Source organism: Jaculus jaculus, chromosome 10, assembly GCF_020740685.1.
Source record: "Jaculus jaculus isolate mJacJac1 chromosome 10, mJacJac1.mat.Y.cur, whole genome shotgun sequence".
In the NCBI taxonomy this organism is placed as follows: Eukaryota; Metazoa; Chordata; class Mammalia; order Rodentia; family Dipodidae; genus Jaculus; species Jaculus jaculus.
The window spans coordinates 89,280,800-89,351,342 of NC_059111.1; the positions used below are offsets into that span (position 1 = coordinate 89,280,800).

Consider the following 70,543-nt stretch of genomic DNA (forward strand, 5'->3'; position numbering starts at 1 on the left):
CCCACCTTCGCCTCCCCCTCTTCCCCTGGCTTTTTGCTAGGCTGGATACATAAGGCCGTAGAGTTTTGGGCCTTTGAGACCCAAAAACAGGAAAAGTGAGTAGGGCGGAGCTACCACACACAGTCAGGGAAGACATGAGCATGGGAGCTGGAAGTGAAAGCCGGAGGTGAGGAGAGATCACCTCCATCCCGAAGGACCAAACTCTGCCAGGGCTAGGAACTGAAGTCCTTGCCTCTGCCAGGGCCTTCCCCAGCCATTGTCTGAGGGTAAAGGTTGGTGCGGGGAAGCTGGTGGTAGCTGAGGAGAGCCAAAGAGTGTGCAGTGGGAATGCCAGAAATATTGAGCCATTGAACAAAACGGAGGATGGTGCAAACCCTCTAGGTCTTCCAGTCAAAGGTGCTCCATGGATTCTCAGTAGGGGAGCAGACTCGGGCCCACCTTGGTCTGCATTCCAGCAAGTTATCCCCTGGTTTGCTGCACAGCCCAGGGTGAACAGAGCAGGTCTCGGCACGGTAGCATTGCTAGAACCATCTGGGTCTTCTTGGAGACGTCCAGTCGTCACCAAGAAGACCCAGCTTCAGCCAGTCACAGGAAGTTCTGCTGCCCTGTGGCCAAGCAGGTCTAGATACATCCTTCCAGAATGCGCAATAACAGGAGTGGTGGGCAACAGGCCAGCCCTTCACCCCAACTTCCCTGGGCATCGGCCCCTGCACTGAGGGAACAGGTGTGACGGGCTGGTTCAGAGAAGATCAGTCCAGAACAGGGTGTATGTTTTTTGTTTTTGTTTTTTTTTTTTTTAATTTTTTTAAGGTAGGGTCTCACTCTAGCTCAGGCTGACCTGGCATTCACTATGTAGTCTTAGGGTGGCCTTGAACTCACAGCGATCCTCCTACCTCTGCCTCCTGAGTACTGGCTCTAGAGCAGAGTTTATTGAACCATGAAGATAGAGCCCTGAACTGTTCACCATCAGATGCCCTTCAGGAGGCTCTGTTCAGTCCCCCTGCTCCTCCCTGCCCCATGCCAGGGGTCCTGGAGCTAAGACATAGCTTTTGCCTCCCCTGGAGAGCTTGCTGGCCAGACAAAACCATAAGCCCAAGGGCCATGGGGGAAAGACTGTTTCCAATCTTGGGAAGCAAATAGCTGGAGGGGTAGCTTAGTTGGTAGAATACTTGCCTAGTATGCCTGAAGCCCTGGGTTCAATCTACAGAAAGCCCTGGGTTTGATCCCCAGGACTGCATAAACCAGGCATGGTGGTGCACGCCGGTAATCCCAGCACTCAGGAGGTAGAGGCAGAAGGTTCAGGAGTTCAAGTTTGCCCTTAGCTACATAGTGAGGTTGAGGCCAGCTTGGGCTATATGAGACCCTGTTGTAACGAAGAAAGGGACGGAGGAAGGGGGAAAAAGAAAAGAAATCCATAGGAAAATCTAGGGAGGCAATCTTTTACTTTATCTTTACTTATTTATTTATTTCATCGACAGCTTCCATGATTATAGACAATAAACCATGGTAATCCCCAGCCCCATTTTCCCCTTCAAACTCCATGCTCCATCATACTCCTCCCCCCTGTCAATCAGTCTCTCTTTTATTTTTATGTCATCATCTTTTCCTCCTCTTATGATGGTCTTGTGTAGGTAGTGTCAGGCACTGTGAGGTCATGGATATCCAGGTCATTTGTGTCTAGAAGAGCACGTTGTAAGGAGTCCTACCCTTCCTTTGGCTCTTACATTCTTTTTGCCACCTCTTCCGCAATGGACCCTGAGCCTTGGAAGGTGTGATAGAGATATTGCAGTGCTGAGCACTCCTCTGTCACTTCTAAGCTTTCTGAGTCATCGCAAGGTCACCGCCATCTGAAAAGACAAGCTTCTCTAACCAAAAGTGAGAGTAGCATTGATATATGGGTATGAACATTAAGGGGAGTGCTTACTGGGCAGTTGGTGAGTATAATATATACAGTTAGCCAGACACCAGCAGACATTACACCCCCAGGGCTCATAACTTCCCCCATCATAGGTTTTCAGTATCATGCGTGTCTTCCTTCCCATGGAGCAGGCTTCCAGTCCAATTAGAGAGTGGTTGCTTTCCCCCATAGCAGACACCATGCCTGGCTTGCCATTGTTTTTTCAATTTTTTATAAAGTTTATTTGCAAGCTGATAGAGAGAGAATGGGCATACCAGGACCTCTATCCTCTGCAAATAAACTCTCGATGCATGTGCCACTTTGTGCATCTGGCTTTATGTGGGGACTGGGGAATTGAACTCAGGCCACCAGGCTTTGCAGACAAACACCATTAACCACTGAGCTATCTCTCCAGTCCAGTTTATGTTTGTTTGTTTGTTTTTTCTTTCTCTCTCTCTTTTTTGGTTTTCGAGGTAGGGTCTCACTCGAGCCCAGGCTGACCTGGAATTCACTATGTAGTCTCAAACTGGCCTTGAACTCACAGTGATCCTCCTACCTCAGACTCTAGAGTGCTGGGATTAAAGATGTGTGCCACCACGCCTGGCGTATGTTGTTTTAAATTATAGATGGAAGGCTGGAGAGATTACCCTGGTTCAATTCCCTAGTATCCATGTAAAGCCAGATGCACAGAGTGGTGCATGTGTCTGGAATTCATTTGTAGTGGCAAGAGGCCCTGGTGTGCCTATAAGCTCACTTGCTCTCTCTCAATCTCTCTCTCTCTCTCTCTTTCTCTTTCTCTGTCCCCTTCTTTATCTCTCTCTCAAATTAATCAACAAAGAATTTAAAAAATTAACTGGGTGTGGTGGCACACGCCTTTAATCCCAGCACTCCGGAGGCTGAGGTAGGAGGATCATCATGAGTTCAAGAGCAGCCTGAGATTATATAGTGAAATCCAGGTCAGCCTGGGCTAGAGTGAGACCCTTCATTGAGAAACGTAAACAAACAAACAAACAAATAAATAAATAAATAAACTAAGACCAGGCATGGTGGCTCATACCTTTAATCCCAACACTTGGGAGGCAGAGATAGGAGGATAGCTGTGAGTTTGAGGCCATCCTGACACTACAGAGTTAATTCCAGGTCCGCCTGGGCTAGAACAAAACCCTACCTGGAAAAACAAAAATAAAGGGCCGGAGGGATGGCTTAGTGGTTAAGGCATTTGCCTGCAAAGCCAAAGGACCCAAGTTTGATTCCCCAGGACCCATGTTAGCCAGAAGCACAAGGTGGTGCATGCATCTGGAGTTTGTTTGCAGTGGCTGGAGGCCCTAGCATGCCCATTCTTTCTTTCTCTCTCTCTCTCTCTCCCTCTTTCTCTCTGTCAAATAAATAAATATTTTTAAAAAATTTTTAAAGGAAGAAAGAAGAAACCATAGTTTGCTGACTTAGATGTAAAACGTTCCCCGCCGCCTCAAGTGTTTGTGACTAAGCCTCATATTGAGCTGGCAGAGCCTTTGGGAGGTAGAGCCTTACTGGACAAGGTGTGTCACTGGGGGCGCTCTTCCCCCTCCTTGCTGCTGGGGATGAGATGCCCAGCTGTGTGCCCCTGCCATGCTTTCCCAGGCATGATGATGAAACCTTCTCTAGAAACTGTAAGCCCTTGCCTTCTTTTGTCCCAGCAAGGAGAAGGTAACTGTTACATACGGAGTTATGATCTGTTGCAGCATCAGCAGGGAACGGCTGTACTTGACTTTGCCAAGGTAGAGGCCAGAGAAGGGCAAACTGAGGCTGTCGGGCAGGAAGGGAGGAAGGCCAGAGGGATAACGCTGTAGCCAGGCAAGGGGAGGAGGGGCTGGGCACAGAGCGCCGCTCAGCCCGTGACCTCACCCTTGGCCAGCCACAGCTGTCCTGGCACCCGGATGCTTGTCAGCCCATGGTTATTATGCCTGACTGGACCCAAAAGAGATTCTGTATAGCCAATCCCGAGCCAGAGGAGGCTTGTGCCAGGGGAGGGAGCCCCACTGAGCCCCAGGGCCACACACAGGAGGTTGGATGGGCCTGCAGAGGTACCCCACTTGCTCCTTAGCTGTCTCTCTACTGTTCCACACGAACAGCCCCGTGACTCATCAGTTCCCTTGTCCATCACTGAGCTCTCCTGGGAGAGTGGGAAGAGAAGCGGCTTTGGAGCTACACAGGTGAGTATGACCTACTGAGCAGCTGGGTGACTTTGCCTTTCTGAGTCTGGATTTGCCTCTGGAAATAAAGATTGTCACAGTACCCACTGCAGTTGTCCAAAAGTGGCATAATGCATGTCTGCATTTCCAGCATGGGGCAAACCCCCTGAGTGTAGCTGGTCTTTGCATTGTCTTCACAAAGGCCCTGAACTGCTCACCAAGACAAGACAAAGCAAGCTGGTCGCTCCTGCGAGGCGCTGAGTTACTCAAGGGAACAGGTCCATCTCTGCGCCTTCCGCATTGCTGTGCTTATTGGCAGAGCAGTTACATGATGTGCTTTGTGTGTTCATTCGCTTACTCAACCTTTAGAGATAAAGACATACGAGGAAAGGCAGATGACATATAAACAGGCATGTTTGCTATGTGTTATGTAAAACAATGAAGCAGAAAGGATCAGATGGGGGGATGTGCGTGCATATGTGCATACTTGTGTGTGTGTGTGTGTGTGTGTGTGTGTGTGTGTGTGTGTGTGTTGAGACTTATCAAGGTGCCCCTGGAAAATGAACGCAACATGGCTCAGGGAAATTTTGTGGAAGAGTGGGCAGAAAGAATGTTGGAGCCACACGTTGGGTCATGATACGCAGAGACATTTCCTCCTACCCATAACTAACTCCATAATGCATGATCCATATACCTCAACAAGGAGGGACCAGGGGGAGGACATGGAGGAGGCTAACAATGGTACCAACTTGACTGTATTCACTGAGTACAAAACTAATTAATTTAAAAATTATAAAAGAGGGCTGGAGAGATGGCTTAGTGGTTAAGCGCTTGCCTGTGAAACCTATGGACCCCGGTTCGAGGCTCGGTCCCCCAGGTCCCACGTTAGCCAGATGCACAAGGGGGGTCTGGAGTTCGTTTGCAGAGGCTGGAAGCCCTGGCGCGCCCATTCTCTCTCTCTCCCTCTATCTGTCTTTCTCTCTGTGTCTGCTGCTCTCAAATAAATAAATAAATAATGAACAAAAAAATAAAATAAAAATAAAAATTATAAAAGAAAGATGCCCCTCGAATAGACACCTGCAGGAGAAAAGGAGCTGTGAAGATATTTGGGGGGCCGGGCCTGGTGGCAAACGCTTTTAATCCCAGCACTCGGGAGGCAGAGGAAGGAGCATCGCTATGAGTTCAAGGCCACCCTGAGACTAATTCTAGGTCAGCCTTAGCTAGAGCGAGACCCTACCTCAAAAAACCAAAACAGGGCTGGGCGTGGTGACGCACGCCTTTAATCCCAGAACTTGGGAGGCAGAGGTAGGAGGATCGCGGTGAGTGCAAGGCCACCCTGACACTATGTGGTTAATTCCAGGTCAGCTTGGACCAGAGTGAGACCCTACCTCAACCCCCCCCAAAAAAACACCCAAAACAGGGGGGCTGGAGAGATGACTTAGCCATTAAGTGCCTGCCTGTGAAGCCTAAAAACCCCAGTTCGAATCTCGATTACCCAGGACCCATGTTAGCCAGATGCACAAGGGGGCGCACGTGTCTGGAGTTTGTTTGCAGTGGCTGGAGGCCCTGGTGTGCCCATTCTCTCTCTCTCTCTCTGTCACTCTCAAATAAATAAATAAACGAACAAACAAATAAATAAATAAACAGAGCTGGAGAGATGGCTTAGTGGTTAAGCGCTTGCCTGTGAAGCCTAAGGACCCGGTTTGAGGCTTGGTTCCCCAGGACCCACATAAGCCAGATGCAGAAGGTGGCGTATGCATCTGGAGTTCATTCACAGTGGCTGGAGGCCCTGGCGCACTCTCTCTCTCTCTCTCTCTCTCTCTCCATCTTTCTCTCCCTGTCTGTCTGTCACTGTCAAATAAATAAACAAACAAATAAAAAAATGTTAACAAAATCTGATATGTAGCGGTGGTGACCTCTTGGGAGTTGGAGAGACTGTTGCTAGACGCATGGCAATATTAAGAAGTTGGTGTCAGCAAAGCTTGCCAATGGATATAAGAAAAAGAAAGGAGTCGAGGTTGTACTTTTTAGTTTCTTATTTTTTCAAAGTAGGGACTCGCTCTAGGCCGGACTGACCTGGAATTCCCATATAGTCTCAGGGCGGCCTCAAACTCATGGCCGATCCTCTTACCTCCCAAGGACTGGGATTAAAGGCGTGCACCACCACGCTGTGCTGATTTTGCTTTCTTCAAAAAATATTTTTACTTATTTTCAAGCAGAGAGAGAGATGTTGGTGGCGGGGGGGGGGGGATATCAAGGCCTCTAGCCGCTGCAAACAAACCCCAGATATACACACCCTTTTTGTGCACTGGCTTTATGTGGGTACTGGGGAATCAAACTTTGGTCATTAGGTTTTGCAGGCTAGTGCCTTAACCACTGAACCATCTCTCCAGCCCCTGGGTTTGCTTTGCTTTATTATTATTATTGGCTGGTTTTATCTGAGCAGCAATAGGAATTAAGTTGCCATTTGGGGAGGGGATTGCAGATTTAAGGAAGACCCAGTGTAGGAGAGGATCAGGAAGTATGGTGGCTAATTACACATCTTGACCTAACTGGGTCATGGGGTGCCCAGCTATTCTGTAGAAAAATATTTCTGGGTATTTCTGTAGGGTGTTTCCAGATAGGATTAACCTTCCTAAGAGGACTAATAAAACCCAAAAAGGCTGAGAAAGAGATCGTTTGTTGTGCCTGATGCCTTCCAGCTGAGACATGGGTCGTCTTCTGCCTTTTGGCTTTGAACTCAGTACCCCTGGGCCTCCAGCTTGCTGACTGCAGGAATTGGGGTTTCTCAACTTCCACAACCATGAGAGCCAGTCATTTTAAAAGAATTTTATTTATTTGAGAGAGAGAGAATGGGCACACCAGGGCCTTCAGCTGCTGCAAACGAACTCCAGACACATGCGCCACTTTGTACATCTGGCTTTCGTGAGTTCTGGGGAATCAAACCTGGATCCTTAGGCTTTGCAGGCAAGTGCCTTAACCACTAAGCAATCTCTCCAGCCTGGTACCGGTTATTTATAATAAGTCTCTATCTAGGTCCTTCTTTTTTTGGTGGGGGGATGGAGGAGCTTCAAGGCAGGGTCTTACTTTAGCCCAGCCTGACCTGGAACTTATTCTGCAGTCCCAGGCTGGCCTTGAACTCACAGTGATCCTCCTACCTCTGCCTCTCAAGTGCTGGGATTAAAGGATTAAAGGTGTGCACCACCATGGCTGGCTCTCTCTCCTTTGTCTCTGCAAAACAAACAAACAAAAAAAAGTAGAAATTTAAAAGGGGAGATGTGGGCTGGAGAGATGGCTTAGTGGTTAAGCGCTTGCCTGTGAAGCCTAAGGACCCCGGTTTGAGGCTCAATTCCCCAGGAGCCACGTTAGCCAGATGCACAAGGGGGCGCACGCATCTGGAGTTTGTTTGCAGTGGCTGGAAGCCCTGGTGCGCCCATTCTCTCTCTCTCTCTCTCTCTCTCTCTCTCTCTCTCTCTCTCTGTCGCTCTCAAATAAATAAATAAAAATAAACAACAAAAAAATTTTTTAAGGGGAGATGGCATGGTGGTTAAAATGCTTGCTGTCCAAGCATGAGGATCTGAATTTGTGTTAACAGTACTCATGTAGAATGCTGGTCATTGTGACATATCACATGCCTGTAATCTCAGCACAAGCTATGGCAGACTGGCTAGCCACATCAAATCGGTGAGCTCTGGGTTCAGTGAGACACTGCCTCAGGAAAGAAAAAAAAAAAAAGTGGATCTGGGCATGATGGCCCATACCTATAATCCCAGCACTTGGCTGAGGTAGGAGGATTGCCATGAGTTTGAGGCCAGCCTTGCTACAGAATGAGTTCTAGGTCAGCCTGGGCTGGAGTGAGAACTTGCTTCAAAAAAATAAATAAATGACCCCAGTTGACATCAGGTGCCCTACTCAGCTGAGCTTTACCCTGTTCTTGCCTTCTCATGGGCAGGAGCTCTCTTTCTCTCTCTCCTTTCTTCTCTTAAACTAATAAGTCTTTCTAAACTTAAAAAAAATACAAGGTTGAGAGTCAGGTGTGGTGGCGCACACCTTTAAACCCAGCACTGGGGAGGCAGAGGTAGGAGGATCGCTGTGAATTCAAGGACAGCCTGAGACTCCATAGTGAATTCCAGGTCTGCCTGGGCTAGAGCAAAACCCTACCTTGAAAAGACAAAATGAATAAATAAGTAAGGTTGAGAGTGACTAAGCAGGACACCTAATGTCAACCTGTGGCTTCCACAGGCACAAACGTGTATAGCCACACATATATGAACATGTATGTTGCAGTCAGGTTCGCATTGCTGGCAGAAATCACCCAACCAAGAGCAGGTTTTGGGAGAAAGGGGTATAATTTGGCTTACAGACTCGAGGGGATGCTCCATGATGGCATGGGAAAATGATGGCATAAGCAGAGGGTGGACATCACCCCCTTTCCAACATCAGGTGGACAACAGCAACAGAAGAGTGTGCCCGACACTGTCAAGGAGAAACTGGCTATAACACCCACAAGCCCGTCCACCTGCCTCCAGGAGGCGTTAATTCCCCAGTCTCCATCAGCTGGGAACCTAGCATTCAGAACACCTAAGTTTATGGGGGAACACCTGAGTCAAACCACCACACCGTACTTGTGTGAAAAATAAAATACCAAAGACAGCTAGGGGGTGGGTCAGTTGGTAGAGAGCTTGCCTAACGTGCGCGAAGCCCTGGGTTCACGCGCCAGGACTGCATAAGCGGGTGTGGGGCAAATGCTTGCAATCCCAACCTTTAGGAGGCAGAGGCAGGAAGACCAGAAATTTAAGATCCTTGGTTATCGAGTCTGAGGCCAACCTTGCTACACAAGAGCCATAAGAAAGAGGGGAAGGATAAGAAAAGGAGAGGAAGAAGGAAAGGAAAATGAAAGCACTGGATGGATGGATGGATGGACGGATGGATTGTTTCTTCACAGAACTAAGGCTCGTAATTCAAGGGGTCAGATATTCAATCTTTTTAAAAAAAAAATTTGGTGAGGCAAGCTCAACGGAATGGCTTTTTTATTTTATTTTATTTGACAGAGAGAGGCGGGCAATGGGAGCACCAGGGCCTCTAGCCGCTGCAAACGAACTCCAGATGCTTGTGCCCCTTTGTGTATCTGACTTTCATGGGTACCGGGGAATTGAACCTAGGTCCTTAGGCTCCGCAGGCAAATGCCTTAACCACTAAGCCATCTCTCCAGCCCGGTCTTTTTTCTTTTTTTTTTTTTTTTTTAATGCAAGAGAGAGTGAGAAAGAGAACTGTTATGCCAGGGCCTCAGCACACTAGAATCGAACTCCAGATGTGTGCGCCCCCTTGTGCACAGGTGCGACCTTACATGGGACCAACATGACTCTTTTTAAAATTTTATTTTTGATTGTTTTTATTCATTTATTTGACAGTGACAGACAGAGAGTGACAGACAGAGAGAGAAAGAGGCAGAGAGAGAGAGAGAGAGAGAGAATGGGCGCGCCAGGGCCTCCAGCCACTGCAGATGAACTCCAGACACGTGCGCCCCCTTGGGCATCTGGCTAACGTGGGTCCTGGGGAATCAAGCCTGGAACCGGGGTCCTTAGGCTTCAGAGGCAAGCGCTTACCCGCTCAGCCATCTCTCCAGCCCAGATGTTCAGTCTTGGTTACGTTTACTGTGAGAGAAGTGGAAAAGGAGATGAGGTCTTGGGGGGGAGATAGACTAGATAATAGGACTAATTTTGAATCCTCCAAATCTGGTCCTAGATCCACTTGAAGCTGGATTTTTGCTCAGTCTCCAAGACTAAGCCCGTCCCTCTCTTCTCCCCACAACAATTGTGGTCCCCGGCCTTGTGTCCTTCTTGGAGAGCTGTCCTGTTCAGGAAAGGTGACACCGCCTCTGGAATGCTGGGGTGCCCTTCCCTCCGCCTCGGGGAGGGGAGCCCCAGCAATGGTAGCAGAGACCCTGAGCAGACACCCTGCCCAGACGGGCCAGAACAGAACTGGCTTGGGAAAGGCTGGGTTCCTCTAACCTCTCTCCTCTAACCTCTCCTCGCCCTCTGCTTGTCCACAAGCCTGCCAGATGCCCTCTGGGGGCGGTGGGGGGTGGGCCGTGGGCACCTCACACCAGACAGAAAGGAAGAGCCTGGAGCACATGCAAGCAGGCTCGGGTTCTGATCAGCTGGTGACTCGCACGAGTCACTCAGTCTGAGCCTCGCCCCCCCTCTTCCTAACGAACGACTATGCATCACTGCCTCCCTAGGGCCGCTGGGAACGTGGCGCCCCGAAAAAATAATAGACAGCAACCTTTAACAACAGGTCTTTCCCACTCCTGCCGGCGCCCCTGGCAGCTTCTCTCTTTTCGAGGTGATTGTTCTGCGCCCCCCCCACGCCCCCCGCCCCCCCGCCACACACACACCCCCGTCCTTCAGAAGCCAAATTTTCAATGGATGTGGGCAACCAGGGGAATGGTTGCCAAGGGCAGGGCTTTCCGAAACCCCGCTGCCTGTTGCCTAGGAAACTGCCCCGCTCTGAGTTCCCCGGGGTCCCCGCAGTCGGTGGGTTCTGGCGCCATCTTCTGGATGCAGAGTCACACTGTTTCTGAAACGCTCAGATCTGGGGATACCAGCCTGGGAACCCCGCACCCTTCAACCCTGCAACCTCTCCACAGAAAAGCTCTCTTCCCTCTTGCGTCCCCTCACCCTGCCCTGACCCCCCCCCCTCCCCAGAGACCAGAAGCAGGCAAGAGACTCGGTTACTGTGGGAGCCACATCCACCCCATTATAGACAGAAAGCAGACAGAGATTTGGGGGGACTGTGTCCTGAGGAAGTCCCTCCCCTTAATTGATTTTCTGAAGTGCAGAATCCGCAGTGCAGACTTGCAGCTAGCTCTCCACCCGCCAGCATCCTACAAGGAGGGACAAGCGGAGTCATGGAAGGTCCTTAGGCCGAGTCTACGCCGGCTCACCCCTTATTTTCCAAGCCACTTAGCTCCTGGTGCCCTAGCCCCGACTCCCCTTTCCTCTCTGGGGAGAACCTTCATTACCTACCATGAAAGTTCCAAGAGATTTCTGGAGCTTAGCTCGTCCAGTCCCTACAGTAGACACATAAGCAGACAGCCTTCTGTGTGAAGATCAACTCCTAGGTGACTTGAAGCAGTCCCCCGCCCCCCCGTCCCCTCCCACCTTCAGATCATCAGGCTGCCATGAAAGGCAAAGGGCAAAGTGGAATAACTTAAGTGGGGGGAGGGGTTCAAATGGTTTAGTGGTTAAGGCGTTTGCCTGCGACGCCTAAGGATCCTGGTTCGATTCCCCAAGACCCGCAGCACATGCATCTGGAGTTTGTTTGCAGCAGCAAGATGCTCTAGCACACCCATTCTCTCTCCTTCTCTGCCTTTCTCTATGTGTTTGAAAATAAGTACTTCTTAAAAAGTGGTCACCTGGGCTGGAGAGATGGCTTTAGTGGGTAAGGCCTGTGCCAGCAAAGACGAAGGACCCACGTTTAATTCCATTCCCCAGGACCCACGTAAAGCTGGATGCACAAGGTGGCACATGCGTCTGGAGTTTGTTTGCAGTGGCTGGGGGCCCTGGTGTGTCCATTTTCTACCCCACCCCCACCCCACCCCACTCTCCATCTCTTGCTCTCTCAAACAAATAAATATATTTTTTAAATTGGGGGCTGGAAGGATGGCTTAGCGGTTAAGGCGTTTTCCTGCAAAGCCAAAGGACCCAGGTTCAATTTCCCAGAACCCACATTAGCCAGATGCACAAGGGGGCGAACGCGTCTGGAGTTGGTTTGCAGCAGCTGGAGGCCCTGCTGCGCCCATTCTCTCTCTCTCTCTGTTAAATAAATAAATAAGTGATCATCTAGCTGGGCGTGGTGGAACACACCTCTAATCCCAGCAGCACTCCGGAGGCAGACACCACTCTGAGATTACATAGTGAATTCCAGGTTAGCCTGGGCTACAGCAAAACCCTACCTCAAACTTGAACCCCCCCCCCCAAAAAAAGTGATCATCTGACAATGGCTAGACTATCCAGCGGTTCTCTTACTACATATCAAGAAAGATGTGAGGGGGGGAGGGAGGGAATTACCATGGGATATTTTTTTATAATCATAGAAGATGCTAATAAAAATTTTTAAAAATTTTAAAAAAGAATGTAAACTTCTCAACCATGTTTATTGCTGCTCAATTTATAATAGCTGGGAAATGGAACCAGCCTATATGTCCCTCAACTGATGAGTGGATAATGAAGATGTGGTACATTTATACAATGGAGTTCTACTCAGCGGTAAAGAAAAACGAAGTTACGAAATTTGCAGAAAAATGGATGGAAAGGATTATACTAAGTGAGGTAACCCAGGCCCAGAAAGCCAAGCGCCACATGTTCTCTCTCATATGTGGATCCTAGCTGCAGATGATTGGGCTTCTGCGTGAGAATGAAAATACTTAGTAGCAGAGGCCAGTAAGTTGAAAAGGAGACATAAAGGGAAGAGAAAGGAAGGAAGGAGGGTACTTAATAGGTTGGTATTGTTTATATGTAAGTAGAATTATTGAGATGGGGAGGAGATATGATAGAGAATGGAATTTCAAAGGGGAAAGTGGGGGGGGGGGAGGGAGGGTATTACCATGGGAATTTTTTTATAATCATGGAAAATGTTAACAAAAATTAAATTTAAAAAAATCTTTAAAAAAAAAGATGTGAAAGTGGAAAAAACAAAAACAAAGGCAAAAAACTGTTGGGGGTCCCTGGGTTAGGAGGGCCCTTATTGTTATTGTCCTATATGTTATGAGGTCCTTAGCAGGGTTATTACCACAGGTAGGGAAACTGAGACGTGAAGTGTCTCGTGGAGGGAGTGTGTTTTGGGGGCAGGCTTATGGGCATTATAACCAGCTTCCCCTTGCCAGGGTTTGGCACACTCTCCTGTTGCTGTTGTCCACCCGATGTAGGTGAGGAGATGATGTCCACCTTCTGCTCATGCCATCGTTGACCCCTGCCATCATGGGCCTTTCCCCTCGAGTCCGTAAGTCAAAATAAGCCTTTTCCCCTACAAGCTGCTCTTGGATGGGTGTTTTCTGCCAGCAACACGAACCTGACTGCAACAGCAACCCACTACCCTTCCTCCATCTGTCCCCACAGCGCACCAGAGTGGACACCAGGGAGCCCACTGCTCCATGATAAGGTGATGGCAATGGACTGGTCTGCTCCATCCACCCGTACACCTGGGTCTCCCAGGGTCCCTGGTCCCAACCTTACTCCTGTTCCTGTCTTTGATCGGAGTGAGTCAAACAATCCAGGCCAAGTGCCACTTCCTACGCCCATGCCAGGGCCTGGCACTGGCTCTGCTCCAGGGATCTGAGGCATTGGCAGGCTGCCCACTGGTGATGCACACCCTGTCTCTGAGTATTTCTGCATTAACTGCTTTGGCCCTTGTGCAGGGAACCTGAGATGCTGGGGCAGTACCACGTGGTCCCTGAAGGGCCACATTTATGACAATTACGGTAGTGGGCAGTCAGGACCACACAGCACTAGGAAAGTGTGCTAGAAAGGGGTAAAGAGTACCTAGGCCACACAAACCAGGCTGGATCCTTGGTGGGTGCTGACCAAGGTCTGTCTTAAAGACATCTAGGGCCAGGCATAGTGGCACACATGTTTAATCAATCCCAGCACTCAGGCGGCAGAGGTAGGAGGATCACTGTGAGCTCCAGGCCAGCCTGAGACTAATTTCAGGTCAGCATGGGCTAGAGAAAGACCCTACCTCAAAAACAAAATAAAACATGGCAGGGGGGCTGGAGAGATGGCTTAGCAGTTAAGGTGTTTGCCTGCAAAGCCAAGGGACCCAGGTTCGATTGCCCAGAACCCACGAAAGCCACATGCACAAGGTGATGCATACATCTGGAGTTTGTTTGCTGTGGCTAGAGGCCCTGGTACACCCATTCTCATTCTCTCTCTCAAAGAAAAGGGAAGGGGAGGGGAGGGGAGGGGAGGGGAGGGGAGGGGAGGGGAGGGGAGGGGAGGGGAGGGGAGGGGAGGGGAGGGGAGGGGAGGGGAGGGGAAGGAGGAAGGAAGGAAGGAAGGAAGGAAGGAAGGAAGGAAGGAAGGAAGGAGGGAGGGAGGGAGGGAGGGAGGGAGGGAGGGAGGGAGGGAAGGAAGGAAAAGAAAGAAAGAAAGAAAGAAAGAAAGAAAGAAAGAAAGAAAGAAAGAAAGAAAGAAAGAAAGAGGCAAACAAACAAACAAACCAACCTGGGCTGGAGAGATGGCTTAGTGGTTGAGCGCTTGCCTGTGAAGCCTAAGGACCCAGTTCGAGGCTTGGTTCCCCAGGACCCACATTAGCCAGATGCACAAAGGGGGACATACACCTGGAGTTCATTTGCAGTGGCTGGAGGCCCTGGCGCGCCCATTCTCTCTCTCTCTGCCTCTTTCTCTCTCTGTCTTTCGCTCTCAAATAAATAAATAAAAATGAACAAAAAAAAATTTTTTTAAAGAAACCTAGGCAGTAGGGGTCAAAAAGGACACAATCAGAGTAGTTTATTGAGTAACTTTACTTTCCATGGGTTCTTTTTAAAATTATATTTATTCTTTTCTTTTATTTATTTATTTGAGAGGAGGAAGAGGAAGAGAGAATGGGCGTGCCAGGGCTTCCAGCCACATGCACCACCTTGTGCATTACGTGGCTTACATGGGTACTGGGGAATATGAGGTGCTTTGGCTTTGCAGGCAAGAGCCTTAACTGCTAAGCCATCTCTCCAGCACCTATTTATTTATTTTTAAGAGAGACAGACACTGAGAGAGAACTGGTGTGCCAGGACCTCAGCCACTGCAGCCGAACTCCAGATGCTTGTGCCACCTAATGGGCATATGAGACCTTGCACTTGCCTCGCCTTTGTGTGTCTAGCTAACGTGGGATCTGGAGAGTCAAACTTGGGTACTTAGGCTTCTCAGGCAAGCGTCTTAACCACTAAGCCATCTCTCCAGCCTATTCCATGGGTTCTTTCACATGATCCTTAGATCATGAGGCAGGTGCTGAGTTACAGATTGCTCTTTACAGTACATGCTTTGGAACGCCAGCAATCACACAGCTGGAAGTGCGGACTTCCTCTGCAGCAGTGATTCTCAAACTTCCATACGCATCATCAGCAGCTGGAGGCTGAGCATCTATTCAGACCCCAGTCCACTCAGTGATCCTGAGCTCCTGGGGTGATTCAGAAACCCACCTGTTGAGCAAAGAACATTCTCTAGAATGGCCAGCTAATACTAATGAACTTCAAGTGATTGGGAGGACACCAGCTCACAAGGTTCTACTGGTCAGCTCTATTGGGGATGAGTTCTAATTCAAAGGAAAACTCTTGATCCATTCACCTGCTTAATGCAGAGTTAAGTTGGTAGTTTTTTTTTAAAAAAACCTCAGATCAGGGCTGGAGAGATGGCTTAGCGGGTAAGCGCTTGCCTGTGAAGCCTAAGGACCCCGGTTCGAGGCTCGGTTCCCCAGGTCCCACGTTAGCCAGATGCACAAGGGGGCGCACGCGTCTGGAGTTCGTTTGCAGAGGCTGGAAGCCCTGGCGCGCCCATTCTCTCTCTCTCCCTCTATCTGTCTTTCTCTCTGTGTCTGTCACTCTCAAATAAATAAATAAAAAATTAAAAAAAAAAAACCTCAGATCAAGTCCCATCTCTGGGATGGGTCATGCTACTCCGTAGGGGCTTGGTAAACCAATGTGTAATGTAAAACATGGCCTCATTTTGGTCCATCTCCTCCTCTTTTACCAGTTCCTGGGGTCCAGACCTCTTCACCCCACCAGCAAGGTTCTCTGTAACTCTTAGGTGCCCACTGAGGCCACAGACTCGGGCACACAAGGCCACCACAGTCTCAATTACCCATTCTCTCTTTTTTAAAAAATATATATATTTAGAAATATTATTTATTTGAACGAAGTAGAGAAAGAAAGAATGGGCATGCCAGGACCTTCAGCCACTGCAAACCACTCTAGACATGTGCACCACCTTGTACATCTGGCTTACATGGGTCCTGAAGAATCAAACCAGGGTCCTTTGACTTTGTAAGCAAGTGCCTTAAATGCTAAACCATCTCTCTAGCCCTAAAACATATTTTTTCTTTATTTGCAAGCAAAGCGAGAGGAGAGACAGAGAGAACAGGCACACCAGGGCCTCCAGCTGCTGCAAATGAACCCCCAAGTGCATGCATCACTTTGTGCATCTGGCTTTACGTGGCTACTGGGGACCTGAACCCAGCCCGTCAGGCTCTGCAGGCGAGCTCCTTCACTGCTGAGCCATCTCTCCAGGCCCTCAATTACTCATTCTCTCTGCAACTCCCGCAGCAGCTTTGAGTTCAACCAACTTGCCACCTGACTCTCCCCTTCCTGATCCTGAGGATGCCACAGAGCTGGAAGTCTCACCCAGAAACAGTGCTTAATAGATACCAGGCTCTGGGTCAAAAAGGTTCTCTGAGCATGGCCTGGGCAAGGGCAACCATCAGCATGAGGCACCAACAGGGTGCAGCCCCTTCCTGGCAGTCACAGGAGCATTTCCAGATCACTGCCACCAACCACGATCTTCTCCCACCTCCACTTGCCCCCACCACTGGGATAGTACAGGCCACCTTCCCACCCTGCCCATTTGAGCAGTGTGCCCTACTGGGATGGCTTTGCTACCTAGTACCACTAGCACGGGAAGGCAACGTGAATTTCTCAACTTTGTGGTGGTTTGAATGGAATGCCTCCATAGCCTCAGGTGTCTGTGACTTGAAGTTTCCTACTTAGTCCCCACCTAAGAGAGTCTTTGGGAGGGGGAGCCTCACTGGAGGGTGACCCGGAGGTGGAGTCCAGTCCCAGCTGCGTGTTCAGAGTCAGCTCCTGCTTGCTGTTCTCTCTGCTGTGCGTGTGTGATGTTGTAAGCCGGTGGTTTTTCTCCGCCATGATGAAACTTCCCCTTTGAAACTGTGCGCCAAAATAACTCCTTCCCCTACTGTGAGCTGCTTCTGGTCACGTGTCTATCCCAGCAACAAGTGAGTAACTGTGTCAGGCGTGGGAGAGCACACTTTTAATCCTAGCACCTGGGAGGCAGGGGTAGGGGGATCACTGTAAGTTCAAGGCCAGCCTGGGCTACAGCGAGCCTGTACCTTGAAAAACCAATATATAGGGCTGGAGAGATGGCTTAGTGGTTAAGTGCTTGCCTGCGAAGCCTAAGGAACCCGGTTCAAGGCTCAATTCCCCAGGACCCACGTTAGCCAGATGCACAACGGGGTGCATGTGTCTGGAGTTTGTCTGCAATGGCTGGTGGCCCTGGCGCACACATTCTCTCTCATCCTCTCTCTCTATGCCTCTTTCTCTCTCTGTCGCTCTCAAATAAACAAATAAATAAATGAACCAAAAAAAGTTTAAAAAGAAAAACCAATAAATAAATCAGATAACTCTAACACCCTTATTAGAGTGCCAAGTCACCACACAACGGAGGCCAGTCTCGCCATGGGCAAAGGAGAGGATAGCAGAAACACCGATACCTGCTTGATTTATTCAGATTTCATATGCATTGATACAACCGTGACCCCCAAGTGTGCAAAGTTAAAGCCTTCGACTGCAGCTGAGAGGAGAGGGCGGGAATAGTGCACCCCAGGAGGGCGGAGAGTCAGGAATGACTGGCGGGTGGCCTTGGGCAGGCCCTCCCCGGTTCAGGACTCAGGGCTGGACAAGTAGGTTGAGGCGCAGGACCTAGAGTAACTCTGGCCAGGGGAGGGGGCAGAGACCTCCCCCTTGGTTTAGGCCAGGAGCCCAGAGTGCCACATGGCTGAGTGGGCAGCAGCCCAAGGAAGAGGCCAGAGGCAGCGTCAGGAGAGCACCATTTCCTGGGGGTGGGGGGGGTGGCAAGGAGGTGCCCTCTACAGGAGAAGCCAGGAGGGGCCACCTGCCCCAGGAGTGGAGGTTGGTCTGGAGCAGGCTGCAGCGAGAAAGACCTGAGGCAGGCACGGGGCCTGAGAGCCTGGGCTGGCTGGGCTCAGGGGGCTGGAGAAGGGGGAGCCCAGAGCAAGCTCCTAGGGCAGCCTGGCCCACGGAGCATCCTGACCGCAGGGGGTGCCCAGGGCAGGGCCACAGCCCCCTCAGGGTCTCCCCTCCTCTCTCCCTGGGAAGGGGTTGGGGAACCCGTAGTGCAAATCTGCGGACAGCTCAGTTGTGGAGGGAGGCTGTTCGGGGGGCAGAACCCAGCGGCTCGCCCCCTCCGCTTCCTTGGCCGCCACCGCTGTCCTCAGTACAGCCGCTTCTCGTAACTGCGAGGACAAGGCAAAAGGGAAGCGGGGGTGGGCGCGGGGACCCCGCCTCCTTCCCAGCATCCCTTTGCCCAGGGTCCCCCAGAACTGGGAGAGGGCAGGGGGCCAGGAGCCAGGGGAGGAAGAGGTGGCCCTGAGCCTCTGTCCTCCCCATGCCAGGGCTCCCTGAAGAACCATGCCAGGCCCGGAGACAGCCATACTCCTCCCGGCCACGGCCACATCGGAGTAAGCTATCCTCGGTGCCCGTGGTGGGAAGGTGGCTCAGAAAAGCCAGGCCATCCTCGCAGAGCAGGCTCCCGAACAGCTCAGCCTCTCTGCTGCCCTTCCTCCTCCCTGCCCCACAACACGTGGTGGCCAGGGCTCTTCCTAAGGGGGGGGGGGGCGATCTGGGATCGCAAGCATGTCTCTGCACTCCAAAAAGGGGGAACTTCTGGCTTGGTTGGATGAGGGGGGTCATAGCTGGCCTCTCTCTCCCGTCGCGGTGCTGGGCATGGGAGCTAACGAGACCCAATCTCAGGGGTTCACGGCCCATGATTACACCCAGGATCACCCTCTCCACCCAACTCCCATGCTCCCGGCCCAGGTCCCCCCCAGACTGCCCCTGAGCTACTCTACGCCTGGCCCGGGCAGCGCGGTTACTTACACGGCAGAAAGGTATAGCTACGGGAGGGTGGGGCAGAAAGAGACACAGGTTAGATGCCCGCCTATGCCCCGGGGAGATTCTCGGGCCCTCTCTCCAACAGAGCGGGCTGCGTGCCTGTAACTACCGCTGCCAACTAGCTCTGCTCCCTCCCACAGTCGTTGCCAGCGCTGGCCCTGGCATCTGTTTCTCTGGCCTTCTCCCCCCCCACGATAGGGCTCAGGATTCCCATTTTCTGCCTGCCCTCTTGTCTGAGATGACCACCACCAGCCGGAGCCTGGCACGACTAGCCCCTGCCACCAAGCTTCCTGAGCAAGCAAGAGCTAGGGAGCCCAGGTGGGGGCTAGTGGCCACACGGCCAGGTGCCAAGCTCGGAGGGATGCCCCAGGGCAGGGAAGCAGAGGGGCGGGCCTGCAGCAGGGACCCTACAGCGAGGTTCCAAGGTGGCTTGGGCCCCGTGGGCCAGGTGAGGGATGGATCAGGAGTCCCTGGAGCCTTGGCTAGGCCTCTAAACCTGCCCGACCCGGTACCAGCCAGCAAGGGTGAGGCGGCCATCCACTTACGAGTGCAGACCGTGCACTCCGCCTTCGATCTGGGCCGACATGGTCCGCTTCTCAAACTTGAGCTCTCCTGAGTACATCATGGACCTGAGCAGGTGGGCCGTGCGCACAGAGGAGGAGGATGAGGAGGGAAGGGGATGTCGACCCGGGAGCCCTCACCTGCGGGTCCCCTCGGATCACAACACTCACCGCAGGACAGACAGGCTCCGGGCCCCGATGTCCTGGCAGCCATGCTGAATCCCGGCGATGAGGTAGGGAACAAACTTCTGAATGGAGCCTTTATCTTGGATGGAGCCTGAGACACCTTGGGCGATCTTCACCTTATCCCCCTCGCTGCATGGACGGGGCTAGGGGTAGGCTGAGCCCAGCAGCTCAGGGCTCAAAGGATCCCACCTCAGCCCTCTCCAGGATGCCACCCAAGGGTCCCCACAGTAGCTACAGCCTCCTACTGGACTATAGCAGAGGCAGCACGCCTCCCTCATCCCCACCCCCCCAATCCAGGTCAGATACATGGGCCCTGATATTGCATCTGCTATTTATACCCATCCCTAAGTTTCTAGAACTGGGCTATGGGGAAGATGATCTGGGGAGGCGGGAGACACAGGGGGTGGGGGGGGGGGCACGATCTGCCAAGCTCGGGACTAGGAAGATACCTGAAGTAGCGTTTTTGGCTGCTGCTGCTCTTCTCCATGGCATCCAGGGAGCCCATGCCCCGGTACTTCTTGAGTCTCACTCCATCTGAGAAGAAGTACTCGCCAGGAGCCTCCGTGGTGGCGGCCAGCAGCGAGCCCATCATCACTGCACGGGTTGAGGGCTGGGATGAAATGCTTCTTGCCCCACAGCCCTGTGCCTGCGTCCTCCCCCCCGCCCCGCCCCCCTACCTCAGGCACTCCCCTCACCTGTGGAGGCTCCGAGAGCCAGGGCCTTGACCACATGCCCCACTGTCTGGATGCCCCCGTCGGCTATGACGGGCACCCCAAAGCGCCGGGCATATTCAGCTACCCTGTACACAGCAGTGCCCTGGGGCCGGCCACAGGCCATCACTGGAGGAGATGGGGTACACAGGACAGAGATGAGTCAGCAATTGGACTGGATGGTTTTTCTGAAGCCTTGAGATATTTTTTATCTATTTATTCGAGAGAGAGGCAGATAGAATGGGCACACAAGGGCCTCCAGCCACTACAAACAAACTCCAGATGCATGGACCACCTTGTACATCTGGCTCACATGGGTACTGGGGAGTCAAACTTGGGTCCTTGGGATTTTGTAGGCAAGCGCCTTAACCACTAAGCCATCTCTCCGGCCCGAACTTCTGATTCCCCCTGCTTTCATTGGGATGACAGGCATGTATGACCACGCTGTGTTTGGGGACGGTGCCCAGGGCCTGAGGCACATTAGGCAAACAAGCACTCTACCAACTGAGCTCCATGCCCAGCTCACCCCCTGCTCTGACTTACTTTTGAGACAGGGTCTCACTCGATAGCCCAGGCTAGTGGGCCTGGAACTTACTATGAATGTTAGGCTGGCCTAAATAAAGCTCACATCAATCCTCTTGGCTCAGATTCCTAAGTGCTGCAGTTACAAGGAGAAACAAACACACCCAGGTTGCACTTTCTTCGAGTTTAATTGCCCATGGCCCTTAAACATTAGGGGAAGCAGGAATGGGAAGGACCCAGGATTTTGCTAGGAAGGAGTGTAAGGCTGGACAAACTGAGAAAGGGACCTTCCCTTTGTTTTGTCTCTCCTCCACCTCAAAGCTTACAACAGTGACTGGCACATACTCGGTGCTCAAATCATGTCCAATTTAGTGAGACACAGGCCCACATTTCACCACGTGTCAGCTAAAGTGAAGGGGAGAAACTTAAAAGGCAGAGGCTTGCTGGGCGTGGTGGTGCACGCTTTTAATCCCAGCACCCGGGAGGCAGAGATGGGAGGATCGCAGTGAGTTCAAGACCACCCTGAGACTCCATAGTGAATTCCAGGTCAGCCTGGGCTAGAAGAGACTCTACCTTGAAAAACTGAAAGAAAAAAAAAAAAAAAGAAAAGAAAAGGCAGGGGCTGGAGAGATGGCTTAGCGGTTAAGCGCTTGCCTGTGAAGCCTAAGGACCTCAGTTCAAGGCTCGATTCCCCAGGACCCACGTTAGCCAGATGCACAAGGGGGCGCACACGTCTGGAGTTTGTTTGCAGTGGCTGGAGGCCCTGGCGCGCCCACTTTCCTCTCTCTCTCTCTGCCTCTTTCTCTCTCTGTCTGTGGCTCTCAAATATTAAAATAAACAAAAAAATTTTTTTTTAAAAAGGCAGAGGCTCTAAAGACCAATAAGGAGCGAGATGTTTTTGTGAGGGAAGTACAAAACAGTCACTCAGGGCTGTAAAGAAGTGACTCGTCAGCCTCCATGGAGGCCCTCTCAACCACAAGAGGGTGGTCAGGCTTTCCCTTCCTTCCTTCCATGTTTAGAAACCACCCTGCAAGTTAGCTCTGAGCCTGCAACTCACTCCTTGCGTTCTGCCGTCACTATACGGTGACGCGGGTTGACAATAGGTCCTGTATGCTCTGGGACATGTTTTCTTCCTACCTTAGGCATGGTCTGGTCACAAATACAATCCAATCCTGCTAGTGGCTTCCAACACACACAGTGCAAGTGTCCCAGCAACTTGAGCCTCCAGTCTAGTTCTCCATGAGCAGAACTCACATACCCTCACCTGCATACACCTGCCTTTCCCCCCATCCTGGCCCCACGCACCCCCAGATGGGGAAGAGTTGGAAGTTGAGTCAGCCTATGCCCACCATGCCGGGCAAGCGCTCATCTTGCCTCTGCAGGACAAGAGTAAGGCTGTGGTGGCCCATGGAGGACTAGGGAGGCTCTGAACGGCGGGCAGTCGCTCCTCCTCTTGGGGACACCTACCTTCCTGCGTGATACAGATGGAGCCGCAGCCCATGCCCACACGCAGCCCATCCACGCCAGCATCAATCAGGTTCTTGGCCTGGGCTGCTGTCACCACTGGGATGGGGAGAGGTAGAGAGAGGAACAGTGTGAAGATGAGGTGCCTCCGCCCAGCCCAGGGGCTTCCTGGGACCACAGTCTAGCTCCCCCTACCTAGGGTGGTGTGGTGGTTTGATTCAGGTGTTCCCCCATAAACTTAGGTGTTCTGAATGCTAGGTTCCCCAGCTGATGGAGATTTGGGAATTAACACCTCCTGGAGGAAGTGTATTGTTGGGGGCGGGCTTATGGGTGTTATAGCCAGTGTCCCCTTGCCAGTGTTTAGCACACTCTCCTGTTCCTGTTGTCTACCTTAAGTGCGCCAGAGGGTGATGTCCACCCTCTGCTCATGCCATCATTTTCCCCTGCCATCGTGGAGCTTCCCCTCGAGACTGTAAGCCAAAATAAACCTCTTTTTTCCCCACAAGCTGCTCTTGGTTGGGTGATTTCTACCAGCAATGCGAACCTGACTACAACAGTAAAGTGGTTCTGAGGAGTGGGGTTGCTGCTAGACACCTGACTGTGTGGCTTTGGCCTTTTGGAGCTGATTTTCAAGAGGAATGTAGGAGGATTTGAAACTTTGGCCTAAGAGATGCCTTGCAGTGCTGTAAGTACAGCTTGACTGACTATTCTAGTCAGAGCTGAAAGACCTGAATGCAGTAAGAACAATGGACTGTGAGGTTTGGCTTATGAGGGTGAGAAAGAGCTTTGCTTGGACTGGGCAAGCAGTTTGTGTGAGGAGCTTGCTGAATTGATAAAAAACTATGGGGACTATTAAAGTTGGATGAATGCATTGCATTTTACATCATGTATGGTTATCAGGTAATGGGGGCCAGGGCAGAATGTAGTGGTTTGATTCAGGTGTCCCTGATAAAGTTAGGTGTTCTGAATGCTAGGTTCCCAGCTGATGGAGACTTGGGAATTAACGCCTCCTGGAGGCAGTGTATTGTTGGGGGTGGGCTTATGGGTGTTATAGCCAGTGTTTGGCACACTCTCATGTTCCTGTTGTCTACCTTATGTGGGCCAGGAGGTGATGTCCACCCTCTGCTCATACCATCATTCTCCCTGCCATCATGGAACTTCCCCTCAGGAGTGTAAGCCAAAATTAACCTCTTTTTCCCACAAGCTGCTCTTGGTCGGGTGATTTCTACCAGCAGTGTGAACCTGACTGTAACAGGTGGCCAAAAGCCCAGCCTATCCCTTAACCCCCATGTCAGGAGCAATGACATCACCTAGCAATGCTTAAGAACAGAGAAGGGGCCGGGCGTGGTGGTGCACACCTTCAATCCCAGCACCCTGGAAGCAGAGGTGGGAGGATCACTCAGTTCAACGACAGCCTGAGATATACAGTGAATTCCAGGTCAGCCTGGGCTAGAGTGAGACCCTTCCTCAAAAAACCAAAAATATAAATAAATAAATAAAAATAAAAACAGAGAAGGAGTGCACAGCAAGGAGGTAAGAGAGGGAGTGAGGAGGAACCCCACACTCACCATTCCCCCCAATCACCTGCAGGTGGGGGTACTTCTGCTTGATGTAGTGCACCATGGCGATCTGATACACAGAGTTTCCTTGGGAGGAGTCCTGCGAACAGGGACAGAAAGCCTTCGGCTAGCTGGCTGAGGCTCTTCACTGGGGAAGATGAACCCCTGAGCCTGAAGTCATAGGAAAATAGGTATGAGAATGTTCACACTAGACGATTCTCAGCTGGTTGTCAGAAGGGCCTGCACCCCCGCGCCCCAACGCACACCAGAAGGTTAAACACTCGGGTTCCATCTCTCAAGTACACACAGCTCCTTCCTAGGCACCCCGCATGACAAGGAAATACGATCCATTCCTGCCAAGTCACAAGTCATGAGCCCAGTGAGATCACAGAATCACTCTCAGCCTTTCTGTGTCCACTACCGGGAACAGCAGTTGTACCGTAAGGTGCTGCAAAGGTTGAATGAGGGGTGGGGAACATGGCTCAGTTATGGCTCAGTTAAGGACACTTGCTTGCAAGGCCTCATGGCCTGGGTTCAATTCCCCAGACCCACAAAAAAGGCAGATGCACCAGGTGTGGTATCGCACGCCTTTAATCCCAGCACTCAGGAGGCAGAGGTACGAGGATGGCTATGAGTTTGAGGCCATTCTGAGACTACATAGTCAAGTCCAGCTCAGCCTGGGCTAGAGTGAGACCCTACCTCATGAAACAAGACAAAGAATTAAATGAGCTGGGCATGGTGGTGCATGCCTTTAAATCCCAGCACTTGGGAGGCAGAGGTAAGAGGATTGTCATGAGTTCAAGGCCACCCTGAGACTACAGAGTTAATTCCAGGTCAGCCTAAACTAGAGTGAGACCCTCAGAAAACAAAAATCAAAACAAAACAAAACAAAAAAAAAAAACAACAAAAACAAAAATTAAATGAGGGACTGGAGAAATAGCTTAGCAGTTAAACCACTTGCTTACAAAGCCTAAGGTCCCAGATTATAGTCCCCAGGTCCCATATAAGTCAGATGCCCAAGGTGGTACATGCATCTGGAACTCATCTGCAGAGGCTGGAGGCCCTGGCATTCTCAGTTATTTCTTCCTCACTCTCTCTCTCAAATATATATTTTTTTAATTAAATGTGGCTGGGCGTGGTGGCACACGCCTTTAATCCCAGGACATGGGAGGCAGAGGTAGGAGGATTGTTGTGAGTTCCAGGCCATCCTGAGACTGCATAGTGAATTCCAGGTCAGTCTGGGCTAGAGAGAGACCTTACCTCAAATAAAAAAAAATAATAATAATTGGGAGCTGGAGAGATAACCCAGGTTCAATTCCCCAGTACCCAGGTAAAGTCAATTGCACAAAGTGACACATGCATCTGGAGTTTGTTTCTCTTCTTTCTCTCTCTACTTGCAAATAAATAAATAATTAAAAAGTTAAATGGGGCTGGAGAGATGGCTTAGCGGTTAAGCGCTTGCCTGTGAAGCCTAAGGAACCCGGTTTGAGGCTCGGTTCCCCAAGTCCCACGTTAGCCAGATGCACAAGGGGGCGCATGCGTCTGGAGTTCGTTTGCAGAGGCTGGAAGCCCTGGCGCGCCCATTCTCTCTCTCTCCCTCTATCTGTCTTTCTCTCTGTGTCTGTCGCTCTCAAATAAATAAATAAATAATTTAAAAAAAAAAAAAAGAACAGAGCTAGCGTCTTTAAAAAAAAAAAAGTTAAATGAAGCTGGGCGTGGTGGTGCATGCCTTTAATCCCAGCACTCAGGAGGCAGAGGTAGGAGAATCACCATGAGTTCGAGGCCACCCTAAGACTACATCATGAATTCCTGATCAGCCTGAGCTAGAGTGAGACCCTACCTTGAAAATCAAAAAGGAAAGTTAAGTGAGGCAATGTAAAGGTCTCAGCTGAATGCCTGACAAGTAGGGGGTCTCTGAGTGAATACAAGCGGTAATTATTAAGGTATACCTATGCATAACAAAACTCCTCAGGTGGGCCCGTAATCTCCTCTGGGCTCTACACTATGCCGAACTCGGACACAAGGCAGCACACAGAAACCAAGAGGAAGAGCACAGAAAGATGGGATCACAAGCACATTAGAGGTGAACGTGGGGCCTCACAAGCCTGACCCTGGGGAACCCGCCACCTCTTTACCAGGACTATGACATCTGCACCCGCTTGGGTGAGCAGGTCCAGGCGGTATTTGTCATCCTCACGGGTGCCCACAGCTGCCCCACACAGCAGCTGCTTGTGGGAATCTTTGGAGGCCAGAGGGTAGTCTCGGTTCTTCTTCAGGTCTGTGCGAGCAATGATGGCCACCAGCTCATCACGATCGTTGACAATCGGCAGCTTCCCTGACCAGGAAGACAGAGGTTTGGAGCCAAGATGAAAATGGACCAGACACTTCACCGAAGTTCCTACATTAGCCACTAGGTGGCAGCACCCACCTAGGAAGTGTTCTAAGGGCCGGGACCTCTTCCCAAGGAACAGGAAGCAGAGAACCCTCCCAGGCAAGCGGGTTCCTGGGGTTCTTCCTGTCCTGCGTCAGAGGAGCAGCCCCTGAGCACTGGCAGCCTTTCACCTGCTGTGCCATAGGTCACAGTGGCAGAAAACATCTGTCAGGGCATATATGTGATGGTGCCCCAACCCCAAAGAAATCTCCACTAGGGACCAAGAAAGCAATGGTCATAAGGACCTAAGGAATGCTATATAATCAGCTTCAATATCAAGTAAATTTAACAGCAGTCTTTTAGAAGCCAATGGGAAATTCTTTTTTTTTTTTTTTTTTTTTTTGGTTTTTCAAGGTAGGGTCTTGCTCTAGCCCAGGCTGACCTGGAATTCACTATGCAGTCTCAGGTGGCCTTGAGCTCATGGCAATCCTCCTACCTCTGCCTCCCAAGTGCTGGGATTAAAAGGGTGAGCCACCACCCCTGGGTTTTTCTTTTTTTAAGACCAGAAAGCCTGGGGGCTGGAGAGATCACTTAGCAGTTAAGGCGCTTGCCTGCAAAGCCAAAGGACCTCAGTTCGATTGCCCTAGTACCCACGTAAGCCAGATGCGCAAGGTGGCGCATGCATCTGGAGTTCGTATGCAGTGGCTGGAAGTCTTGGGGCACCTATTCTCTCTCTCACTTTGCCTCTTTCCCTCTCTCAAATAATAAGATAAATAAAAATAAAATATTTTTTAAAAGACCAGAAGCACCTTTTTTTTGTGTGTGTGATAAGCACCTCCTAAGACTAGTTTGGGGAAATATACTGGGAAGACACCAAACTAGGGATGGGAAGACAGAAGCAGGACATCAGGAATCCTCCAACCTGCCAAAAGATATTCAATCTTTCCCGCAAGGTTCAGTGTGGTCACTGGGCCAAGCTGAGAAGGAACAAAGGGTCCTTCTACACGGGCAGCTGCCTGAGGTATTGTGTTTTCTATCTACTGGTACCTTTCTTGCTGCGCTGCAGGATCTCATTTGCCTCTTTCAACGTCACACCTGCTGGAGCCACCACCAGCTCAATCCGGGGTGTCATCACCTGTGGGGCCGGGAACATTTGCCTGCAGGTTGGCAGGTGAGAGAGAAGGAGCCAGGCCTCCCTCTGGTCCCTGGTCACAGGCACCAGCCTGAAGCGCCCCCCCAATCCTCCCCCCCACCGTGGGTGGGGGGTGGATCCTCCCTCTGCCACAGCCCTGCTTTTTTCCTGCCCCACAGGCACCTCACTGAGGAGCGTCGTGTGATCCTTCTCAGCCAGGAAGTCGATGTCTCGGGAGGTGACGATGCCCACCAGCTTGCTTCCCATGGTGCCTGCTGCAGTGATGGGAATGCCGGAGAAGCCATGCCTCATCTTGGCCTCCAGCACATCGCCCACAGTATGCGAGGGGCTCAGAACCACGGGGTCTGTGATGAAGCCCTGCTCAAACTTCTGCAGACACAAAGGAAAGGTGAAAGCTAAGCTGCAAGAAATCCAGGGCGGGGTTCGCGGCCTGGCCACGTGGAAGAAGAGGGGCCCTGGTGCGCCACATAGAAGCCAGTGTCTTAAGGGAGTGAACAGCCACTGAGAAAAAGGTGGGATGATGTTTGCACCCCTCTCTGAGGGAGGGCAGCCAGGACCCAGGATGATCAGCGGGGGGGGAGGGGAGGTACAACAGGCTGATGGGTTGCCAGCGTGGGAGGGTCTTTCAGGCAGAGCCTGTCAGGTGGCATCTTTTGGGGGATGGGCCTGGTACTTGCCTTGACCTTCCGCACTTCATTGGCCTGGAACTCTGGGGTGCAGTTGTGGTGAATGAAACCAATTCCTCCCATCAACTGGAGTGGAAGGGAGGTGTGGTCAGAGCCAGGGGCTAACTGCCTCAGCCCCACCCGCTCTGTACAGCTCTCCCCTGTTCACTCCCTCGGCCCTGGGGGTCCCAACCAGGTTTAGGACTCACAGCCATTGCAATGGCCATGTCAGCCTCTGTCACGGTGTCCATGGGAGAGGAGATCAGTGGTGTCTTCAGCGTGATCTTCCGGGTCAGGGCTGATGTCAGGTCCTAGAGTTGGAGGTATGGTCCATTGAAGGGTTTTATCAGACACTGGACAAAAAGCCACGAGTCACATATATCCTGCCCCAGCTATGCAGCTCTCTAGAAACTGATCATTTTTTTAAAAATAATTTTATTTATTTATTTTATTTGAGAGCGACAGACACAGAGAGAAAGACAGATAGAGGGAGAGAGAGAGAATGGGCGCACCAGGGCTTCCAGCCTCTGCAAACGAACTCCAGACGCGTGCGCCCCCTTGTGCATCTGGCTAACGTGGGACCTGGGGAACCGAGCCTCGAACCGGGGTCCTTAGGCTTCACAGGCAAGCGCTTAACTGCTAAGCCATCTCTCCAGCCCAAAACTGATCATTTTACTTGGGGGAAAAGAAAGATGGCAGGTCCACAAAGAGGGCCAAGCACGTAATTCCAGAACACAGGAGGAGCAGAAGACAAAGAAGAAAGTGCCTGCTCGCAAGGCCTCCCTGCCTGGGTTCAGTTCCCTCGCCATCGACATAGAGTTAGAGGAGCAATTATTTGCAGTGGCAGGAGACCCTGGCACATGCATACATACACACATATATAAATTGATTATTTTGTTTTGTTTTGGATACAGGGTCTCACTCTAGCCCAGGCTGACCTGGAACTCACTCAGTAGTTCTAGGCTGGCCTCGAACTCACGGCGATCTTCCTACCTCTGCCTCCCAAGTGCTGGGATTAAAAGTGGGTGTCACCATGCCCGGTTCAATTGTTTTTTTTTGTTTTCTAATGCTGGTGCATAAAAAATATTGTATAAATTACTTTCAGGCTATGTGTGTAAGGCATGCAACATAAATAAATTTCTGATTTAGACTTGGGTCTGTCCCCAGCATATCTCATTTGTATTATGCAAATTTTCCAAACATTTAAAATATCTAAAATCTAAAACCCCTTTGGTTCTAACTATTTTGGATAAGAAACTCTCAACTCAGACTATGTATTTTTTTCAGGTGGTTGGCTTGTGAATAGTATGTAAGGTCAGATCATAAACTCCTCTGAGATTCAGGTCAACAGCTGCCAATCTAGCCCCTAAACTCTCCGGGAAGACTTTGCTATATGAAAAGTTTTGAGGACTGGAGAGATGGCTTAGCAGTTAAGGCACTTGCCTGCAAAGTCAAGGGACCTCAGTTCGATTCCCCAGGACCCACATAAGTCAGATACACGAGGTAGTGCATGCATCTGGAGTTCGTTTGCAGCAGCTGAAGGCCCTGATGTGCCCATACTCAATCTCTTTCTCTGGTTTTACAAGGTAGGGTCTCACTCTAGCACAGCTGACCTGGAATTCACTATGTAGTCTCAGAGTGGCCCAGAACTCACTGCAATCTTCCTACCTCAGCCTCCCAAGTGCTGGGGATTAAAGGCATGCACCACCATGCCCGGCTCTCTCTCTCAAATAAATAATATAAATAATTTTTTTGGAGGGGAGGTGGGGTTTGAGTCAGGGTCTCACTCTAGCCCGGGATGACTTGGAATTCACTACACAGTCTCATCAGAGTGGCCACAAACTCAGTGATCCTTCTACCTCTGCCTCCCAAGTGCTGGGATTAAAGGCGTGTACCACCAAGCCCAGCTCTCTCTTTCAAATAAATACTTTTTTTTTTTTCTTCTGGTTTTTTGAGGTAAGGTTTCACTCTAGCTCAGGCTGACCTGGAATTCACTATGGAGTGTCAGGGTGGCCCTGAACTCACAACAATCCTCCTACTTCTGTCTCCCAAGTGCTGGGATTAAAGGCGTGTGCCATCATGCCTGGCCCCTAAATACATTTAAAAAAAAAAAAAAAAAAAACTTTAATAAGTAAAAAAAAAAGAAAAGTTTTGAGACGTCCAGGCCCTGAGCAGAGCCTGGCTCTGGGCTCTACACTGGCTCTCCTCTCCCCGTGTCCTAAAGATCTGCCACCCTCTTGACACAGGCCACAGCAAAGGGAGCTGGTGCACAGCCAGGGAGGAATCTTTTCAGTCCCGCTCTTCCTGGTAGATAGCCCCGATGGGTTACAAAAGCCAGGGTGCTAGTAAACTCTGTTAAACCAAACAGCTGGACCAAAAAAGGCTTCCTAGTTGCTGTCATAAGGGAAACAACGAAAGTAGTCCAAAGTCCCTCTAAAAAATCTGTCTAGGTCAGCTCTGCACACACAGGTTAGCAGTGAGGTCCTCCAAAATATAAATGATCTAGGCATACAAAGGTCCTGGGGCCTTTCGTGAGACTCAGGCCAGAATAAATACACACAGGGCTGGAGAGGTGGCTCAGAGGTCAAAGAATAAGTTACAGAATAAGTAACAACAGCAACGGAAATGATTTTGTTAGTGGACGTGACCTCAGAATAGAATCATTGAACTTTTTCTTGAACTGGCATCCATCACCATCACAGCTTCATACACGCTGTGTTCATTGAGGTGGCTCCAGGTCAGGCCCCTCAGGGACAGCAAGGCGGTGTGTTTCCTTGTATCTGTCCAAAATCCTAACCACCCCGCCTCACCCCCACGTCAATATCCTACTTTTCTTTTTTATTGTTGTTGTTTCTCGAGGTAGGGTCTCACTCTAGCCCAGGCTGACCTGGAACTCACTCTGTAGTCTCAGGGTGGCCTTGAACTCAGGGCAATCCTCCTACATCTGCCTCCCAAGTGCTGGGATTAAAGGCGTGCACCACCCCGCCTGGCTAAAATCCTACTCCTTAAAACCCTCGTGCAACTTCTTGTCTACTAACGGGTCAGTGACCAGTCACTGAAGTTGTATTCCAAGTGCCCATCATTTTCGGTTTTTACCATGTTCATGCTCAGAATTAACAATCTTTAGGATCTATGTAATGAGGCAGCCACACCCAAACCCCGACTTTCCTAAAACTTCCTTCAGGATCTTTCAGGGACACAACATTCTCTGGACTCATGCAAGGCTGATACTCAGGAATCCCCCCCACCCCTGCCGCCCCGCCAAGAATACCCCCACAGCTGACTGTGCCCCATAAGGCATGACGCTTTGTCCTATGCCAGTACCTCTCACATAAGCAATAGCTACCACATTCCCAAGAATTCTCCTCCCCAGCCCTGCCCTTGAGCAAGGAGTCAGCCCCTTACCCCCCGCCAAAGGAAGAGGAGCTTAGTACTTACCACTTCATCAGCTATGAAGTCAATGAATCCTGGGAGGATCAGGAAATCACTGTGAAGACAGAGGGTGAATAGTGGATACAGGTGCTCAAAAAGGGGAGGGCCTGCCATGCTGGTGGGTATCAAGTAGAGGGGTGAGGGGCAGAGAAGCAGGCAGAGACTTGAGCCCTCAGATCCCTGCTGTCCCATCCCCCACACACAATGTCCTGATGGTTCCAGCCCCAAGAACTAGCCAAAGATGGCAGAAGATTGGCTGGAGAGACAGTTTAGTGGTTAAGGCACTTGCCTGCAAAGCCTAAGGACCGAGGTTCAATTCCCCAGAATCCATGTAAACCAGATGCACAAGGTGGCATATGTGTCTGGAGTTTGTTTTCAGTAGCTGGAGGCCCTGCTATACACATATTCTCTCTCTGTCTCTCTCTCTCTCTAGTAAATAAATAAATAAAATATTTTATATATATTTAAAAAAAAAAAAAGGTTGGCCAGGCATGGTGGCGCACACTTTTAATCCCAGCACTTGAGGCAGAGGTAGGAGGATTGCTGTGAGTTCAAGGCCACCCTGAGACTACATAGTGGACTCCAGGTCAGCATGGACTACAGTGAAACCCTACCTCAAAAAATAAACAACAACAAAAAAATGGGCCAGGTGTGGTGGCACACGCCTTTAATCCCAGCACTCGGGAGGCAGAGGTAGGAGGATCGCCATGAGTTCAAGGCCACCCTGAAACTACAGAGTTAATTCCAGGTCAGCCTGGACCAGAGTGAGACCCTACCTCAAAAAAAAAAAAAAAAAAAAAAAAGGCTGGAGAGATGGCTTAGCGGTTCCGTGCTTGCCTGTGAAGCCTAAGGACCCCGGTTTGAGGTTCAATTCCCCAGGACCCACGTGAGCCAGATGTACAAGGGGGTGCACGCGTCTGGAGTTCGTTTGCAGTGGCTGGAGGCCCTGGCGTGCCCAGTCTCTCTCTCTGTCTGCCTCTTTCTCTGTCTGTCTCTCTCAAATAAATAAATAAAAAAGTAAAATAATTTTTAAAAATATATAAACAAACAACAAACGATGGCAGAAGGTCTAAGGATCTAGACTCCACCAAGGTAACAGACCTAAAATATCTACTGCTCATCCAAGGCTCAGTCTGTCAACAGAGGCAGAAGTCTTCTTTGCAGTCATACATTGTCTATCCACGAATCCCTGAAAGCTTCTCTGTCTTTTGTCATCTTTCTTTCTTTTAAAATAATTTTTGTTCATTTTTATTTATTTATTGGAGAGTGACAGAAAGAGAGGGAGAGAAAGAGACAGAGAGAGAATGGGCGCGCCAGGGCTTCCAGCCACTGCACATGAACTCCAGACACGTGTGCCCCTTGTGCATCTGGCTAACGTGGCTCCCGTGGAGCCTGGAACCGGGGTCCTTAGGCTTCACAGGCAATCACTAACTGCTAAGGCATCTCTCCAGCCCTCTTTCTTTCTTTTTTAAAAAAATATTTTCATGTATTTGAGAGAGATGGAGAGAGTGAATATGAGGGCTCCTGCAAAGCCTGATAGCCTGGGTTCCATTTCCCCAATACCCACATAAAACCAGATGAATGAAGTGGGGCATGCATCTGGAATTCATGTGCAGTGGCTAGAAGCCCTGGTATGCCCACTCCTCCCCCTCCTCCCTCCCTCCCTCTCTCATAATTTTGCTTGCAAATAAATATATTTTTTAAAATACAGAATCTGGGCCAGAGAGATGGCTCAGTAATAAAGTCACCTGCCTGCAAAACCTAACGACCTTAAGTTCAATTCCCCAGCACCCATGTAAAGCCAGATGCACAAGATGGCACATGTTTGCAGCTAGAGGCCCTGGCATACCCATTCTCTCTCTCTCTCTCTTTTTTCTTTGGCGGGGGTGGTGGTGTTCGAGGTAGGGTTTCATCCTAGCTCAGGCTGACCTGGAATTCACAATGGAGTTTCAGGGTGGCCTCGAACTCACTGCGATCCTCCTACCTCTGCCTCCCGAGTGCTGGGATTAAAGACGTGCATCGCCACACCCGGCTCCCTTTCTCTCTCTCTGTTTACAAATAAATAGTAAAAATATTTAAAAAAAAAAAAAAAAAAGAATCTGAGCCGGGGAGATAACTAAGTGTAGAACATTTGCCTAGCATGTGCAAGTCTCTAGGTTTAGTTCCCAACAGCACAAGAAGAAAAGAACAAAAAGAAAAGAACAGTTGCCCGAGCACCACCCAGCACGGTTCAAAGCAGCACTGAGGGACCCAAGGGGGCCGAGCTCTGAACAAGCTCTGGCAGAACAAGCAGCAAGACCGAAGCAAGCAACACACATGGTATAACAGGCACGGGCAGCAAGGAGGCCCGACAGGACCAGCTAGCGCCTGGTAGTAGTCGACAGGAAGATGGCAACAGCCATAGTACATTCCAGAAAGGTTGTGCAGGTACCTCAAGGTGCAGTGCCACACAGCAAGGGCCACACGGGTTCAGCCTGCCTGAAGTCATAGCAGACCTTGACAGACACCTCTGGACCCTTCAAATGCCCCACCCTTCAAAACACCCTGAACCCAGTTAAGTAAAGCAGGAGGCCGCCCTGGTACAGGAAGAAAAAGCCTCAGGGTGGATAGAAGTGCAGTGGTTTGTTTGCCCCAGGACAGTTCCCCTAAGAGACTCCAGGAAAAAAAAAAAAAAAAAAAAAAAGATCAGAACCAGCCAGGTATGCTGGCACACACCTATAATCTCAGCACTGGATCTCCATGAGTCAAGGCTAGCCTGGGCTACAGGTCAGCCACGCTGAGAAACTGCCTCAGAAAACCAAAAAAAAAAAATAAATAAAATAAATTATGTCTTTGGGGCTGGAGAGATGGGTCAGCAGTTAAAGGTGCTTGCTTGCAAAGCCTAATGGCTGGGGTTTGGATTCCCCAGTACCCACATAAAACCAGATATACAAAGTGGCACATGCCACTGGAGTTCACTGGCAATGGCAAGAGGCCCTGGCATGCCCATTATCTATCTACCTATCTCCTTGCAAATAAATATAAATTTTTTTATAAGTTGGGTATGGTGGCTCATGCCTTTAATCCCACCACTCAGGAGGCAGAGGTAGGAGGATCACCATGAGTTCAAGGCCACCCTGAGACTACATAGTGAATTCCAGGGCAGTCTGGGCATGGTGGCGCATGCCTTTAATCACAGCACTTGAGACTGAGGCAGAAGATCACTGGATTGCTGTGAGTTCGAGGCCAGCCTGAGATACATAGTGAATTCCAGGTCAGCCTGGGCTAGAGTAAGACCCTACCTCGAAAAGCCAAATATATATAGTTAAACTATCAAAACCACATGTGCTAGCTCATGCCTATAATCCAACAAAAAGAGAATGAGGCAGGTGGATCACCATGTGTTGGAAGGCAGCCTGGTCTACACAGCAAAAACAACAGACTCCTCTTCCCCAACATCCAAGACTTTCAAAGAAACAAAGTTTACCTCACCCCAATCATGAGTTAAGGCTAGCCTGGACTACAGGTCACTAGAGTGAGAAGCTACCTCATGACCCCCCCCCCCAAAAAAAAACCTGTAATATGTTTTTGGGGCTGGAGAGATGGGTCAGCAGTTAAAGGTACCTGCTTGCAAAGCCTAATGGCTGGGGTTCGATTCCCTAGTACCCACATAAAGCCAGATACACAAAGTGTATCTTGGCAGCTCTTAGCCAATATAGCGAAATCTTTCCTAGTGGCTCACTGAGAGGCCGAAGAAGAAACGCTGAGGTCTGAATCTATTAGCAACTTCTGGATATAATCACTGCTCACCTATGAGCAGGCAAGAGAGGGGGAGGGTTTCAGAGAAACTACTTTGCCAAGCAGAAATGCTTACACGCCAGGATAGAGATGGACCAGGCAGGGGATGCTATTGGCTTGCCAGCAACCCCATTCTGCCCGATTCGGGGGTTCTGATGCTCCTTGGCAGGGACAAAGTCCCGCAGCCACAGGAGCCGGGCACAGCTAATGCCAGGCCTGCAGCAAACACAACTGGCCTATGGCCCGCGGCAGAAGGCAAACGAAGCCAGGGGCAGGCAGACAGGTCTGCACCTTCCTCCAAAACGCCACGTGGAGTGGGCTTGCGTGTGCTCGCGGGACTACTGATGGTGGGGAGGGGGGGGGGGAAACCAGTTGCCAACCTGTGGGCAAAGAGGAGCGCAATTGGAAGGAGAGCTGGGCTGGACAGTGGCATGAAGCAGCCATCCCACCGATCCAGTGGGGCCCGTTTCAAGCCAGCTGCCATCCTGGTCCAAAGAACTGCTTTAGTGTCTCTCCCCAGAACTGCCACACCTCGTTTGCCCACGCGCCCAAAAGGCCAAGATGCTCATGAGAGAGGAGAGAGGGGCAAGCCGCGCCCGGGATCTGGCCAGGAACGGGTCACGAAGCCACGAGGGCAGCGATGTCGCTGTGCCACGTCCCTCTGGCTCTTGGCGCAGGCCTCCTTCCTTCCTTTGCCCAGCCCCCTACAAGCCCCAAGTCACTCTTATTGGGCCAGGGCACTGGGGCGTCAGCGAAGGGCAGCGGGCGCACGTGCGGGTAAGGTGTGGGGCGGGGGGGGGGGGGTTAGGGGGGCAGGGCCGGGATCGTGGGGCGCACGGGGTTGGGTCGGTCACCCCCCGCCCCCCCCCCCAAATCCCCAGCTTACTTGTAGGTGAGGCCATCGGCGTTGGCGAACAGCTGCTGCGCCGTGAGCCCATCCTCCGGCACGTAGCCGGTGCCGCCGCTGATCAGGTAGTCCGCCATGCTGCTGGGAGAAGACACGGGCGACGGGGGCCCGACATAAACACCCGCGACACGCGCTCGCTCCGCGCGGAGCCACCGATCGCTCGCCCGGCCCGGCGCACCGCGGCCACCACGCTGCTGCTGCTGCTGCCGCCGCCGCTGCCGCCGGGGGCGGGGGCTGCGCCGCCCTCGCCTCCCGCCCCTCCCCCGGGGACCGCTGCCTCCGCCCCTCGCCGCACAAAGGCCCGGCCCTGCCCTGCCCGGCCCTGCCCACCGACAGATGCCAGGGGCCGAAGAGGCGGGGGGGGGGGGGGGGGGGGGCGGCGGGGGGAGAACACAGCCGGGACACGCCCCCCCACCCATTGGCCGCTCCTCCAAATTCATCCCACAATCCCAGCAGCGTGCCTCCACGCAGGGTTCAGGGTTAAGTCCTCCCAGCCTGAGCCACCTCCCTCCAACCAGCCTGAGTCTCCAGTGTCCAACCCCCCCACCACACCCCCAATTAGCAATCCTCCGCACCCTAACCTAAGCCCCAACATACATGGGGGGGAGGTGGACCACTATACCCTCCCAACCCCCCCCCCCCCACCAACACCACTCCTAAAAGGCAGGATTTTACTTTTGTTTGTTTTTTGCTTCTTAATGTAGGATCTAGCCAGGGCTGACCTGGAATTCATTCTGTAGTCTCAGGCTGGCCCCACAGGGCTGGGATTAAAGGCATGAGCCACCACCAGGACTTCAATAGCAGGCTTGTAGCCTCTGCAGACTACAAAGCTTTTTTTTTTTTTTTTCATAAACAAGCACATTTACTCCACAGTCTATTCATTGCCAATTATTAGATCCCCAACCCCCTCCCGCCGTTTACAGATGCAGTATCTGTAGTTCAGATAGGGTCCCAGACTCTGATTCCTGGTTCAAGGCTACAGTTGGTGGGGGAGGGGGTGTTGCCCCCCCTCCAGAGGGGAAAGTCTGTTTGGATTTGGGAGAGTGGAGTGATGGGTAGACAGGGAAGGCTCACGGGCTTAGGGTGGTAGCATAGGCAAGTACTCACACAAGCCAGGACAGAGGCAAAGTATTTTGCCAAAAGAAACTCCCAGAGCAGACGCTGCATAGTACTAACTGCTCAGCAAGACTCAGGTTTCTACCGTGGGACAGTAAAGTCAGGCCGGGAAAAAGTGGGTGGCAGAGCCTTCCCTTCCGTGTGACAGAACTGTTAATGCTCCTCCTTGACCAACAACTAGAATGAGTAGATCCTCTATCCAGATTCCCCAGCCTTCTCCCACAGGTAACCAACCTCTGGTGAGTGAAAACAATGAGGCAGCGGGTGACAGTCCCCTCCCTGGGAGGCTGGGTCTGTTTACCTCTCAGAGTGGTGACAGCCAAGCCCAGAAGAGCTTTGGCTTCCAAGCCACTGGGCTCCCCCGGGGGTGCTCAGCCTCCCCAGTGATGGCCCCAAGACCCTGCCAGGAAAACACAGGCTGTTCCATCTGTGTGCAGAGGGAAGGACAGGTCTCCCATAGAGCTCAGAGCATTATCAGAGACTTACAGATAGACAGCCTCTTGACTTTCACTGGGGGGAGCTGATTCACAAACCAAGGACCCCATCTTCCCTCTTCCTCCAGAGCAATCCCAAAGGTGGGCTCCTGATGGGAAGAAGTCCCTGAAGGCCGTGGGGCACTGGAAAGAGTTGGGGACAGGCTGGGGTACTTGGCTGAGCGCTGGAGCCAGCTTGCCAGGGATGCCTGGGAAACACCTCCGACTCTCCAGCACTCAGAGATTCACCCCAAGAACCTGGGCCATTTGGGGGAGCAGCGCTAGGGGCTTTCACTGGCCACCTGGAGCTAGAGAAGTGGGAGGTGCCATATAAAGTCATTTAGAGTTTGCTCTTTCTGGACTGGAGACAAGGCCACCTCGCCAATCACAGGCTCTGAGCATGGGCCATCCTAGTAACCTCACTCGGTCTCTGAAAGACATCTTGTGGATCACTATATCCCCTACAGCATGGATCAAGAAGGAATACCAGCCGGGCAGGGTGGCGGGTTGCACTCCCTTAATCCCAGATCTCAGGAGGCAGAGGTAGGATCACCATAAGCTCAAGGCCATAAAGAATTCCAGGTCAGCCTGGAGCTAGAGTGAGACCCTACCTCAAGGAAAAAGAAACACTTAAAAAAAAAAAAAAAAAAGGAGTAAGAGGAGGAGGAATACTATAATACTATTCCAGGTTCAACCAGGGATGGAGCCTAGTAGAGCAGCTGAGGTCTGAAACCTCAGGTAAACTTAATGTGACATCTGTCCCAGATGCTGGGCCCTTAAAGGAGGAGATTGGCAGGCTGAGCTGTGGGGAGTCACCTTCTTTCACAGTGATTACAGACTTCACCCCCCACACACACACACCCCTCCTGCTTTGACCTGTGTCAGAGCTCCTCATTACTCTAAGCTGCTGGGCTCAAGACTAAGTTAGGCTGTCCTTTTCAAAGACTTAATCCACCCCCCCACCCCCCACCCCCCGCCTTCCCTCCTGCCTCTTCCTGAGTTTCCCCAGTTGCTTCCTCCACAGGGAGGAGACACCGAGGCAACCAGTGGATCTCCTCTACCCAAGGAAGAGCAGCTGGTCTCCTGAGACACCCCACCTCCAAGCTTCAAGGGCAGTGGGCAGGTTTGAGCCCTTGGGGCAGGGGAATAGTAAAACAGTGCCCAGCAGAGCACTGAGGTCCAGGCAGGCAGCCCAGAAGTCTCTATCTGATGGGGGGGGGGGGTTGTTAGAGAAACGAGATTTCAAAACCCTTAGGGGAGAAAAAAGGTAGCAACAACATCAGCATTGTGGAGCTGGGACAGGAGGCAGGGCTCACCCAAGTTCAAGGCAGAGAACAGAAACACTGGACTCAAGCCCAGGCCTTCTCAGGGAACCCTGACCTCTTCCCACAGCTCTCAGGTTAGTGAAGGCAGATAGAGGTCTAGCCCGCAGATTTTGAATCTCATTACATGACTTGGCTGGGGCTCAGGTTTTATACAGGCTCTTCTGAGCCTAAGGCAGGCGGTAGGGTGTAGGGTTGGCACAGCCCCTTGATGCGGCAGTAGATCCGGAGAAGAGACGCTCCTGAGGGGCCCCAGCCTGAGCTCTGAAAAGACACTTCTTCAAGCAAGCGCCTTTAACCGCTGAGCCCTCTCTCCAGTCCAAACGACACTTTTTCAATTCTTGCAACTGCTTCCATCAAGCCCCGTAAGTGCCCCAGCCTGCTCCCTCTCCTCCCTGTCACCCTGCACCAGGAACCCCATAAACTGCATTTCTATCGTAGAAGAAAGGCTAGGGGTGGCCTAAGCCTGAATCCACTCTAAACAGGCGGTCTGCAGCGCCAGGAGGGGCCGTGCACCCCTAAAGCCGTTAAAAGTTCTTACATAAGCGGTCAGCCCCTGGGCAGAGCTACCTGGCTAATTCTCCTGGACCACCCTCCCCCTAAGTCCAGCTGCCAGGTCACCTCCCCAAGCTGCTTGCTGAGCACCAGCAGATGGGGCAGAGAAAGAAGACCAAATCCTCTGGACCGGAAGGAGAGCGGGATTGCGTTGCAAACTGATACAATCCAGAGATTAGCCCGTCGTCTCCTTTTTAGCCAGTCCCCTGGGGCCCGGTTCAGTAGCCCCACTTCTCCTCCAGTGACCCTGGTTGACATCCCGACCCCGTGCAGGGTTTCTGAGTCTTGCCAAGAGATGTGCACGCAGGCGGCCTCATGGGGACCTCAGTGTCCCCCAAGCGTGTGTTCACCTGTCCCTGGGGAGGAACTGCCCACCATCACCTACGGGTAAGGCTAACTGAAGACAGTTCTAGGTACAAACAGCTGGGAAGGAAGCAGAGTTTCACAGGGTCTCTAACAAGCACGATCTGTACGCCAGAAGTTGGAGCCACTTGGACCGAGTGTGGTGGAGTGTGTAGCGGAGGTCCCATCAGGGGCTAAGATTTAGGGAACTTTGTAACGATCAGAGAGCCCTCTCCCCTGCTCCCAGGAGTAAGGCAGCACCGTTTGCACAGTACCCGTCCGCATCCTAATCCTACCCAGCCCCCTCCACGCCGGCCAGAGCCGGGTGCACTGCTGCCAAGAACTTCGGGGTGGAGGGGAAGGGTGTGGGGGCCGGCTCCTCCCCTCCCCGGCAGGCCACCGGGTTCCCGGAGCCGCCGCGCCCCTCCGCAGCCCGCCCGCCCCCTGGATGCGCCCCCGCGCTCCGCCCTGGGCGTCACCTCTCCGGCTCGTAGCCTGCCTGCAGCAGGCGGGCGCTGTACCGCTGCGCCGCGGTCTCGTGTCCCGGGTGCTGCCGGCCTCCGGGTTCCGGCACGGCGACGGCTCCGCCTCCCTGCGGCGGCGAGAGCAGCCGGGGCTCCAGCGGGAGTGCGAGGGGCCCCTCCATGCGGAGGCCGCGGCTCAGGGCGGCGGGAGCCTCTCCGCCTGGAGGCTCCCTGGCCCCGGGGCTGGGCAATGAGAACCCCAGGCGGATCGCGGGAAGGGGCGGGGCCGTGGGTGGGGCCTGAGCGCCGGGGGCGGGGCCGGGATCCAGGGCAGGCTGGGGGCGGGGCCTGAGCACCGGGGGCGGGGCCAGGGATCCAGGGCAGGCTGAGGGGCGGGACCTGAGCGCCGGGGGCGGGGCCTGGGCTCCAAGGTAGGCTGAGGGTGCTGGCGCGGCTGGGGGCGGGGCCTGAGCTCCGGGGGCGGGGCCTGGGATCCAGGGCCGGCTGAGGGGCGGGGCCTGAGCTCCAAGGTAGGCTGAGGGTCGTGGCGCGGCTGGGGGGCGGGGCCTGAGCGCCGGGGGCGGGGCCTGGGCTCCAGGGCCGGCTGAGGGGCGGGGCCTGGGCTCCAAGGTAGGCTGAGGGTCGGGGACTGACAACGGGGCGTGGCCGGTAGGCGTGGTCTGAAGGTCGGGGCGGGGTTGAGGGAGCGGAGCCCGAGGGTCCAGGGACAAGCTCCCCTCGAGGTGGGAGAGTGGGCTCCGCCCTTGGTCTTGAGCTCCGTCCCGCCCCTGTGCGCCGCCCTCGGACTCTTTCCTATCCCGTGATCTGCAGGAGTCGGTGGCCAGATGGAGGGCGAGTGTATCTTCCCAGGATGGAACTGGACGGGATCTCTCCCCACCCCCAACACACGCACATCTTATCCTGTAGTTTTTCCTGGCCGCATCCCAGGAAGGTCAGAAGAGGAAAGGAAAGCAGAGACACCTGGGTGCGAATTCTTAGGGTTTGTACGAAAAATGGCATGGTCCCCTGGAGTCTCTCCTGCCCTGGGGCTGGAGACTAGAGGGGTGTCCATTTTACCCTGCCCTGACAACAGACCCACTTTAGATGAGAAGAAATATTTACACAACCTTCACCTCTGCTACCTAAGGAAGGCCGGCTACAGGCTTCTGAAGGAGAAGACCTGTATTCTTTTATTTTTATTTACCTATTTGCAAGCAATTCAAGTTATGATCTCGCTCTAGCCCAGTCTGACCCGGAATTCATTATGTAGTCTTAGGCTGGCTCTGCACTCACACTGGTCCTCCTACCTATGCCTCCCAAGTGCTGAGATTAAAGGTGTGTGACACTACATCCAGCTCCTTTAAATATACATATATTTATTTGCAAGGAGAGAGAGAGAGAATAGGTGCCAAGGGCTTGTGGCCACTGCAAATAAACTCTAGATGCATGCACCCGTTTGTGCATCTGGTTTTATGTGGGTACTGGGGAATCAAACCCCAGTGATTAGGCACTCAAGTCAAGCACCTTAACTGCTGAGCCATCTCTCCAGCCTAAAAGACCTGTATTCTTGTCAGCTTGAGGTGCCCTGTGACTAGGGGTAGGGCTGAGCACACAAGGTACTCAAATTTGCTCATTTCCTGTCTAGAAAACACATCTCTTTCAATTTCAGCTTTGTTAGTATTGTCAACATTGGTAGAGTGACTCTCAGAAACGAAAAGGGAAGGTAAAAGCTCCTGCTTGGGCTATTTATTTGAGAAGACAGAAAACAAACAGCTGACAACTCATAAACACTGTCTGCGCTTTGTTTCGGTTTGTTTAAAAAAAATATTCTGGGCTGGGCGTGGTAGTGCACACCTTTAATCCCAGCACTCAGGAGGCAGAGGTAGGAGGATCGCAGTGAGTTCAAGGCCACCCTGAGACTACATAGTGAATTCCATGTCAGCCTGAGTTAGAGTGAGACCCTACCTTGGAAAACAAAACAAAACAAACAAAAAAAAAAACCCAGACATATGTTACATCTTGTGAATCTGGCTTACATGGGTACTGGAGAATCAAACCTGGGTCCTTAGGCTTCACAGGCAAGCACTTTAACTGCTAAGCAATCTCTCCAGCCCATTGTTTTAAATATATATTTAAAAAATATTTTCTTTATTTTTATTTATGTATGTATGAGAGAGAGAGAAGAAAGAGAATGGACACGTCAGGCTGACCTGGAATTCATGATGTAGTCCCAGGGTGGCCTTGAACTCACTGCAATCCTCCTACCTTGGCCTGGGATTAAAGGTGTGCGGCACCACACCCGGCTCCCATTGTTTTTTTTTTTTGTTTTTTTTTTTTGTTGTTCATTTTTATTTATTGAGAGTGACAGAGAGAGAGAGAGGGAGAGAGAGAGAGAGAGAATGGGCACGCCAGGGCTTCTAGCCACTGCAAACGAACTCCAGATGCGTGCGCCCCCTTGTGCATCTGGCTAACATGGGTCCTGGGGAATCGAGCCTCGAACTGGGGTCCTTAGGCTTCACAGGCAAGCGCTTAACCGCTAAGCTATCTCTCCAGCCCCCATTGTTTTGTTTTTAATGACAATCTGAAGCCAGATGTGGTGGCATACAACTATAATTCCAGCCCTTGGGAGGCTAAAGCAGGAAGATCCCCCTGAGTTCCAAGTCAGCCTAGGCTAAAGCAAGATATCCTGCTACAAAAAAATAAATAAATAACAAACAGCAGCAACAACAAAAAACCCTAATCTGACAATCTGAGAGAGCAATGACAAGCACAAATACATTTCAAGAAAGTATTATGGCCAGACTTTATGGCATAGGCCTGTAATCCCAGATACTATCCAGGCTTATGCAGAATTTGCAAATTCATTCAAGACCAGACTAGACAATTTACTAAAACCCTATCTCAAAAAGTTTTGTTTTTTTTTTAAAGGGGAGGCTAATCCCAGCACTCAAGAGGCAGAGGTAGGAGGATCACTGTGAGTTCGAGGCCACCATAAGACTACATAGTTAATTCCAGGTCAGCCTGGGCCAGAGTGAGATCCTACCTCGAAAAAACAAAAAAAAAGGAGGGAGGTCCCCGATGTCACCAAAACATTACAGGCCATTGCCAAGGCCCTTGGTTTTCCCCCAGGAATAGATGGTAAGACCCTATTGCTGAAGACTGCACATACTCGGGCTGTAAACCCACTGAGAAATCTGAGAAATCCTGCTGGAACTGAGCTGATAACTTCCTCCATGTAGACCAGCTGACAGAAAGCTGGAAAAAGCCATTCTGCATGCAGTTCAATGGGAGAGAGAGAAATCATCAATGAAGATACTCAACAGTGGACACTGCAAGCCTTCTATTTGGCCAGCCACGCCAATTGAGCCAATGGGTGCAGTAGTGGCACATCTTTCATGGTGGAAACCAACTGCCCTCTAATTGGACTGGAGGCCCGCTCCATGGGAGGGAATACATCCCTGATACTGAAAGCCTGCAACACAGGGAAGCCATGAGCCCTAGGGGTGTAACATCTGCTGCTGTCTGGCTAAATGTATATATTATGCTCACCAAACTGCTCAGTAAGCACTTCTCTTAATGTTCATCCCCATATATTAATGCTACTCTCACTTTTGGCAGATAACCTTCTCTTTTCAGGTGGCAGTGACCTTGGATCAGAAGGCATGGTGTGGTGCTGAGAAGAAATGACAGAGGAGTGCTCAGCACTGCAATCTCTCTATCACACCTTCCAAGGCTCAGGGTCCATTGTGGAAGAGGTGGCAGAAAGAATGTAAGAGCCAAAGAAAGGGTAGAACTCCTTACAACGTGCTCCTCCAGACACAAAATGGCCTGGATATCCATGACCTCACAGCGCCTGACACTACCTACACAAGACCATCATAAGAGGAGGAAAAGATCATGACATCAAAATAAAAGAGAGACTGATTGAGATGGGGAGGGGATATGATGGAGAGTGGAGTTTCAATGGGGAAAGTGGGGGGAGGAAGCACCTTACCATGGGATATTGTTTACAATCATGGAAGTTATTAATAAAAAATAAATTAATTTTTTTAAAGGCTTGGGAGATTTCCCAGTGGTTAAAGGTCCTTGCTTCCAAATCTTGCCAGCCTGGGTTCAATTCCCCAGTGCCATATAAATTCACATGCACAAATTGGTGCATGTTTCTGGAGTTCATAGACTCTTACTGTTGTGCCTGCCCATTTTTCTTTTTAAAAATATTAATTATTTGAGAGAAAGAGTGGTGCACCAAGGCATCCCAGACATATGCACCACTTAATATACCTGGCTTTAAGTGGGAACTTGGAAATTGCACTGAGGCCATCAGGTTTTGCAAGCAAACACCTTTAACCACTAAGCCATCTCTCTAAGCCCTTCTATCTGCTTTTCCAAGGGTAATTTGCCCCCTTCTCTCCTTTGGATGTCATTTGAAATCTTAAGCATGCTTGTCCTAACACTTGGCTTTTCCACTATGTTTTTCTCAATAAGTCTCCTTTGCCTAAAAATAAAATAAAAAAGCTGGGTGTGGTGGTGCTTTTTCTTTATTTTAAATATTAGCTCCTATTTTTTTTTAATTTTTATTTATTTATTTATTTGAGAGCGACAGACACAGAGAGAAAGACAGATAGAGGGAAAGAGAGAGAATGGGCGCGCCAGGGCTTCCAGCCTCTGCAAACGAACTCCAGACGCGTGCGCCCCCTTGTGCATCTGGCTAACGTGGGACCTGGGGAACCGAGCCTCGAACCGGGGTCCTTAGGCTTCACAGGCAAGCGCTTAACCGCTAAGCCATCTCTCCAGCCCTTAGCTCCTATTTTTTAAAGATATTTTTATTTATTGAGAGAGAGAAGCAGAGACAAAGAGATAGAGAAGCAGAAAGAATGGGCATGTCAGGGCCTCTAGCCACTGCACTTGAGGAGGCAGAGGTAAGAGGATCACCGTGAGTTTGAGGCCAGCCTGAGATTACAGAGTGACTCCAGGTCAGCCTGGGCTAGAGTGAAAACCAACCTTGAGAAAACCCAACCAAAATAAGTTTCGCTGATTCCTAGCCATATGTGAAATTCTGTCCCTATAACTTATTATAGTTCAGATTTTGTGTAATTGATCATTTCTGTCCCTTTGAAGATCTCTCAACAAAGCAAAAATAAACTGATCTAAATTGTGCATAATGACAAAAATCATTGGGAGGCAGAAGTAGGAGGATCAGTGTCAGTTGGAAGGCAGCCTGGAATGACAGTGTGGGTCTCAGGTCAGCTTGGGCTAGAGTGAAACCCTACCTCGAAAAACCAAAAAAAAAAGAAAGAAAAGAAAAAGAGAGAATTTTTTTTTGAGGGGGGCGGGCAGGGATTGGAGAGTTGACCCAGTGGTTAAAGGTGGCTGCATGTCCTGATGGCCCAGGTTCCATTCCCCAGAACCCACGTAAAGCTACACACATAAAGTGGCACATGCATCTGAAGTTTGTTTGCATTAACCGGAGGCCCTGGTACACTCATATACTCACTCTGCCCCCTCTTTCAAATAAATAAATAATTGGTCTACTTACTCCCTCAAGTGTCCTTGCTGAGAGAAGCCTCAATGTTTTGTTTTTTGGTTTTTCAAGGTAGGGTCTCACTCTGGCTCAGGCTGACCTGGAATTCACTATGTAGTCTCAGGGTGGCCTCGAACTCTCAGCGATCCTCCTACCTCTGCCTCCCGAGTGCTGGGGTTAAAGGCATGTGCCACCACACCCGGCTGTTTTGTTTTTTGATTAGTTTTTTTTTTTTCTTTTTGTTTTGCGGTAGGGTCTCTCTCTAGCCCAGGCTGACCTGGAATTCACCATATAGTCTCAGGGTGGCCTTGAACTCACAAAGGTCCTCCTATTATAGAGAGAATGAAAGAAAGAGAGAGAGAAGGTGGTAGAGAGAGAGAATGGGCACACCAGGACCTCTAGCTACTGAAAACAAACTCCATACTCACATGTCACCTTGTGCATCTGGCTTATGTGGGTACTGGGGAATTGAACCTAGGTCCTTAGGCTTTGCAGGCATGTGCCTTAACCAAATCATCTCTCGATCCCTGTTTTTTAACTTAATAAATCTTTAGTTAGTTGAGAGAAAGAGAGAGAGAGAGAGAGAGAGAGAGAGAGAGAGAGAGAGAGAGGATGGACGTGCCAGGGCCTCCAGCCATTCCAAAGGAACTCCAAATGCATGCACCACCTTGTGCATTGACTTACGTGAGTATTGGGGAATTGAACCTGGATCCTTAGGCTTCGCAGGCAAATGCCTTAACTGCTTAGCCATCGCTCCAGCCAGAGACTCAATTTTTCCATCTTTCAAATGGGCTAACTTCTAGCTGGCTCATGAGTGTGCTTTGTAATTCATGAGGAAACATGGGCAAGCTCTAAATAAACCCACACAATTATTGTAAACTAAACCTTGGCTGAATTCTATACTTTGGACCCACAGCTAAACATAATATATGACCGCTTTTATTATGTATTCATTGAAGGGCTGTTCTGGGCATTCTGCATGTGCCAGCTAGAGGCTGGGATCACAGTGAAGATGGTCTTGACTGTGCTGCCATGGCAACTTCGACTCCAGTGGGACAGAGACAAACCGGAAATCAGAATACAGTGAGAGGAGGGCTCTGACATCCAAAGGTACCCCTCCACATTGCCCAATGCCTGGGCACAGCGCCAGGTTCTCTGAGAAAGAAATGAGTTGAGACCAATTCTGGCTGAGTATAAAAATAAATAAATGAATGGCACACACGTGGGCAATGAGGGGCCCAGAGTGGTGACTGAGGCCAGCATTTGCTCCAGAGTAGCTGTCTTATCTCCAGAGCATGTTGGCTACAAATGAAGTTTGCTAGCAAGCTATTCATTAAGACAATCGCATTGGATGGCTTAGCCTGAGGGCCTCAGCCTCTCAGCATTTGGTAGGAAGGGTTTTTATTTATTTATTTATTTATTTATTTATTTATTTATTTATTTTCCAGGTAGACCTAGAATTCACTATGTAGTCTCAGGGTGGCCTTGAACTCACAGTGATCCTCCTACCTCTGTTGGGATTAAAGCATGCTCTCATAGGAAGGGTTTTTTTTTTTTAAATTATTTATTTATTTATTTGAGAGCGACAGACACAGAGAGAAAGACAGATAGAGGGAGAGAGAGAGAATGGGCGCGCCAGGGCTTCCAGCCTCTGCAAACGAACTCCAGATGTGTGCGCCCCCTTGTGCATCTGGCTAACGTGGGACCTGGGGAACCGAGCCTCGAACCGGGGTCCTTAGGCTTCACAGGCAAGCGCTTAACCACTAAGCCATCTCTCCAGCCCTCATAGGCAGGGTTTTAAGATCAGTAGTTCTCTGTAGGATATTTGACAGTGTCTTGAGACTTTTCTTTTCTTTTTTTTTTTTTTTTTTTTTTTTGTTTTCTTTAGGTAGGGTCTCACTCTAGCCCAGGCTGACCTGGAATTCACTATGGAGTCTCAGAGTGGCCTCGAACTCAAGGCAATCCTCCTACCTCTGCCTCCCGAGTGCTGGGATTAAAGGCATGCACCACCATGCCCAGCTCTGGAGACTTTTTTTAAAAAATTCATTTATTTATTTGAGAGAGAGAGAGAGGAAGAGGTAAATAGAGAAAAAGAGAGAGTGGGCATGCCAGGGCCTCTAGCCACTGCAAACAAACTCCAGACGCATGTGCCCCCTTGTACATCTGGCCAACGTGGGTCCTAGGGAATTGAACCAGGGTCCTTTGGCTTTGCAGGAAAATGCCTTAACCGCTTTTCCCAGCCCATTTCTGACGGTCATGATCAAAGTGGGATGGGACTTATTACTGGCATCTAATGGGTTGAGGCCAAGGGTGCTGGCAGCATCCTGAAATGCACAGGCTAAGCCTCCACAACCTGGAGTTAACCATCTCAAAATGTCAGTAGTGCTTTTTGGAAACCCTGATAGAAGAATTTCATGCAAGCCAGGCTTGCGTCATAGGCCAGTAATCCTAGCAACTTGGGAAGTGGATGCAAGAGGATCAGGAGTTCAAGGTCATCCATGGCTATGTAGTTTGAGGCCAGCCTGAACTACTTGAGACCCTGTCTTAAAACAAACAAACCAAAAAGAATCACCTGCTGGGAGCTGGGGATATATAGCTCAGTGTTGCTTAGCATGCAGGAAGCACTGGGTTCAGCCTCCAGCATTACATAAAGGAGGCGTAGTGGTGTGTGCCTATGATCCCAGCACCTCTGGAGGCAGGAGGATCAGGAATTCAAGGCCATCCTTAGCTAACAAGAGAATTTGAGGCTTGAGCTACATGAGACTATTTCAAAAGTGGAAGTGGGGGGGGGGGGGCGGAGAGATTGCTCGGTGGTTAAGGCGCTTGCCTACAAAGCCTAAGGATCCAGGTTCAATTCCCCAGTATCCACGTAAACCAGATGCACGTGGTGGCAAGTGTGCATCCAGAGCTCGTTTGCAGTGGTGGCCTGGTGGCACACCCCTTTAATCCCAGAGGCAGAGGTAGAAGGATCATGTGACTTTGAGGCCAGCCTGGGACTACAAAGTGAGTTTCAGGTCAGCCTGGGATAGAGTGAGACCCTACCTCAGAGCACGCACTCCCCCCAAAAATAGAATAATTAGAGACAGTTCCATAGAGAAGACACGCTGAGGCAGGGCCATAGGAGGAGGCCAGCAAGTGTGTGAAGCGTGCTGAGTGTTCTCAGAGCAAGGGAGCTGGGGCCAAGACCCCTGCCTGGTAAGAGTGAAGAAGAACAAGAGCTCTCCACTCAGACCCGACACTGGGGGCAAACACTGATGCAAATCCAAGAAGCCAGAGGCAGTCAAGAGCTCTGAAGCTTTATTGTACATCCGCAGGTCTTGCCGGGCGTGGTGGCGCACGCCTTTAATCCCAGCACTTGGGAGGCAGAGGTAGGAGGATCGCCGTGAGTTCGAGGCCTCCCTGAGACTACATAGTGAATTCCAGGTCAGCCTGGGCTAGAGTGAGACCCTACCTGAAAAAAACAAAAAAACAAAACAAAACAAAACAAAAAAGTACATCTGCAGGTCTTGAAGATATATTTGGGCTGATAAGTCTGTCCACTTCATTCAATACTTAGGGACCCTGATATCCGGAGGCATCTGGGAGTATGTCAGAAAAGACAAAAAAGGAAAGAATGCCAGGCGTGATGGTGCATGCTTGTAATTCTAGCACTTGGGAGGGTTAAAGCAGGAAGATTGCCATGAGTTTGAGGATAGCCTAGGCTTCATAATGAATTCCAGGCTAGTCTTGGCTACAGAGTGATAAGCTGTCTCAAAAAATAAAAAAGGGGGCACTGGAGATATGGCTTAGTGATTTTATTTGCCTGCGAAGCCTAAGGACCCAAGTTCGATTCCTCAATCTCCACGTGAGCCAGAGACACAAGGTGGTGCATGCGTCTGGAGTTTATTTGCAATGGCTGGAGGCCTGGCGCACCCATTCTCTCTCTCTCTCTCTAGTAAACGAATATAATAAAACAAAATAGAAGAAAGAAAGATCTAGGGATATAGCTCGGTTTGTGGATGCTTTCCAATCATGCATGAGGGGTTGATGCATAAGTGAAAGAAACAGGTGGATTGCCATAGACCACCCACTCTCCCAGCCCCTCAGAAGTAAGGAGTCATGCCAGACATTGAGGTGGGCAAGGTCAAGTGAGGAGGGGGCAGAAGACAGAGATCAGAGGTCCATGCGGGACGCAAAGCCCCCAGTCTGGGTCTCCCACTCATGGCCACCCATGTCCAAGTGAGCAGGAGCCACGGGAGCAGCAGGACTTGGCACCAGGCCCAGGACTCCTTTCTTGCCCCTTTCCATCCCTGTCCTGGTTTGAACAGCTGGTAAGCTCTGCCCTGCCTCGCCTAACCCTGCCTGCTCTCCGTCTGCCCTGAAGCCAGGCTTGCGCAGAGCTGGGGCAGCAGTGGAAGCCACTGGTCCAAGAAACATCTAGGCCAAGCCCATGAAGACAGTAGTTCCCCCCGCCCCTACCCTCCGTGGTCATTGCACCCTCTGCGTTTGATTCCCTTCCCCTCATCCCCAGGGGCACGGGGCGCGATGAGAGTGTTTTCTTTGAGGACATTCTGCTAACTCTTCCTTGTTCTTATTTTTCAACCGTCCCCCAGCCTGGCCTCCTAAGAAAAATGCAAACAATGTACAAACTGCACTTCTCTCTTGCCTGGGAGGCCCTGGCATTATCAGAGCCACAACAAAAAAAAAAAAAAAAAAAAAAGAAAGAAAGAAAGCTCACAACTCTGGAGCCTGGGGGGAGATGGCTCAGCATTAAAGGTGCTTGCTTGCAAATCCTGCTGCCCCTGATTCCCCAATACCTAGGTAAAGCCGGATACACAAAGTGACACATGTGTCTGGAATTTGTCTGCAGCAGCAAGAAGCCCTGGCATACCCATACTCTCTTTCTTGCAAATAAACAAAACACTTTTTTGTTCTTTTATTTTGTTTTGTTTTGTTTTCAAGGTTGGGTCTCACTCTTATTCAGGCTGATCTGGAATTCACTATGTAGTCTCAGGGTGGCCGTGAACTCACAGCGATCCTCCTACCTCTGCCTCCTGAGTGCTGGGATAAAGGTGTGCGCCACCACACCCAGCTTCAAAAAAGTAGAATGGGCACATCAGAGCCTCCAGCCACTGCAAAGGAACTCCAGACACATGTGCCACCTTGTGCATCTGGCTTACTGAGGTCCTGGGAAATTGAGCCTGGGTCGTTTGGCTTTGTAGGCAAGCACCTTAACTGCTAAGCCTTCTCTCCAGCCTTGCCTTTCCTTTATATTAAGACAGATTTGCACAAGTGTTTGGAATAACAACCCACAGTCATATATATATATGTATATGTATACATGCTATTTTTTTTTTTTTTTTTGAGGTAGGGTCTCACTGTAGCCTCAGCTGGCGTGGAACTCACAGCGATCCTCCTAACCCTTCTTTCCAAGTGCTGGGACTAAAGGCATGTGCCACCACACCCAGCCTCGATTTGATTTTAAAATGAAAGTGGTCACAGTAATTGGTACGTGTACAGGCCCATGTGACCCATTAGCAAAACACTTATAAATGCAAATTTTACAGGCAAGCTCATTTTCACACATCTACCTGTATCTGCTTGTAAGAGATATAGTAAGAAAAAAAAAATAACTTAAAATCAACACAAGGAAGTCTACTTTGACAAGCTAACCCCTTATGTATTGGTTGTCAATTTCCTTTGTTGTGGAGGTCCAAAATGGAACAACAAGGGCTGGAGAGATGGCTTAGCAGTTAAGCACTTGCCTGTCAAACCTAAGGACCCTGGTTCGAGGCTCGATTCCCCAGGACCCACGTTAGCCAGATGCACAAGGGACGCTTGCATCTGGAGTTCGTTTGCACTGGCTGGAAGCCCTGGCGCGCCCATTCTCACCCTCTCCCTCTCCCTCCCTCTCTCTCTCTCTGTCGCTCTCAAATAAATAAATAAATAAAAATGGAACAACAAGCTTGAATAAAATGGCATAAACCTTGTGAAAATAATCCAGACCCCAGGGATTACTGTCAAAGCCTCTCAAAGGTAGACCTTAGTCCAGGACTCTGCTGTGCTTCTAGCTGTTCAGCTTATGTTCAGTAGCTTGGGTTTCTACTGAAGATGGACTATATTGTAATGCATGCTTGAGGCCAGGCATGGTGGCGCACAACTTTAATCCCAGCACTCAGGAGGCAGAGGTAGGAGGATCACTGCGAATTCGAGGCCAACCTGGGAATACAGAGTGAGTTCCATGCCGGGCGTGGTGGCGCACGCCTTTAATCCCAGCACTTGGGAGGCAGAGGTAGGAGGATTGCCGTGAGTTCAAGGCCACCCTGAGACTACATAGTGAATTCCAGGTCAGCCTGAACCAGAGTGAGACCCTACCTTGAAAAAAAAAAAAAAAAAAACAAAAACAAAACAGAGTGAGTTCCACGTCAGCCTCAAAAGAAACAGACAAGGGCTGAAGAGATGGCTTAGTGGTTAAGGCATTTACCTGCAAAACCAAAGGACCTTGGTTCGATTCCCCAGGACCCACATAAACCAGATGGACAAGGTGGCGCATGCATCTGGAGTTTGTTTGCAGTGGCTGGAGGCCCTGGCACACCCATTTTCTCTCACTGTTTCTTCCCCTCTTTCTCTCTCTCTCAAATAAATAATTTTCTTTTAAAAAAGTTTGAGGGCTGGAGAGATGGCTTAGCCTGCAAAGAGAGGCGATTGCCTACAAAGCCTAAGGACCCATGTTCAACTCTCCAGATCCCGCATAAGCCAGATGCACAAAGGTGAGGAAAGGTCGCACATGCCCACTAGGTGGCACAAGCATCTGGAGTTCAATTTCAGTGGCTGAGGCCCTGGCGCACCAATTCTCTCCCTCCGTCTCTCTAAAAAAAAAAAAAAAGTTTAAAAATAAGCAGTGGCTGAGGCCCTGGTATGCCAATTCTTTCTCTCTCTCTAAAAACAACAACAACAAAAAAAGCATATGGGCTGAAGATATTACCCAACCGTTAAGTCACTTGCCTGCAGAGCCTAATGACCCTGGTTCAATTCCCCAGTACCTACATAAAGCCAGATACACAAAGTGGTGCATCTATCTGGAGTTCATTTGCAGCAGCTAGAGGCCTTGGTGTGCTCAATCTCTCTCTGTCCTTCCCTCTCTCTCTCTCTCCCTCTTTTCTTTCTGTCTCTCTCTCTCTGCTTGCAAATAAATAAATAAAAATGTTTTTTTAAAAAACACAGAGGGGGGCTAGAGAGATGGCTTAGTGGTTAAGCATTTGCCTGTGAAGCCTAAGGACCCTGGTTCGAGGCTCCACTCCCCAGGACCCACGTTAGCCAGATGCACAAGGGGGCGCACACATCTAGAGTTCATTTGCAGTGTCTGGAGGCCCTGGCGCGCCCACTCTCTCTCTCTACCTGCCTCTTTCTCTGTCTGTCACTTTCAAATAAGTAAATAAAAATAAAAAATAAAAAAAAACAAAAAACACAGAGGGGCCTGGAGAGATGGCTTAGCAGTTAAGGCTCTTGCCTGCAAAGCTAAAGGACCTTGATTCGATTCCTCAAGACCCACGTAAGCCAGATGCACAAGGTGGTTCATGTGCCTGGAATTCGTTTGCAATGGCTGGAAGCCCTGGCATGCCCATTCTCTCTCTCTCATTCTCTCCTTTCTCTCTCTGCCTCTTTCCCTCTCTCAAATAAATAAATAAGAACAAAACATTTTTTAAAAAGCACAAAGGGTACAAGAGGTCAAGGCCACCCTGAGACACATAGTGAATTCCAGATCAGCCTGAGCTAGAGTGAAACCCTGCCTCAAAAGAAAACAAAACAAGAAAAATTCAAAGATGAGCTTTACAATCGGGTCATCATGAGTAAGAGACACAGAGAGAACCCCAAGTTCTCTCTCCCTGCTAAATGAAGCATGAAAACAGAAATGCTGCCCTTCTGGTTTTCCAACCAAAGAAACCAAGAAGAATTCACCCAAGACCCACGGCATGCTCCGGAAGCTTCCACCACCCCTAGCCTGCAGCACAGTGAGCTGCTGTGGTTCCCAACATCTGGAGCTTGCTGCACGAGAGGTCTAAAGAGGGACATCTGTGAGAAGCCCACCAAAGGTCTGGTGGCCCTGCCACAGTCCCCTTGAGGAATGGCATGGGGTGAGGCCTGGAATTTGTCCTCGCCTGGGGACCAGGGCCCCATGAGCAATGCAAGGCTTCTGTAGCCACAGGAAGCCCATGTACTGTCTCCCCTGTCCTTCTAGACCTGGGCCTTGGCTCCCTGGTGGTTTATGATGGATTATTCGGAAGACTGGTCGTCACTGTGATGGAACACATTAAACGATAGATGGGGGCTGGAGAGATGGCTTAATGGTAAAGGCGCTTGCCTGCGAAGCCTAAGGACCCAGGTTCAATTCTCCAGGTCCCACATAAGCTAGCTGCACAAGGTAGTGCATGTGTCTATAGTTCGTTTGTAGTGGCTAGAGGCCCTGATGACCCCACTCTCTCACTTTCTCTTTCTCTCTGTCTCAAATAAATAAATAAATAAATTAGTTTTAACAAGCTTAATTTAAAAAATGATAGATGGGGGCTGGAGAGATGGCTTAGTGGTTAAGCGCTTGCCTGTGAAGCCTAAGGACCCCGGTTCAAGGCTCGGTTCCCCAGGTCCCACGTTAGCCAGATGCACAAGGGGGCGCACGCGTCTGGAGTTCGTTTGCAGAGGCTGGAAGCCCTGGCGCGCCCATTCTCTCTCTCTCCCTCTATCTGTCTTTCTCTCTGTGTCTGTCGCTCTCAAATAAATAAATTTTAAAAAATGAACCAAAAAATAGATTAAAAAAAATGATAGATGGGTTAACTAAAGAAGGAAGCTACTTGAAGATGTTTTGGAAACTATCAAGAACTGGGGCTGGAGAGATGGCTTAGCGGTTAAGGCGCTTGCCTGCAAAGCCAGAGGACCTAGGTTCTATTCCCCAGGACCCACATAAGCCAGATGCACAAGGTGGTGCACGTGTCTGGAGCTCATTTGTAGCAGCTAGAGGCCCTCGCCATCCATTCTCTCTCTAACTGACTCTCTGTCTCTCTCAAATAAATAAATAAAAACAAAATATTTTTTTGAAAGAAAATATCACCAGGAATGGTGGCACATGCCTTAGAATGAAACCCTACCTCAGAAGGAAAGAAAGAAAGAAAGAAAGAAAGAAAGAAAGAAAGAAAGAAAGAAAGAAAGAAAGAAAGAAAGAGAGGGAAGGCAAGGCAAGATCAAGAACTGCAGACACATAACCCCTTAGGGGTTTCATGGATCAAGGGATGCTATGGAGAAGGTAGACAGACCAGGAGGAGTTTGACCAACTGCTCTCATTTTGCAGGTGAGAAGTGAGACTCAGTGATACAAAGAGTTTTCCTGAGGCTGTGCAAAGCAGTGAGGCCAGACCTTGAATCCCGGTAGGCAGCTAGCCATTTATGGGGTGTTCAGGATAGATACCGTGATGTGCTCTTTCACATAAATCTACTCAAGCTGGGCGTGGTGGCACATGCCTTTAACCCCAGCACTTGCGAGGCAGAGGTAGGAGGATCGTCATGAGTTCGAGGCCACCCTGAGACTACAGAGTGAATTCCAGGTCAGCCTGAGCTAGAGTGAGACCTTACCTCAAAAAAACAAAGAAAAGGCTTAGCTGTTAAGAGCGCTTGCCTGTGAAGCCTAAGGACCCCAGTTCAAGGCTCGATTCTCCAGGACCTACATTAGTCAGATGCACAAGGGGGCGCACGTATCTGGAGTTCGTTTGTAGAGGCTAGAAGCCTTGGCGCGCCCATTTTCTCTCTCTCTTTCTCTCTCTCTGTTGCTTTCAAATAAATAAATAAAAATAAACAAAAAAAATTTTAAGCTAAAAAAAAAATCTACTCCACACAATAACCCTATGAATTGGAAATATTAACAGATGAGAAAACTGACTGAGGAAGGACTTTAATGTGGTGGTAGGATTGTTTTTTTTCTTAATATTTTATTTATTTATTGCACTCACACACAGAGAGAATGGATGTGCCAGGGCCTCTAGGCACTCCAAATGAACTCCAGATGCATGCATCTCTGGCTTATTTAGGTACTGGGGAATTGTTGAACCCGGGTCCTTAGGCTTCACAGGCAAGTTCCTTAACAATGAAGCCATCTCTCCAGCCCTATCGTTTTTTTGTTTTGTTTTGAGGAAGGGTCTCACTCTAACCTAGACTGACATGGAACTGGCTCTGTAGCTCAGGCTGGTCTCAAATTCATGGTGACCTTCCCACTTTAGCCTTCTGAGTGCTGAGATTAAAGGCATGAGCCTCCACACCCCGCTTTCTTTTTCTTTCTTTTTTTCCTTTTGAATTTTATTAGCGAGAGAAAGAGAAAGAGGCAGATAGAGAAAGAATGGGTACACCAGGGCGTTTGGCCGTGGCAAATGAACTCCAGATGTCGCCTGTGCCATCTGGCTTACATTGATCCTGGGCCATTTCTCCAGCCCGTTTTTTGTTTGTTTGTTTGTTTTGTTTTGTTTTCTCAAGGTAGGGTCTCACTCTAGCCCAGGCTGACCTAGAATTCACTATGGACTCTCAGGGTGGCCTCGAACTCCCAGTGATCCTTCTACCTCTGCTTCCCAAGTGCTGGGATTGTTTTTGTTTTTTGAGGTAGGGTCTCACTCTAGCCCAGGCTGACCTGGAACTCACTGTGTAGTCTCAGGCTGGTCTCGAACCCATAGCAGGGTTCCCACCTCAGCCTCCCAAGTGCAGGGATCAAAGGTGTGGGCCACTATGCCTGGCTCATTTTTTTTTAAACAGACAAAATTCATAAATTCCGATGCTACAAACCATCTTAAAGCCTGAAATTTAGTGTTTTAATATCTTCACAAGGTTATGTATTTACCACCATTGACTCCAGAACAGCCTCCATTACCCTAAACATATACCTGATATTGATTAGCAGCCACTCCCAATTCTTCTGACCCCACCCTCTTGACGGCCACAAACCTACCTTCTGTCTCTGTGGATCTGCCTAATCTCGACTTCCATATTAATAAAATGAGACTATATGTATCTTGTCTGTCTGGTTTAAATTAAATTAAATTAATTATTTTTTTTGAGGTAGGGTCGCGCTCTTGCCCAGGCTGACCTGGAATTCATTAGGCAGTCTCAGGGTGGCTTCAAATTCACAGTGATCCTCATACCTCTGCCTCCCAAGTGCTGGGATTAAAGGTGCATGCCACCATGCCCAGCCGATTTTATTTTATTTTATATTTTATTTATTTATTTATGCAAGAAGAGAAAGAGAGAGAGAGAGAGAGAATGAATGGGTGAACCAAAGCCTATAGCCACTGCAAAGGAACTACAGACACATGCACTACCTTGTGCATCTGGCTTTACGTGGGTCCTGGGGAATTGAACCTGGGTCCTTTGGCTTTGCAGGCAAACTCTTTAAATGCTAAGCCACCTCTCCAGCTCTATGTCTGATTTTTTCAAAAGTATATTTATTTATTTAAGAGAGACAGAGAGAGAAAGAGAAAAAGGCAAATAGAGAAAAAGAAAGAATGGTCACTCCAGGGCCTCTAGCCACTGCAAACGAACTCCAGATGCATGCGCCCCCTTGTGCATCTGGCTTACGTGCAACCTGGGGAATCGAACCAGGATCTTTAGGCTTCATAGGCAAATGCCTCAACCGCTCAGCCATTTCCCCATCCCCTATGTCTGATTTTAGTTCACTTCGGTTTTTGTCTTCACCTACAGTGTATTCGCTCCATTTGATGTGCACTTCTGTTTCAACAATGTATAGGCTGCTGTAACCACCTGCATAGCCCAGATAACGGAGTAGTTCCCATTACTTCCACTACCGCACCCTGGCCCACTCTCCCTGATCTGCGGGTAGTTTCGTCCCTTCCGGGGAAGGTTCTGTTCGGCGCGTGGCTGTTTGAGCTGGTCCTCTTTGGTTCTGAGCCCTTCACTCTGCTCGTGTGGCGAAGAGCATTTGCAATACGGTGACGCTGCTTCCCGTAGGGCCTGCTTGCTGCAGCCAAAAAGAGGTTCCGTCCATGGATGCACACCACCCGTGCCACCGCGCCCCTGGAAGAACATCTGGAGCGTTTCCAGTTTAAGGGAGTTATGAATAAAGTCACTACAAATTTACATAAGATTTTGTGTAAATGAGGCTATCCTTTCTCTTGGTTAAATTAAGAGTAGAATGGAGTCAGGCGTGGTGGCGCACGCCTTTAATCACAGCACTCGGGAGGCAGAGGTTGGAGGATCACTGTGAGTTCAAGACCACCCTGAGACTACATAGTGAATTTACAGGTCAGACTGGGCTAGAGTGAGACCCTACCTTGGAAAACCAAAACATAAATAAATAAAATAAAAGAGTAGAATGGGGCTGAGGAGATGGCTCAGCAGTTAAGGGCGCTTGCTAGCAAAGCTAAACAGCCTGGGTTTGAATCCGCAGGACCCACATAAAGCCAGACACACAAAATGGCACATGTGCCTGGAGTTCATTTCCAGGGACTAGAAGCCCTGGTGCACCCGTGCATGCATTCTATCTGCTCACAAATTAAAAAAAAATTTTTAAATTAAGAGTAGAATGAATTAAGGGGGGAGGGAGGTAGAAGTTGGAGAGATGGTTCAGCGGTTAAGGCGCTTAGTTGCAAAGTTAATACTGCACCCTTCTGGTACTTTTTAGTACTGCAGCGATTCCTTACAGAGCAGTGACGTTCTTGGACTTCCATCCTTTAGGAAAGGACTTTGGGTGAACAGTGACCGTCTCCCTCTTCACAGCTGTGGTTGAGTGGGTCTTTCTACGGTGCACAGTCACCCAGAAGACAGCAACACACAGTGTTCTGGGTCGTTGGAAGTCTCTTTGGCTTAAACTTTGTTTGGACAGAGACCACATCTTCTGTATCCCAACATGGTTATAGTAACACACAGTTTAAAGAATAGGCTCAGGGCTCGAGAGAGGGCTTAGCGGTTAAGCACTTGCCTGTGAAGACTAAGGACCCCGGTTCCAGGCTTGATTCCCCAGGACCCACGTTAGCCAGATGCACAAGGGGGCACACGCGTCTGGAGTTCGTTTGCAGTGGCTGGAAGCCCTGGAGCGCCCATTCTCTCTCTCTCTGCATCTTTCTCTCTCTGTCGTTCTCAAATATATATATATATTTGGTTTTTCGAGGAAGGGTCTCACTGTGGTCCAGGCTGACTGGAATTCACTTTGTAGTTTCAGGGTGGCCTTGAGCTCACGGCGATCCTCCTACCTCTGCCTCCCAAGTGTTGGGATTAAAGGCATGCGCCACCACGCCCGGCCTTCAAATACATAAATTTTTAAAAAATTTTAAAAAAAATTAAGAATAGGCTCAGGGCTGGAGAGATGGCTTAGCAGTTAAGGCGCTTGACTGCAAAGCCAAAGGATCCAGGTTCGGTTCCTCAGGACCCATGTAAGCCAGATGCATAAGGTGGCACATGTGTTGAGTTTGTTTGCAGTGGCTGGAGGTACTGGCATCCCATTCTTCCTCTCTCTCCCTCTGCCCGCCCCCCCCCTCAAATAAATAAATAGAAATAAAAACATTTGGGTTGGAGATATTGCTTAGTGGTTAAGGCACTTGCCTACAAAGTCTAAGGACCCAGATTCGACTCCCCAGGACCCACCTAAGCCAGATGCACAAGGTGGCACATACATCTGGACTTTCTTTGCAGTGTCTGAAGGCCCTGGTGTGCCCATTCTCTCTCTCACTTTCTCAAATAAATAAATAAAAATAAAATATTTTTAAAAATCAACATAACTAAATAAAAATACTTTTAAGAGGAAGAGGCTCAGGTGGACGTGGCGGTTCATGCCTGTAATCCCAGCATTTGGGAGGCTGAGGCTTGAGGATTAACATGAGTCAGCCTGGGCTACAGAGTGAATTCCAGGCTAGTCTGGGCTACAGTGAAACCCTGTCTCAATACCAATAACAATAATAGTAGTAATAATACCATACTCAGGATTTCACATATTATGTTAATCCTATGAATGCAGATAGGGCACAAACTGTTACCCTCATTTTACATAAAACAACGTAGAGCAGGGCGTAATAGCGCACGCCTTTAATCTCAGCAATTAGGAGGCTAAGGTAGGAGGATCGCTATGAGTTCAAGGCTACCCTAAGACTACATGGTGAATTGCGGGTGAGCCTGGGCTGGAGTGAAAACACTACTTTGAAAAACAAAACCGCCACTACCACAAAAACATTGTAGACTGAGAGACGTAAGTAATTTGCCTAAGATTACACAGCTAATAAATGGAAGAGTCTAGAAGGTGGGTGGCACCTAGGTTTGGACATTTCTTTTTTTTTTAATTTTTTTTTTTTATTCTTACTTACTTGAGAGACAGAGGGGGGGGGGAAGAGACAGGGAGAGAGAGAATGGATGCACCACGGCCTCCAGCCACTGCAAACGAACTCCAGACGTGTGGGGCCCCTTGTGCATCTGGTTAACGTGGGTCCTGGGGAGTTGAGCCCTGAACCGGGGTCCTTAGGCTTCACAGGCAGGCACTTAACCGCTAAGCCATCTCTCCAGCACGGTTTGAACATTTCTTTCTGTGTCTGTGTAGCTCATGCTGGCCTGGAACTCTATGTCGTCCAGGCTGACTTTGAACTCACAGCAACCCTCCTGACTCAGCTTCTCAACTTCTGAGGTTCGTGGCATGAGCCACTATACCTGGCATATTTTTAAAATATATTTTCTAGGTGTCCGGACAGTCATCAGGCCTCAGGGTGGAATATTTCAGCCCTTCTTGCTGGACTCAGCTAAACTCTCTCTATTTATCCCTGCTGATGTGGAGCGGTGACATGTAGCTGTGTGCTCCTCCCAGGATGAAACTTGCCCTCAAAATTGTAAGCGGGAGGGCTGAACAGATGGCTTAGCAGTTAAGCGCTTGCCTGTGAAACCTAAGGACCCCAGTTCAAGGCTCAGTTCCTCAGGATCCACTTTAACAAGATGCACAAGGGGGCTCACGCATCTGGAGTTCATTTGCAGTGGCTGGAGGTCCTGGCGCTCCCATTCTCTCTCTCTTTCTATGCCTCTTTCTCTCTCTCAAATAAATAAATAAAAATAATTTTAAAAAATTGTAAGCGGGAGCTGGGCGTGGTGGCACACACCTTTAATCCCAGCCCTCGGGAAGCAGAGGTAGGAGGATCACCGTGAGTTCAAGGCCACCCTGAGACTCCATAGTGAATTTCTAGGTCAGCCTGAGCTAGAGTGTGACCCTACCTTGAAAAAAAGAAAACTGTGAATTCCAGGCTAGCCTAGGCTAGAGCAAGACACTACCTCAAAACAAACAAGCAGGGGCTAGAGAGATGGCTTAGCAGTTAAGGCACTTGCCTGTGAAGCCTAAGGACGCAGGTTCAATTCTCCAGGTCCCACGTAAACCAGATGTACAAGCAAGATGGCACATGCATATGGAGTTTTTTTTTTTTTTTTTTTTACAGTGGCTACAGGTCCTGGCATTCCCATTCTCTCTCTCTCAAATTATTTAATTAATTAAAAAAACAAAAAAAAACAAAGGCTAAAAACAAACCAGGGCTGGGAATAGAGCTGAAAGGTAGGACATCTTGCCTAGCAATCATGAGGCCATAGATTCAGTTCCTAGCACCAAAAAGAAAAATATTCTCACACTGTTCAGGAAGGCTCTCCAAATCATCACAGTGAATTCATAGAGGCTCTATGGGACATCCGAAAGTTTTCAGGGAAATGTGACAATACCTAACATCAGGCATCCCGTGAACTGCAAGCTTGCTGTAGTTCACCATGTATGCACTAGATGGTGCTATAGTCCTTTTAATGATGTTATATGTTCAGCCAGAAAAATCACTGTGGTGCAGGAAATGAGTGTGTCACTTAGCCCTCCCCTCGGCTATGAAAACTATAACGTGAAAATAAAATCTCAGCTCAGGGTCAGAGCTTCTTTGGAGAGCGATCTCAAGCTCTTTGGCCCCCAGGTAAATCAACTCCTCCACTTTAACTCACACTGGCATTGAAGTGAACTTTCTAGAGAATTTCTACAACAGGACTACAGAGTGAGTTCCAAATCAGCGGGGGCTAGAGTGAGACCCTACCTCGAAAAACAAAAACAAGGCTGGGCGAGGTGGCCCATGCCTTTAATCCCAGCACTCAGGAGGAGAGGTGGGAGGATCGCCGTGAGTTCAAGGCCACCCTGAGCTACAGTGAGACCCCACCTTGAAAAACCAAAACACAAAACAAACACAAACAAAAACAAGGGCTGGAGAGATGGGGACCCCGAGTTTGATTCCCCAGGACCCACATAAACCAGATACCCAAGGTGGCACATGTGTCTGGAGTTCCTTTGCAGTGGCTAGAGGCTCTGGTACACCCATCCTCTCTCTCTCTCTCATTCTCTCTCTCTCAAATAAATAAAATAAAAATAAATTTAAAAAGTAAAAATAAAAAAATAACAGTTGGGCATGGTGGCACACACCATTAATCCCAGCACTCAGGAGGCAGAGGTAGGAGGATCACCATGAGTTCAAAGCCACCCTGAGACTACGTAGTGAATTCCAGGTCAGCCTGAGCCACAGTGAGACCCTTCTTCAAAAAACAAAACAAATGGGCTGGAGAGATGGCTTAGCGGTTAAGCGCTTGCCTGTGAAGCCTAAGGACCCCGGTTCGAGGCTCCATTCCCCATGACCCATGTTAGCCAGATGAACAAGGAGGCGCACGCGTCTGGAGTTTGTTTGCTGAGGCTGGAAGCCCTGGCGCGCCCATTCTCTCTCTCTCCCTCTATCTGTCTTTCTCTCTGTGTCTGTCGCTCTCAAATAAATAAATTAATTAATTAAAAAAAATTTTAAAAAAAAAGGGAAAATTTGAGTCAGGCATGCTGGCAAACACCTTTAATCCCAGCATTCAGGAGGCAGAGGTAGGAGGACCAATGTGAGTTCAACGCCAGCCTGGGACTACAGAGTAAGTTCCAGGTCAGCCTGGGCTAGAGTGAGACCCTGCCTCAAAGAAACAATGAGAAAAGGAGAAAGTTTAAATTTGATTAGTGTGATCCTGAAGAACCCACACTTTTTTTTTTAATTTTTTTTTAAATCCAGCCCCAGAACCCACACTTAATCATTCTTGTAAATGGGCCCAGCCTATGCTTTCCTTCAGTGTCCTGGCCTATACGCTATGCTCTAAACATGGAGCTAGGGTCAATCTGAAATAACGGCCCAGATATAAAACCAGGACCACAACCTGGGTTTGATAGTACACACCAGAAATCCCAGCACACAGGAGGCTGAGACAGGAGGGTTGTGAGTTCAAGGCCTGCCTGGACTACATAAGTGAGACCCTGACTCCATGGCATAAAATCAATGAGGGCTGGAGAGATGACTCAGGGGACCAAGATGCTAGTTTTCAAAGCCTGACGGTCGAGGTCTGATTTCCCAGTGCCCACGTGAAGCCAGATGCACAAAGTGGTGCATGCATTTGCAGTCCATGTGTGGCGGTAAAAGGCCTTGATGCACCCATTCACATTCTCATTTTCTCTCTCTGTCTTTATTTCTCTCTCTCTCCCTCTCCCTGCCTCTCTCTCTTGTTCAAATAAATAAAAACAGGGGCTGGAGAGATGGCTTAGCGGTTGAGCGCTTGCCTGTGAAGCCTAAGGACCCTGGTTCGAGGCTCGGTTCCCCAGGTCCCACGTTAGCCAGATGCACAAGGGGGCGCACGCGTCTGGAGTTCGTTTGCAGAGGCTGGAAGCCCTGGAGCACCCATTCTCTCTCTCTCCCTCTACCTGTCTTTCTCTCTGTGTCTGTCGCTCTCAAATAAATAAATAAATAAATAAAAATAGTTAAATTAATTAATTCATTAAATTAATAATTCAATAAAGTTAAATTCAATCAGGACCATAACTTATTGCAACATCCTCTGGCAGATTACATGATGTCCCTGGATCTCGGGTTCTGAAGATAGCACGGACAGAACAGTTTTGCTATGATGACGAAACCCAATAAAAATCATCAGGTGTCCAGCATGGAGGAGGTACCCAGTGTCTGCTCACTTCCTTTTTGCCTTTCTCGTTTCCACAATAGACACCTAAAAGATACAAGAACACACAAGTGTCCAACGAGGTGTGAAACACACATTATCTACCCACCAATCTACACCCAGTGCTCAACCTCAAGTATATTGGTAAATCACAGAACTGTGCCTGATTAACTCAGCATAGAATAAACTGGCAGGGGCTGGAGAGATGGACTAGCAGTTAAGGCACTTGCCTGCAAAGCCTAAGAACTCATGTTCAAATCTCCAGGTCCCATGTAGCTAGATGCACAGTGGTGCAAGCACGCAATGTCACACATGCTCCACAAGGGGGCGCACACATCAGGAGTTCATTCATAGCAGCTCAAAGTCCTGGCATTCCCATTCTCTCTCTCTCTGCCTCTTTCATTCTCTCAAAATAAATAATAAAAAAATATTCAAATAAACTGGCACTTCAAGCCTTATATTTGGCCATCCAGGCCAAATAAGCCAACAAGTGCAATAGAGGCACATTTGTTATGGGGGAAACCAACCACCCTTTAATTTGACTGGAGGCCTGCTCCATTGGGGGGAATACATCCCTGATACTGAAAACCTACAACAGCGATAGTCATGAGCCCTAGGAGTATGATGTCTGCTGCTGTCTGGCTAAAAGTATATACTATTCTCATCAAACTGCCCAGAAAGCAATTCTCTTAATGTTCATACTCATATATTAATGCTACTCTCACTTTTGGTTACAGAAGCTTCTTTTTTTCAGATGGCAGTGACCTTGGGATGACTCAGAAGGCACCACGGTGCTCAGAAGACATGACAGAGGAGTGCTCAGCACTGCAGTATCTCTATCACACCTTCCAAGGCTCAGGGTCCATTGCAGAACAGGTGATGGAAAGAATGTAAGAGCCAAAGGAAGGGTAGGACTCCTTACAACGTGCTCCTCCAGACACAAAATGGCCTGGATATTCATGACCTCACAGTGCCTGACACTACCTACACAAGACTATCATAATAGGAGGAAAAGATAATGACATCAAAATGAAAGAGAGGGCTGGAGAGATGGCTTAGCGGTTAAGCGCTTGCCTGTGAAGCCTAAGGACCCCGGTTCGAGGCTCGGTTCCCCAGGTCCCACGTTAGCCAGATGCACAAGGGGGCGCACACGTCTGGAGTTCGTTTGCAGAGGCTGGAAGCCCTGGCGCACCCATTCTCTCTCTCTCCCTCTATCTGTCTTTCTCTCTGTGTCTGTCGCTCTCAAATTAAAAAAAAAAGAAAACGAAAGAGAGACTGATTGAGGGGGGAGGGGAGTTTCCAAGAAGAAAGTTGGGGGAGGGAGGGAATTACCATGGGATATTGTTTACAATTATGGAAGTTGTCAATAAAAAATAAAATAAAATAAAAAATAAATAAACTGGGCTGGAGAGATGGCTTCGTCGTTAAGGTACTTGCCTGCGCAGTACAGGGACCCAGGTTTAAGTCTTCAGATCCCATGTAAGCCAGATGCACATGGTGGTGCATGTGTCTGGAGTTTGCTTGCAGCAGCTACAGGCCCTGGCATGCCCATTCTCACTCTGTCTCCTCTCTCTCTTTGACTCCCTCTGTCTCTAATAAATAAATAAATAAAAATAAATCTTTTGCAGGGCATGGTGATGCACGCCTTTAATCCCAGCACCTGGGAGGCATAGGTAGGAGGATCGTTGTGGGTTCAAGGCCACCCTAAGACTACATAGTGAGTTCCAGGTCAGCCTGGACTAGAATGAGACCCTACCTTGAGAAACCAAAAAAAAAATATAAATAAAAATAAATCTTTTAAAAATGTTTTAAAAATAAACTGACAGAAATAAATAAATAAAAATAAACCAAAAAAAAATATTTAAAGAAAAGGGGCTGGAGAGATGGCTTAGCAGTTAAGTGCTTGCCTGTGAAACCTAAGGATCCCAGTTCAAAGCTTGATTCCTCAGGACCCATATAAGCCAGATACACAAAGTGACCCATACGTCTGGAGTTTGTTTGCAGTGGCTGGAGGCCCTGGCGTGCCCATTCTCTCTCTCTCTCTCTCTCTGCCTCTTTCTCTCTCTGTCTGTCATTCTCAAATAAATAAATAAAAATAAACAAAAAAATTTTAAATAAACTGACAGAACATCAAAGCAAGCATAGGGCGTTCCTGAACTCATTTTTTCTCCATGGTACACTGGATTGCGCTGGTTAAATAAGTCTCCTTTTCCAGTTGCCCATGGTATCACTATACATGATGTCACTGAGCCAAAGGGGTATGTAAGACCTAAATTAGGGTTCTTTAGTCCCTCTGAACCCTCATGCAACCCCGCCTTTCGTTCTGAGCAGCGTTAGCCCCATGATACCATAATAGATGTCAGCTTCCCTGGGTATTATTTGTGGCAGTGACTAAGGACCCTGGACAGCCACAGGGCTTGAGCTTTTGGGTTTATGGTTTTAGGGTTTTTTTTTTTTTTTTTTTTTTTTTTGGCTTCTTTTGGGTTGGGTATTCATTTGTATTTCAGCTTTATTTTTATTTTTATTTATTTGCAAAACAGAGATAGAGAGAAGAGAGTATAGGCACACCAGGGCCTCCAGCCACTACTAATGAACTCCGGATGTATGTGTCACTGTGCGCCTGGCTTTTCTTGAGGACTGGGGAATTGAACCCTGGACATCAGGCTTTGCAGGCAAGCACCTTCTGCCTGAACAATCTCTCCAGACTTTTTTTTTTTCTTTTCTTTTCTGGTTTTTTTTTAATTTTTATTTATTTATTTATTTGAGAGCGATAGACACAGAGAGAAAGACAGAGAGAGGGAGAGAGAAAGAATGGGCGCGCCAGGGCTTCCAGCCTCTGCAAACGAACTCCAGACGCGTGCGCCCCCCTGTGCATCTGGCTAACGTGGGACCTGGGGAACCGAGCCTCGAACCGGGGTCCTTAGGCTTCACAGGCAAGCGCTTAACCGCTAAGCCATCTCTCCAGCCCCTGTTGTTTGTTTTTTGAGGTAGAGTCTCACTGTAGTCCAGGCTGACCTGAAATTTACTCTATGGTTTTAGTCTGGCCTCAACCTCACTGTGCTCCTCCTACGTCAACCTCCAGCATGTTGGGAGGAAAGGCTTGTGCCACCACACCCAGCCATATTTAGTTTGTGGCTTTAGTATTTCTTCAGACTAGAAGGCTTTGAAAACATGGTCCTTTCTCTGCAGGAAATAAAATCGGCCCTTCGCACACTGATAATTGAAGCATGTGGTCCTGCCCATGCCAGGCAAGCTGGACCACTGAGCTGTGACCAGCTCTGAGGTAGATGTCCTCTCACCTGGAAGGAGGTTGGAGCTCCTGCTCAGCTATTAAGGAGGAAGTGGCAGCAGCTATGTCCCTAACGCACTCATCCCATAAACACCTAGCCAGCATTTACTGGGCACTGGGCACTGGGCACAGCAAGGCCTGGCCACTGCCCTCAAGGCTAATGAAGTACCAGAGCCAGGAAACAGGCAATTAGAAGTCGCCTGTGAGCAAAGACTTCCTGGAAGAAATGACATTTAGTCATTTAGGGGTTCAGCTCTCAAGATGGTAAGAAGCACTTCCCTGTTTTTTGTCTTTTGTTTGTTTTTCTCGTTCTAGTTCAGTCTGACCTAGAACTCAATCTGTAGTGCCAGGCCAGCCTGAAACTCACAATGATCCTACCTCAGCCTCCCCAGTGCTGGGATGAAAGACCTAGGCCACCAAATCTGGATTTTTCTTTCTTTTTAAATTTTTTTTTAGCCGGGCGTGGTGGTGCACGCCTTTAATCCCAGCACTCGGGAGGCAGAGGTAGGAGGATCGCCATGAGTTCAAGGCCACCCTGAGATGACAGAGTTAATTCCAGGTCAGCCTGGACCAGAGTAAGACCCTACCTCGAAAAAAAAAAAAAAAAATTTAAACTCCAGGTGCGCCTCCTAGTGGGCACGTGTGACTTTGCGCTTGCCACACCTTTGTGCATCTTGCTAATGTGGGATCTGGAGTGGACCATGGGCCCATAGGCTTTGCAGGCAAGCGCCTTAACCACTAAGCTATCTCTCCAGCCTTTGTCTTCTTTTTCTGAAACAGGGTTTCAGGTAGCATAGGCTAGGGCTGGTCTTGAACTCACTATATAGCTGAGGATGACCTAAATTCCTGATCCTCCTATCTCTACCTAGCAAGTACCAGAATTAAGTTTTATACAGTTTTATTTTATTTTATTTTATTTTATTTTATTTTATTTTATTTTATTTTTTAGAGAGAGAGAGAGAGAATGGGTGCGCCACAGCCTCTAGCCACTGCAAATGAACTCCAGATGCATGCACCACCTTGTGCATCTGGCTTATGTGGGACCTGGAGAATAGAACTTGGATCCTTAGGCTTCGCATCTCCCTCTAAGCCATCTCTCCAGCCCTCCTTCTATTTTTTGTTTTTTTAAATTTTTGTTTATTTGTTTGAGAGTGACAGTCTGAGAGTCAGAGAGAACGGGAGCTCCAGGGCCTCCAGCTACTGCAAATGAAATCCAGACATATGCGCCCCCTTGCGCATCTGGTTAACATGGGTCTTGGGGAATCGAGCCTCGAACTGGGGTCCTTAGGCTTCACAGGCAAGCACTTAATTGCTAAGCCATCTCTCCAGCCCTCCTCTGGCTTTTTGAGGTCGGGTCTCACTTTACCTCAGGCTGACCTGGAACTCACTCTCTGACCTCAGCCTCCAGAATGCTGGGACTAAAGGTGTGCACCATCACGCCCAGCTTTATTTTTCTATGTTTGAGGCCGGGTCTTATCCTGTAGCTCAGACTATCTTTCTTTATTTTTTTATATTTTTACTTTTCTTAAAAATTTTTTATTTATTTGAGAAAAGAGATAGAGACAGAAAGAATGGGTGTGCCAGGGCTTCCAGCCACTGCAGATGACCTCCAGATGCATGCACCACCTGTGCATCTGGCTTAAGTGGGTCCTGGGGAAACGAACTGAGGTCCTTTGGCTTTGTAGGCAAGCACCTTAACCACTAAGCCATCTCTCTAGCCCAGCTCTTTGTACTTTCAAGCCACGTGAGTCTTTCCTTGGTTCTGTACTTCCCTAACTAAAGGTAATAATTATCCTTACTCTTCAATTCTTTAAAACTAGACATGAACTTAGGGTTTGGGGTTCAAGGACTTTCCTAAACCCTAGCACTTCATCACAAGTCTTTTCCTCCTTCTCAACACGGCCGCAACCAGCAGGACTGGGAAGGGGAGATTACTCAGCTTGACTTGGGTATTTTTCTTCTTCTCTTCTGTGCAGACTATCTTTATACTTGCGGCAATCCTCCTGTCTCAGCTTCCTGAGTGCTGGGATTACAGGCGCGCACCACCATGACCTGTGTGAATTTTTACTTAACAACAGTTTACTGAGCTCTTTCCATGTGTGGGTCATGTGTGTGTGTGTGTAAGAGCACTTGCAAACCAGAACAGTCAGAGCCTCCCACTAATCTCTCATCTCGACACACCCAGGCACACCTTCTTAACACATCAGAGAGCCCAGGCTGCATCCTGTCTAGATGGCAGCAGTGATTTGAGTAGTAGTTGTCAAATGGCCTAACTATGACATGCTTTGGATGCCAGAAGCCATGATGAGAAAGTCTCACTTCTAGGTGAGGCTTCTATCAACCCCTCAGTGAAGGGCAGTGGGTTAAAAGTGTGAAGGCACACAGCCCAAGGCTTTGCAGCCCTTCTGCCTCTGGGAAGCCTGGAGACATCTCACTGCTCCTATCAGTAGCTTCTTTGGGATAGGGAGCGATGGGCAAGATGATATTTGCTTTTCAGCTGAAGGTTGGCCCTTGGAACTCTGACCCCTTTAGAGGACAGTTTAGCTTGTGCTTTTTAAACCTTTGGAATCCCCAGATTGTGCAAGATAGGCGGTTGCTATGACAGCATTAAGAGGCCAGTCTGAATGTGTTTGCTACCTAATGTCCACATGGAGGTACATCACCCATCTCCTTCCTCAGTCCTACCACAGGAGTTTTCTAATATAAAACACCATCTTTTAAAGAATTAATTAATTTAGCCAGGCATGGTGGCGCACGCCTTTAATCCCAGCACTCGGGAGGCAGAGGTAGGAGGATCACTGTGAGTTCAAGACCACCCTGAGACTACATAGTGAATTCCAGGTCAGACTGGACTACAGTGAGACCCTACCTCAAAAAAAGCAAAACAAAAAGTATTTTGCCAGGCGTGGTGGTGCACGCCTTTAATCCCAGCACTCGGGAGGCAGAGGAAGGAGGATCACCATGAGTTCAAGACCGCTCTGAGACTACATAGTGAATTCCAGGTCAGCCTGGACTAAAGTGAAACTTTACCTTGAAAAACCTATATATATTTGCAAGCAGAGAGAGAGAGAAAAAAAAAGAAAGAAAGAAAGAAAATGGGCATGCCAGGGCTTCTTGCCACTTCAAACGAACTCCAGATGCATCTGGCTTTACGTGGGTACTGGGGAACCGAACCTGGGCTTTTACAACAAG

At 49.5% G+C, this 70,543-nt stretch overlaps 1 protein-coding gene across 4 annotated transcripts; it reads right to left on the bottom strand.

Moving 5' to 3' along the window:
- Window positions 1-17,553: 17,553 nt before the first annotated feature.
- Impdh1 (inosine monophosphate dehydrogenase 1) lies at window positions 17,554-40,761 on the bottom strand. Of its 4 annotated transcripts, none has more exons than XM_045160544.1 (15): window positions 40,576-40,761; window positions 36,268-36,369; window positions 31,611-31,659; window positions 28,382-28,483; window positions 28,185-28,259; window positions 27,670-27,876; window positions 27,402-27,489; window positions 26,119-26,318; window positions 23,993-24,083; window positions 22,428-22,523; window positions 20,424-20,567; window positions 20,178-20,322; window positions 19,714-19,857; window positions 19,528-19,611; window positions 17,554-18,324 (listed from the first exon to the last, which is right to left on the bottom strand). In XM_045160544.1, exons 1-15 carry the CDS (start codon window positions 40,740-40,742, stop codon window positions 18,303-18,305), a joined length of 1,716 nt encoding a protein of 571 aa, XP_045016479.1. In that variant the 5' UTR covers window positions 40,743-40,761; the 3' UTR covers window positions 17,554-18,302. The 4 variants fall into 4 exon arrangements, with proteins under 4 accessions (XP_045016479.1, XP_045016478.1, XP_045016480.1 ...); XM_045160543.1 differs by lacking the exon at window positions 17,554-18,324 and adding an exon at window positions 18,576-18,984; XM_045160545.1 differs by lacking the exons at window positions 17,554-18,324; window positions 40,576-40,761 and adding exons at window positions 18,581-18,984; window positions 37,011-37,028.
- Between the last annotated feature and the right edge of the window lie 29,782 nt (window positions 40,762-70,543).

Bases quoted from the DNA above. Each gene is read 5' to 3' on its own strand.
- Impdh1 (XM_045160543.1), bottom strand. From the start codon at position 40,742: ATGGAGGGGCCCCTCGCACTCCCGCTGGAGCCCCGGCTGCTCTCGCCG. The intron at 27,877-28,184 runs GCAAGTACCAGG...TTGTGTCTGCAG, and splicing joins ATGAAGTGCGGAAGGTCAAG to AAGTTTGAGCAGGGCTTCAT. The intron at 27,490-27,669 runs GTGCCTGTGGGG...CCGGCCCCACAG, and splicing joins ACACGACGCTCCTCAGTGAG to GTGATGACACCCCGGATTGA.